The sequence below is a fragment of the Vipera ursinii genome (assembly GCF_947247035.1).
Source record: "Vipera ursinii genome assembly, chromosome: 2".
In the NCBI taxonomy this organism is placed as follows: Eukaryota; Metazoa; Chordata; class Lepidosauria; order Squamata; family Viperidae; genus Vipera; species Vipera ursinii.
Genome location: NC_139513.1, coordinates 191,189,965 through 191,260,922, shown reverse-complemented (window position 1 = coordinate 191,260,922; position 70,958 = coordinate 191,189,965). Strand labels below are relative to the sequence as shown.

Below are 70,958 nucleotides of genomic sequence, written 5' to 3'. Positions count from 1 at the left end.
CCATGTGGTGTATCACAAGAGCCCAGTACATAACAATTGCTATTCCACTTTGTTTTGTTTTAAGCTCCATGGTTGCACGTACATTTGAGCAGCTGAGTTGAAGTTTGGTTTCTAATCTTAAAACATAGAGTGTCTGCTGAATAAATGTTGGCTATAATTTAAATATCACAGCTTAGCTTCTTTCCCATTCCTATGATTAGAAGGAACAGATGTTATATTGAGCTCTTAACATTCTTCATGAAATTCACCTGGATATGCTAAAACTATACAGAGAAGCCGATGGATACAGATTTTCTTAAGGAACTCATTTCCCAATTCAACTTTCCATGATGTAGATTTGAGGAGGAGAGAGAATGTCTCCTCTGCAGAGGCATGGGTAGCATTATTAGATGCATTTTCCATTCAAATCTGTGCTTGAAGTTATGTTTACATGCCCTCCTCTTTTTTCTTCTTGCACAGGCTCTTTCAGGAAGCCATTGGTTCTATACCAGGTGCAAAACACTTTCTAGAAAGGTTGGGGCTTCCCATTTGTTGTGTCCTGGTGCCGCGACAGATGACTCGGAGACAGGGTTAGGGTTACTCTACTTTATTTCGCTCCACGTGGCCGAACTGGCCTTGCTTGCCCAGGTTACCCTTATATCCCCCAGTCTCTACCTGGTGCTAGCCAACCCGCTGGCTCCATTCTCCCGCCGTGCAGGTGTCACCCAATCCGGTGTCCAAGAATTCCTGCCGGCCAGGTGGACCAATCAGGCGGCTGGACAGGTGCCTACACTACACCATTATTCTAAACCAGTATTTCCCAAATTTGGCAATTTTAAGATGTACGGACACTCACTCTTTCTCAACCAGCAATTCTGGGAGTGCAAGTCCAGATAGCTTAAATTTGTCAAGTTTGAAAAACACTGTTCTGCATCATAGCAGGACAAACTCATGGTGACCTGGAATGTCAGTTTGTGGCAAAGGCATATAGAGAGTGAAATTGAAGCACTGGCACCTTACATTTGGAGCTCTCTGGGATGAGCAAAGATTGAGGTGGAGAGGAAGTGGCTGATGTTACAACCGGAAGTCTTGAAGAAAGGAGAAACATTAAAAAACTGAATTTCCAAGGGCGAACTGGGACCTCTTTTTTCTTCATTTGCAATGTTTTATCATAAGTTTGCAGGTGGAAGTTGCATTGGGTTAAGACAGGGGCCTTCAAACGTGGCCCTTTTATGACTTGTGGACTTCAACTCCCAGAATTCCTCAGCCAGGCATGCTGGCTGAGGAATTCTGGGAGCTGAAGTCCACAAGTCATAAAAGGGCCAAGTTTGAAGACCCCTGGGTTAAGATGCATATAGCAGCAAAAACAAGGGAAAATCTTATCATAGTTTGTTAAGCAGTATTTTAAGCTGCCTTGAGAAGGGAAACTCCCCCTCCCTCAAAACACAGAAAGAATAAATGATAATTACATTCAAGCATGGAAAGCTTTTCTTTTTGATTCCAAGTTAATAACTTTCATCTACAGTAGACCCAACATCTTGCAAGTTTGAGCTAATACTGAGCTACACCTATATAAATAGTTGACTCTTGCATAACTTTGCTAGCAAGGCTAGCTAGAAAAGCTTAGATGAGGAACTATACTGATGTTGAAGTTTTCAATAGCTATCCATGGCCCACAGTCTGATAAATGATGAGTTAATAGTCAACAGGGACCTACAGCCCATCAAAACTTTCCTCACAGGCTTTCCTCACAGGCATCTAGAAACAACTGAATATAACCTGATGGGATTGAGATTCATTTATATTCACACTCTAAATTCCCCTCTCACCTCTGAGATTTTTTTTTGATTCTTCAAGTTTTGTTCCTAAATATTTTCCTTACCTTTCACAAATCTACCTTTCTTATATTTAAAAATGTAAAAAAACATGCTGAGCCAGCAAAAAAATCCATAATATTTCTCCCCTGGAATCACAGAGTGCTTCTTTGTCCAATTATGAATACCGTAAGAGATGGATGCAGATTCTGAAAGTAGAACATAGAAGACAAACAGGATTAAATCCAACCTTATAATTGGTTTTATTTGATTTATATCCCGCCTTTGTATTTTATATCATATTTATGACTGTAAGCTGCCCAGAGTTACCCTAAGATAAGATGGGCAGCCAATAAATTTTATAAATAAATAAAATATTGTACAGCTCAAAGAAACCTACTTAATGCTTGTTCATCCTCTTGTTTCCTCCACAAACACAACTGTATAAATTGGGTTGGGCTGAGAGAGAGTAATTGTCTCAAAGTCACCCAGCTGTGTTTCATGCCTAAGGCAGGACTAGAAGTCAAGTCACAGTATCCTGGTTTCTAACGTGGCATTCTAACCACTGTACCACACTAGCATTTTAGACTGGATTGTGGGGTTCACTTCTGTTGGCATTCAAAATCATGGTGCTATCTTCTTCTGGAAATTCTAGCAGTTTCAATCCTTCCAAAAACTGTTTTGATACGTTCCCTTCTGGCAGCTTGAAATCTTCCAAGAAATGTCTCAGTGTGTTCTCTGAAATGTCTGAATTCCTAGCTCATTCCTCCATGGATAGCTTCCAATTTTCCATAGAAGTTTTGTTTTAGTCATGGAGGATCTAAGGCTCAAATAATCCAAAACTAATTTCTCCACCAAATCTTTCCTCAGGCAAGAGATGTTCACAGAGGAAGGGCATACTTGGGGCATAAACAAACGACATGTCACTCCTGATGGCATTATGAATACAGCAGAAATCCCACTGCATTCCTTAACATCTGCTTGCACGGCAATTCTCAGAATGTCAGATTTCTTGAAATATTGTCATTCATTCCTAGCCATTTTTAAAAATCTTCTTTTTGTAAGTCATTGGCAAACAGTTGCCCATCTTTACATTTTAACCTGTTGCATCTGATCAACATAAATATATTTGTAGACATGTTTTAATCTTTCTGTTTCTTCCCTGGTCTTTGAACTTTGGAGATATAACCAGATATCAATAAAATCTGGACATTGTTTGCTGGCTTTAGTGAGGGAGAGCTGCTGGGCATGAATTTCTTGTGGTCTGCTGCCCTCTGCTGTTTCTATATATAAAGTGGGAAGGATATTTTAAAATTTGATTGAAGACCAGCTGGGTTGGATGAGTCTTCATTTTGGAGGGGTTCCAGATAGAAGATTCCCAATGTTAGCAACAAGAGACATTGTGCAGCTTGTTCTTTCTTAACTGATTTTATCCAGGAAACAAATAGGAAAAAACCCCCCACAGTATTGGGAAGTACTGAATAGTGGAATTTAACAGAGATAAATAAGATAAAACAGTGATAATATATAGTAGATAGTAGATAAATTGTAAGTGTGTGGGGCTACCCATCTCACCCTTGTGACTCTGAGCAGCAAACAGCAGTTAAAAACATAAATACAGATCAGCAGCTAAAGTAAAAATCATCACAACCATCAACACAGACATGTCAAACACAAGGCCCGGGGGCCGGATCCGGCCCGCAAAGTGGTTTCATGCGGCCCGCGAAGCCATCCTGGAAACAGTGAGGGAACGGCCCCCACTGCCTTGGCCCTGGCCCAGAGACCCTCCTCCTGCCAGAGACCCTCAGATCTGTCCCACTCCTGCCCAGGCCCCCATAGGCACCCTTGATGCGAACGATGTAGAGCTGGCCACGCCCACCCAGTAGGCCATACGCACTCTAGCCACACCCACCCAGTAGGCCACGCCCACCCAGGCCACGCCCACCCGGCCCCCTGAGGGCAACTGCAATGCTGATGCAGCCCTCAATGAAATTGAGTTTGACGCCCCTGCATCAACATAACCATCCCTTAGGCGCCCCCCCTCCTTCCCTTCTTCCTCCTCTTTCTCTCCACATACACACATACACAGTCCTTCTTTAGTGATTATCCTGCTTGTCTGTATGATGAAAATGTAATTTTATGACCCAGTTCTCACATTTATGACCTCTGCAGGCCTGTAAAGCAAAGGAAAGCAGAAATAAGACCATAAGTCACCGTTTCACTTAGCAGCTGATCCCCTTAGTGATTGAGTTGTCGATCCCAACTAAACTAGGTAACTAAATGAGGACTATCTCTGTGTATGTGTATATGTGTATGCATACATGCATATGTACACATACATGTTATATAGAGAAAGATACTCTTCCAACTCATTTCAAAATATAAAGACATTTTAAAAATCCACAAAGATCACATCCTTTGATACCACTTTTTGAACAGAGGATTCTTAAAGATTGGAGGATGATGTCTGAGGCCCCTCTTAAAAGTTTACAAATGAAGGCCAAGTGATGATGCAATTAATGTCTCCCTTGGACACAGCTTTGGGGCACCCCATGGAATTGCTACTCTTATTTACTCATGTTTTGCTGAGCGGTTGTATGCTTCCCATTACATTTCTGCTTTTTTTTCCAGGCTACAGAAAGAGAGACTGGAATAGGAATGCAAATTCTGCAAAGCATGTAGATGTATGCAAAACGTGAATGTTAAAGGAAGCTTCATGGAAAAAATAAATGCAGATTTTTCTGTGTCCTGTATGGGGTTTCGTTGCAGAATAATGCAGAATGTAAGCTGAGCTTGGGTGGATGGATGAGTCTTTGATGCTAATAACAGTGAGAAAGAATGATAACTCTAATTAGGCAAGAATTTTAAAGTTTCTAGAATTTCCAGAATTTCTTTTAGAGTTCTTTGAATGATCCTTTGCTGCATCTTGATCTAAGAACCTTTCCCAACATGTGCCTAACTGTGGCTCAAAGAACCCAACAATATCTTTCTTCTGTTGTGTTCTCACATTGTTGCTGCTGTCTCAAGTCCATGGTTGAGGACACAACCAAACAGCAGTATTAAAGTGCTATGCTCCAGAACACGAGCTATCAGAAAGTAATGCTGCATAAATGGCACTGCACTCATTACAATCCCTCTTCTGTCTCAATAATCAGGCTGGTAAGTCTTACTGTTGTAATGCAGGACAAGTTAAAGTAACTAACTTTAGAATAGAATAGAGCTGGAAGGGACCTTGGAGGTCTTCTAGTCAAGCCCCCTGCTCAAGCAGGAGAACCTATACCATCACAAGTGACTGTCCAGTCTCTTCTTAAAAACCTCCAGTGATGGAGCACCCATGACTTCTGAAGGCAAGCTGTTCTACCGGTCAATTGTCCTCACCATTAGGAAGTTTCTCCTTAATTCCAGGTTGCTTCTCTTTGGTCAGTTTTCAACCATTGATTCTTGTCTTGCCCTCTGGTGCTTTGGAGAATAATTTGACCACCTCTTCTTTGTGGCAGCCTCTCAAATACTGGAATACTGTTATCATGTCACCCCTATTTCTTCTTTTCTTTAGACTAGCCAAACCCAAGTCCTGCAGCCATTCTTCATATGTTTTAGTCTCCAGGCCTTGGATCATCTTACTGTAGTTGCTCTTCTCTGAACTTTTCCCATAGTCACAATATCTTTTTTGTAGTATGGTGACCAAAACTGGTTGCAGTATTCCAGGTTTCACTAGGGTTTTATAAAGCAGTACTAATACTTCATGTGATCTTGATTCTATGCCTCTGTTTATACAACCCAGGATTGTATTAGCTTTTTCGGTTGCTGCTGCACACTGCTGGCTCATATAGTCAAGTGATCGTCCACTAGGACTCCAAGGTCCCTCTCACAGTTACTGTTTTTGAGCCAGGTCTCACCTAATCTGTACTTATATCTTTGATTTTTTCCTGCTTAAATATAAAACTTTGGTTTTCTCCACATTAAAACTTATTTTGTTGATAGGACCCATTGTTCCAGTTTGTCAAGATCTTTTTGACTCTTAACTAGTGAATTCCTCTATCGTTGCTTCCCTCCCAGCCAGTTAGAACAACCAACTCTCCTTAATGCAGTGGGGTAGATATGAATGAGCTTAGGTGACTGCTTAGAATGGCTGATTTAGCCCTCTGCTTGTCTGGGTAAAAGCCTCCAGGCGCAGAGATGGTCTACATTTGTTATCTCTCAGTTGAGCTACTTCTGAACACAGACCCAGCACCCTTCTGAAAGAGTGCTGAACCCATGTCCCAAAGCAATAGCCCATCTGCTACTAGATCACAAGTGAACAGAGGAGAGTAGGAAGGAGTGACTGATAATAATGAATAAACTGCATAAGCACTGAAGAAAATGACAATAGTGGCCGAGAGTAGCGGTGACCAGCTTTTCAAACAGTAAAAATAATAATAATATAGTTACATGAAGGCTGAAACAGCAGAAACTCTGCAATGCATTCATTGTTGACAGACCCACCAGCACAGAGCTGGCAAACCTCACCTGTTTTTCCCAGTTTTTAAATAAAGAACTAACAGTATGCCAGTCTCTGATCATAATAAAGATTGATTTGATAACATGTTTAGCATTCTTTCTAAAGATGCCTAGGAAGGGCTTTGGCTGAAGAATGTTCAACTCAAAAGGATAAATTCCATAATCGCAGTCCCCAGTCCAGAGTCAATTGGTTGATTGGCAAGTGGGCAGGTCATTGACCAATGCTTTCCTCAATACAGTAGCACCCTCTCAGAACAGCCAGCCACACAACTGAACAGCAGGTACCTTGGAAGCATGGTCTCTTTAGGGACAGCATGCTATTCTCCAGCACTCCATCATTGCTTGACTGTCTGTTAGCAATCTCACATAGACTCTAGGGCACAGATCTGCAACCCACGGCTCCGGAGCCGCATGCGGCTCTTTCAGCCATCTCCTGCGGCTCCCGGTCCTCTGCCATGTGCAGTCCAAAAAAAAAAGTGGGACTAAAAAAGTTCAACCAATCAATTCAAATATGCAGGGCAGGTGCATATCTCGCCTTGGCTCCACTCTTCAGTCAAACCCTGTTCTGCACATGCACGCATATACGCACATGCGCACATATTTTTTGCGACTCCCAGTTTTTCCTTTTGTGAGGGAACCGGTTCCGAGTGGCTCTTTCACTGTTTGAGGTTGCTGACTGTTATGTATTTACTAGTTATTATTGTTAAACATAAACACAGGGCTGAGGTAAAAGCCGCGGCAGCTTTTGACAACTGTCAAAAGCTGCCGGACAGATCTACGCAGGCGCCGCCGTCTGACAGCTCTCGGCTGTCAGAATCACCTGGCTACCGCACGTGCTACCGATGACAGCTCCGAGCTGTCAAAACCCAGCCGGCTCGGATTGGCAAAGCAGACGGCGCGGGAAACCGGCTCAGCCCTGATTGGTTAAGATGTGACAGCTGCGAGTATAAATAAGAGCGCTGTTCTCCTGTTCCTTGCCTGGTTCTTAATAAAGTTAAGTTTACTTAACTTGCTGTCTCGCCTGCTCTCTCTAAAGCACTGGCGACGAGGATGGGATCCCTGCTTGCATAGCTGAAGTCACCGCCTAAGGGGAGAAGAGATTTTTCCCCTTAGCCTGAGCTAGTCACTTGCTGAAGTCACTAAGGAAGCCTAGCTTCCACACAACGCAAGCAGCAGCACCCACGACCAGACAGCATGACGAACCACGGCCATATTCGCGAGTTCAACACTCGCCACCCAGAATGCTGGGAATCTCACCTAGGCCAGGTTGAAGGGTACCTGGTGGTGAAGAAGATTACGGATGACCGGGCAAAGGCAGCCACCCTCCTCTGGCTCAGCGGGCCCGCCGTCTACGATGCCGCTGTGGGACTCTTCAGTCCAGAACCAATCGCAACAATCTCCTACGCTGAACTAACTGAGGGGCTGAGCAAACACTTTATGCCCACGAAATCAGAGCTCTTCTGGAGGGTAAATTTTGCCCGACAAGTACAGCTTCCCGACGAGCCCGCCAATGACTTTATAACCAGGGTCAGACACGCCGCACGGCGATGTCGGTTCCCTGATTTAAAGGACCCCTTACCATACTAGTGACCCAAGAAAACAGGACCAGCCTGTTAGGGCTGGACTGGTTTGAGGCGCTAGGGATAGCGTTGACAGGCGTCAACGCCACTCAGCTGTCAAACTTAGAAACCGTCTGCCTTCAATTCGCGGACGTTTTTGACAGCTCACTAGGGAAATACACAGGACCGCCAGTATCCTTAAAACTAAACCCGAATGTAATGCCTGTCAGAATCAAGGCGCGAAGAGTTCCCTTCGCCTTGAGAGAAAAAATAGAAAAAGAACTAGATCGGTTAATTAACTTAGGGGTCCTGGAACCAGTAGAAGGGGCCGAGTGGGAGACACCCATAGTCACCCCAATTAAGCCCAATGGCCAAATCAGATTATGTGCTGACTATAAGGCAACCCTAAACCGCGCATTGAACGCCCATGCCTACCCGGTCCCAGCTGTCAAAGACATCCTGGCGGCCATTAAGTCAGGCGCCATTTTTGCTAAGTTAGACTTGGCGCAGGCGTATTTACAGCTGCCTGTCACCCCTGACACTGCCTTAGCACAGACAATTGTCACGCACAAGGGAGCGTTTAAAATTAACCGCCTTCAGTTCGGCATCTCGGCAGCCCCAGGGATCTTCCAAGAAATCATGGAAAAAACACTCAAAGGGATCCCTGGGGTCTGCCCATATTTCGATGACATCCTAATTGCCGGGGAATCAAAAAACGATTTAGCAGACAAATTAACAAGGGTGCTCCTTAGATTCAGGGAGGCTGGCCTTAAATTAAGACGAGACAAATGCTCCATAGGGGTGCCCTCAACGGAGTTTTTAGGGTTTAAAATTGACGCAAAAGGGATTCACCCCACTGAATCAAAAATAAAAGCCATCAAAACAGCACCAACCCCCAAAAATAAGCAGGAACTGCAAGCCTTCCTAGGGTTAGTTAATTTTTACCATACCTTCCTGCCTCACAAAGCTTCCATCGCTGAACCCCTCCACAGGCTATTAGATAAGGGCAAACCCTGGGATTGGTCTCCTCAGCACGACAAAAGTTTTAAACTTCTAAAAAACTTACTGACTAGCAACGCTACGGTGGCACTGTTCAACGAACAGCTACCTTTATGTCTAGCTTGCGATGCCTCTCCCTACGGCATTGGAGCAGTCCTAAGCCACTTAACTAAGCAGGGAACGCAAACCCCTATAGCGTTCTATTCCGGAACGCTGTCAAAACCTGAGCGCAATTACGCTCAAATTGATAAGGAGGCTTTAGCTATAGTTGCGAGCGTAAAAAAGTTTCATGACTACCTATATGGTCGTCAATTTACCATCTTTACGGACCATAAGCCCCTATTAGGAATCTTCACAGTAAACAAACTGACACCCCAAATATTATCTCCCCGCATCCTGAGATGGTCTACCTTTCTGTCAGCCTATTCATTCACCTTAGAATACAGACCAGGGAAAAGCATGGGCCATGCTGACGGGCTTAGCAGACTACCCCAACCAGTAACCGACCCAGACCCTGCTCCAGCTGGAAAGATACTGGCTATCTCTGAACTACCTGAATGCCCATTATCCGTCAAGGACATTTCTGCAGCCACAGCTGCAGACAAAACACTGGGCAGAGTTTTAGGATATGTCACGTCAGGCTGGCAATCCACACCCCCAGACCCAGAATTCCAACCGTATATCTTGAAACAAAAAGAATTATCCACACATCAAGGATGTTTACTATGGGGCAGCAGGGTAGTCATACCCGAAAAACACAGATTAAAGGTATTAGAAAGCCTCCACGAAGGTCACCCAGGCACCGTAAAAATGAAGGCTCTGGCCAGAAGCTACGTCTGGTGGCCAGGGTTAGATAAGCAAATTGAAGCGCATGTAGCTGGCTGTTATCCCTGCCAACTTGTCAGAGCAGCCCAGCCCCAAGCTCCCATACACAGATGGGAAACAACCAAGACACCCTGGTCACGCATCCACATAGACTTGGCAGGTCCATTCCAGGGACAAACATTCCTAATAGTCGTGGATAGCTATTCTAGGTGGCTAGAGGTGGCCCCAGTCGCAAGCACAACTACAGCAGCCACAGTACAAGTTTTAAGGGGGTTGTTTGCCACACATGGGCTTCCGGATGTAATAGTCTCCGATAACGGCCCCCAATTTACTTCCTACGAATTCCAGAGTTTCACAACGGCGAACTCTATTAGGCACACCACCACGGCTCCGTTTCACCCATCCAGTAACGGCTTGGCTGAGGTGATGGTGAAGTCGACCAAAGAGGCACTGCGGAAAATCATCACCGGCAACTGGCACCGCAGACTGGCTCAATTCCTTTTATCGCAACACACCACCCCCTGCACAACTACAGGGAAGTCTCCAGCAGAGCTTCGCTGGGGCAAGAGACTAACTACCAGACTGGACCGTCTACATCCTGATAGGTCCCCACCAGACCCAGAGCTTCCCCTCCAGTACAGAACTCTCAGCACAGGGCAAGCTGTCTGGGCCAGAGACTACAGAGGGGGCAATAAATGGACACAGGGGATCGTCTTAGAACGAACAGGTCCCCTATCATACGTCATTGACACGGGAAATAATTCCCACATCCGCAGACACATAGACCAACTTCGGCGTCGCAGCCCACAAAATATGGGGGAAAGGGGGAACCGGGAAATGCAATCTGAACCACCGCTGCAGGCAACTGCACATCCAGACAACCCGGAACAATCAACTCCACTACATAACCCAGCACAACGGGACTTCCTCCACCAAGGAAACCCCGAAGCCAGAGAGACAAGCCCCCCACCCCCCGAGCCAGATGCCAACACATACCAAGAAAAAGAACATACGGAAGAACCCATTCCCCGACGGTCCGAGAGAATAAAAAGACCCCCCGCTTATTTAGAAGACTTCGAATGGGGCAAACCCAAAAAGAAACAATCGGGGAAACAACAACTCAATCAGAGGAAGGGGTAAGGGGTGTTATGTATTTACTAGTTATTATTGTTAAACATAAACACAGGGCTGAGGTAAAAGCCGCGGCAGCTTTTGACAGCTGTCAAAAGCTGCCGGACAGATCTACGCAGGCGCCGCCGTCTGACAGCTCTCGGCTGTCAGAATCACCTGGCTACCGCACGTGCTACCGATGACAGCTCCGAGCTGTCAAAACCCAGCCGGCTCGGATTGGCGAAGCAGATGGCGCGGGAAACCGGCTCAGCCCTGATTGGTTAAGATGTGACAGCTGCGAGTATAAATAAGAGCGCTGTTCTCCTGTTCCTTGCCTGGTTCTTAATAAAGTTAAGTTTACTTAACTTGCTGTCTCGCCTGCTCTCTCTAAAGCACTGACCCCTGATCTAGGGGAAGCACTGTTCCCAGTGTGGAATCTGGAGGAGGGGAGGATCTGGGAAACTCCCAGCCCTAGATTTACTACTGCTTGTGGACCTCAGACTCTAAACCAGGGGTGTCAAACTCAATTTCATTGAGGGCCACATCAGCATTGCGGTTGCCCTCAGGGGGCCAGGTGGGTATGGCCTGGGTGGGTGTGGCCTACTGGGTGGGCGTGTCTAGAGTGCGTATGGCCTACTGGGTGGGCATGGCCAACTCTACATCGTTGGCATCAAGGGTGCCTACGGGGGCCTGGGCAGGAGTGGGACAGATCTGAGGGTCTCTGGCAGAAGGAGGGTCTCTGGGTCAGGGCCAAGGCAGTGGGGGCCATTCCCTCACTGTTTCCAGGATGGCTTCGCGGGCCACATGAAACCACTTCACGGGCCGGATCCGGCCCCCGGGCCTTGTGTTTGACATGTCTGCTCTAAAAGGTTGCCAAGATCTGATTTACACTGCTAATCTTGCAGTCTCCCCTGCAGACTGAATTATCCCCAAGCAAATAAAATTAATTCATTGTATTGCATTTGGTATGCATTCTCCATAAAACTTGAATAAATCTGTTGCAAATATTTGTATTAACTGACCTTTCTGTGGCATTCTTTCTTTGTGGATTTTTTTATCTTGGATGCTTGCTGTTTTATTCACTTGTTTTGAAGCTGATATACAATAACAAGTATGTGTGTGTGTTAAATCAGCTTAAGCTAAAGGTCAACAAATGACAAAGTCAGTGATTTAAGCTTGTAAAAGCAATCAGGCACTGTAATTGCACAATATTGTAACTTTGTTTTCAAAGTGGAATTTGGAATTTCCCTCAACCATTTGCTTCGCAGAAGTCACCTGACTTCTTTCGGGGGGGGGGGGAAATCAGCCTTCCCTCTTTGGTTGATTCTAGAGCTAGCAAAAATAAGACTTGTGCAACTGAGTTATTTGAACATGGGTTTTTTCTTTGGGCTGAAATATTTAGGGCTATGAGAAATGAAAGATAAAATGTTTGAACAGCAGAGGGAGACAGAGTCCCTTAACGAAATTCCATTGTTTCTGATTAGAAATGTTGCTCAGAGCTGGTAGGGGAGAGAGGCAGAAGAGGCAAACAGAAAGAGAGAGCCAGCCGCGGAGACCAGGAGTTAAAGGTAAATCACTCTCAATTTCCTTTTCAGAAATAGGTATCCCGAGTACTTGTTTTGGGATTAAGTTTTCTGGCAAAAATCTGCTCTAGCTTTCCTAATGTAAAAGAGGTGATGCTTCTTCCAAGAGTTTTGATGCTGTTTGATACTTTTTTTAGAAAGTCAGAAGTAACTTTACGGCAAGTTAAGCTCCACGCCTTATGGCTCTGAGGAGTCTCCGGTCACACTGTGCACCTTATAAAATCCAACATACCTTTAGGACATGGTTTTACTTGCTAGATGACAGTGAGAAATAATAGATAGGCGATGAATTCATGCTAGTTCCGTTCTTTGGGAGCGGGACTTTCACTTGATTATTCTGTCCATCCAGCAGGCACACTTCAGGGGAGGAAACACCCCACTGAGCAGGGTGCCTGTGTTCTCCTAAATCTCAGGATCCCGCGGCTTTGTGGAAGGAATAAGAATGGTGCTCTTACATATATGGTAAGTTACTCAATGAACGGAGGATTGTTGAACAAATAACTTGGGACTCTGGTTAGCTACTTTCTTTGCTGGAAGACCACTTCCAGATGAAAGTGGGGGTGGCAGAAAATGACGCACAGCCCACTTGAGTAACTGCCTCTTGCCAGGGCTCCCAGCTGCTCCCATCTCATGCGTAGGACCTCTGCTGCACACCCTCACTTAGCAGAGTGACTTTCCTTGCAGCTCTAGCTCATCTGGGTCAATAGCCAGGGCCACTGTCCTTTGGAGGCTCTGAATCAAGTTGCTATGACTATCCCAGCATGTGGTGTATGGGATGGAAAGCTAAAGTCTTCCTACCGTGTGCATTCTCCTGTGGTTTTCTGTGTGTGAGCCACTTGTGGAGTCATTTCTGTTCAAGACAAGCAGCAGATTCCTCCTCATGTCCCGTTCTTTGGCTTTTGCACTGAAAAGGAGTGTGCAAGGACATTTATCTCTTTCCTTTTCCATCAAGACTGAGGAGGTTGCAAGGGCGTTCAGATTGCACATGTTTGTGTCCCACCACCCATACGTTAGAGCTGAACCATCTATGGCTTAAGCAATGGGATATTATTAGCCCTGGACCTCTGAGCAAAACCTAGGATGTCCAGGGGCTGAATGTGAGTTTGGCAGCCCTGCCCAATATTGATCTTTCCTCTTTTAGGAGCTTCATTGCCTTCCTCCTCCTGTCCTGTACTGAGGCAGCATCCATGCATGGAGAAATTCTGTCTCCAAATTATCCTCAAGCATATCCCAATGATGCTCTGGAATCCTGGAAAATAGAAGTTCCTCCTGGTTATGGCATTCATCTCTACTTCACCCACCTGGATATAGAGCCATCTCAAAACTGTGAATATGATTTTGTGAAGGTACAGGGACGTATTTCTCTGTTGGGAACTTGAGAGTGAAGATGTGTGTAGGCTGAGCTTTTCCAGGCTGAAACACCCAGCTAGGAAACTATTTCATACAAGATACAGAACCTTTCTGGTAATGTGTAAAAGTTAAGAATATGGATTGTTTGAAGAGAGTTGAATATTGTTTCCATGCTAGGTCATACCTGTGCTACAACTAATTAATTAACTACTAGTTTTTTAAAAATTAGCTTTGAATTTTTATTTGGATTGCTTCTGTATAGTAGATTACAGTTAAGTCCATTACCCTAACCTCAAATAGAAAGTTTATAGGACATGAATCCCTGTGCTAGCTGGTTCTCTGGCTGTGTTCATAACTGGCACACAACCCAAATTGGGCAGAACGTTTCCAAGCTAGTGAGCTTATCTAATTCACAATATTCCAAGGACAGGACATTCACCCCAAGCTCCAGACATGGCAGCCTTCAGGCCTTTCATCTTGTCATGGTCTACTGTTGACTTCTTGTTCTTCATCCCAGCACAATGGCATCTGGACACAGATCCAGCCTTTTCACAGCTCCTCCTGACTTAAAAGCCTTCTGCATTCCCTCCTAGCAGGGATAGCTACACTGAAGGAATCGTGGCAGAGTGCCTGCTTGTGATCCTCTCGTTCATACTCCTGGTCGTTTTTTCTTTTTTTAAGGGCTATAGTGGTTTTTTTCCCTGTGGCCCAGCCAACTTCTCACTCATTTTTTTAATTATTGTACTTAGTGGCGGCAGCAGGAGACATGAATTCTTAGGAGAGGAGTCTCTGACTGCCATCTTAATTTCCCTATAATGCATGAAGATGGAGAAGGTGGGTAGTAACTTAAGATCTTAGTGTCTGCTGCTATCCTTAAATAGCAAGAAGGTTTAAAATAAACATCAGAGAAATGTTGAGAAGTCATCCACTTACAGCTATTATCACTATGCTGGCCTAGTACAGCACACATCTGAGTTCTGAAGGAATAGAAGGAAAGGATGATTGAATGATAAACTGAAGGCATGAACAAAGTCTTGTCCCAGCTTACGGGAAGGGAGTAGCTTCTAAAAGTCTGGACCTTTGGATGTTTATCTGGAGGCATGGGGAAGTGGAAGAAAGTGATGAATCGTGTGATGTAATGTCGCAACCCAAACTCTGCCTCTTACATGCAATGTCTTGATGCAAGTAAAAATGGATGGAACGTGTGTCATGATGTCACCATGCCCACTTCATCATTTGGATAACCTTGTGTGTTAGGAGCAGAGGTCTGTGCTTCAATGATTCTAGAAAAAGCAGCCATTTTCTAGAAAAAAATAAACTTTGGGTGACATGAACAAAAAAGGAAAGAAGGGCAAATATTGCTGGATGATATTCACGTCACTCAGACGACAAAATGTGTTTGGCGTAAAGGGGCCATTTTGAAATCTTGGTAAATGAGGTGCAAAAAAGGCAGTTTTGACCTTAAACCTCCTCAGAACATCCCAGCATATAAAAAGGAGGCAACCTTGTAGACTCTACTGCTCTGCAAGCCACAAAAGGGGAGTTGATGGGCTACATTTTTTTGCATTTTGGCAATAGAGCAATGAGGAATTGCTGGAAAGGGCTGCTGCAATGAAACGCAAAGATGATCTTGAATAATGTGTGCCACAGCATTATTGTAGAAAAATATGTTTCAAGACCAGAAGGGGGAGGGGAATCCTAAAATGACTCCCCCCTTGACTCTGTTGGGTATAAGACAGAGGGAAAAGAAAACACCAAGAAGCTTTCAAGGTTCTGTTAGTCAATACATTTCCAGTCATGGAGTCTATTTCCTGACTTGGCCTCCCTTGAAGGGCTGGCACAGATGCATGAAGGAAGGATGTTCTACGGGCAAAGTTTTGGGTAGAAATATAGTTGAACAGAAGCCCTTATATTTGTGCATCTGATCCTTCTAGGTCCTCTCTGGTGAACAGGTGGAGGGTCAGTTCTGTGGGAGAAAAACAAGGCACACGCCGGGCTCTCCTATCCTGGAAGAACTCCACGTGCCCTACCATAGTTTGACTGTCCTCTTTCAGTCTGACTTTTCCAATGAAGAGAGATACACTGGATTTGCTGCCTATTACACTGCAATCGGTAAGCCCTTAGCTGTCAGGGGCAAAAGATCAGGACCACACTGGATGTTCTGATTGAATTGATTTATTACCAATCATGCCTTTGGCAGAAGAATCTATTCAACTAAGGTTAGCACTGTCTTGTTATTAGATAAGAGTCAACAGAATTCAAGAAGGGTTGGACTTAATTTATTTGTGGCTATGTGGAAACTCTAGGTTGATTCCTCTTTTGACTCCATCCTCAAGCTCTGTCACTCCTTTTTCTACATTAGCTGCCTTTTCTGAGCAGATAAAGGCGTGTGCCTTAAGGAAAGTTACCAAAACCAATATTTATTTATTTTTATTTTATTTTTTTAAAAAATGGAACCATTTCTGTTCCTCCGAAAGAAGAAATAAAAACTCCCTGCACTATTTGAAAGCCCAGTCTTAAATCTGGTCGTGATTATGTTGCAAAAGAATAACTTTATAATTTCCCCAATTTCTGAAGATTTCTAGAGAAAAGCATCCTCCGTTTGCAGTGCGTTGCAGACTCATGGGTTCATAAACCAAGAGGTTTCTTGGTACTGCTTTCCTATTATTATAGATAAATGAGCAGCTGCTTCTTTTATACTTTTCTAGTCCTCCTTCCTCTCCTATTCAACTGCTCGTGTAAAACTACAAATATTTGATTTGGTATAATTGAGTCTGAAATGCTAATTACTAGAAAAACCAAGAAGATAAATGGTGTGTGTGTGTGTGTGTGTGTGTGTGTGTGTGAGAGAGAGAGAGAGAGAGAGAGAGAGAGAGGGAGGGAGGGAGGGAGAGAGAGAGAGGGAGAGGGAGAGGGAGAGGGAGAGGGAGAGAGAGAGAGGGAGAGGGAGGGAGGGAGGGAGAGAGAGAGAGAGAGGGAGAGGGAGAGGGAGAGGGAGAGAGAGAGGGAGGGAGGGAGGGAGGGAGAGAGAGAGAGAGGGAGAGGGAGAGGGAGAGGGAGAGGGAGAGGGAGAGAGAGAGAGAGAGAGAGAGAGAGAGAGAGAGAGAGAGAGAGAGAGAGGGGGGAGTACCATCTGTAATTGTGCCACCTTTTTCCTGTAAACTTTTTCCTGTAAATGAGGGCTCGGGATTTGGGAAAGACACTACTGGGATTCCCTAGGAGACCAAGCCATGTTGCTGAAGTCTTGGGGTGGTAAATTATGTCATTGTTTCTGTCACCTTTGCTCCTATTCCACTGAGGATTTTGTTTTACATCTCTTTTCCTTTCTTACAGATGTGAATGAGTGCACAGAATTTGTGGAAGAGGCCTGTAGCCATTACTGCAATAACTATATTGGTGGCTACTATTGCTCTTGTCCTCCTGAATATTTCTTGCATGAAGATAAAAAGACATGTGGAGGTACCATTGACTGACTGATAGATTTTCATTGGTGCGGAGTCAATGACAAAACGTACATTGTGAGGTTAATAGTAATAATACTTTATTGAACTTGTAGGCTGCTCAACTCCCAACGATTACGGCAGTTCACAACAATCAAACAAAGAAATTACAATAAAAGTCAATAAAAGATAAAAAGGTGGCAAGCGTGAAATACTAGACTAGAGGGAATGAAGTGAGGGAAGCCTCTCAAGGGCCAGGGCTTCACAGCTCTTCTAAACAACAGCTAAGTGGGAGCCATCTGGCTCTCTGTGGGGCCCTCCTCTCAGATGGCATGTGCTGCGGCGGAGAAGGGATGCTCCTGAGGCCCCAACAGCTGACATTGTTTAATCAAAGGTACCCAGAGTGCACCAACCCTGCATGATCAAATTGGGCAGGCAGGTGGTCCCTCAAATAACCATTCCCTCTCTGTAACCAGAACCACTCAGTGAGCGCAGAGGGATAACATTGACATCACAATGCACATTTGTCTTGATCATGATTAGAAATAGATTTGATTTGTATCTGCCTTTCTGTCCGGAGAGCATTCAAGGGGAAAGCTAACAGTAAAAAAAAACCCACAAAGAATTAAAATCTGAACACTTCATTAAAATTACTGTTAATTTAAAATGAAAACAGCTGACTACATAGAAGAATTTCCTAAAAAATAGAAAGTAACCTCAACTCCCAAATGGATGGTTTTACTATGAAACCAAAATCAGAGGTTTTCTCCTATGAACGTGATAAATAGACTATAGAAAATGGAAGAGAGCATCTTTTACTGACCCTCGTTTCCCAACACTTTCATATAGAAATAAGTGGGCAATCTAATTTTATAGATTAGATAGATGATAGATAGATAGATAGATAGATAGATAGATAGATAGATAGATAGATAGATAGATAGATAGATAGATAGATAATAGATAGATAGATAGATAGATAATAGATAGATAGATAGATAGATAGATAGATAGATAGATAGATATGGATGGATAAATAATACATAGACAGACAGACAGATCTATATTTTATTTTTTATTTTTATTTTAATTCCATTTATATCCCGCCCTTCTCCGAAGACTCAGGGCGGCTTACAAGCTTAGCAGTAGCCTTCATTCTATGTATATGCCTGCTTATTAGGGCTTTCACACACACACACACACACACACACCAAGCGGCATTATTACAAAGTCAGCTTAATTGCCCCCAACAATCTGGGTCCTCATTTTACCTACCTTGGAAGGATGGAAGGCTGAGTCAACCTTGAGCCTGGTGGGATGCGAACCTGCACTAATTGCAGGCAGCTGGTGTTACTTAAGGAGGCATTAGCCCACTGCTCCACCAAGGCTACCCATCTCACAACAGTGACTCTGTAAGGACCCCAGCTGTTTTGGTTTTAAAAATCGAGAATATGCAAGTTTACATCCTTACACTGAAGTCCAAACTGAGGTAGAACCAGGTAACTTTATCTACAGAATATGCTGCAATGATCTCAGCTTCCTGAGTTTTTATTCATTTGTACTAAATTTATTTATTTATGTAAAACATTTATTCAGCTGCCCATCTTATATTGAATTCTGGGCTAACTTTCCTTCTGCTTCATCAGCTTTGTTCTCATTAAAGAAGAGAACTGAGCAACCAGTGGGACCAAGAGTGTCCACAGTCCATTGTTTCCCTGTTCAATTGTCATTGATAGAAGGAGCAGGAAAATTCCCATGTGCATTCAAGAAACAGTCCACTAAATGTCTAAGACAGACCTTTTAATTGGTCCTCTGACTCTGCAAACCTTTCTACCAATATTCAGCTTAAAGCTCATAAGATTGCCTTCATTCTCAGGTCACAATGTTATCTTAAACAGAATTCCAAATCTAGAGTATGTCCTGATGGGTTGTGTGGGTCCACATGTGAATTAGAGTAAGTGCCTGGTTCCCATGGTTGATCTGAACTTCTCAGAGATTTCCCATTTAGAAATATTGCATGGATATCTATTCTTATATTAAGGTTTTAAGTATTTCTTAAAACTTAGAGAAGAGTTAATTTTTAAGGGAAAAAAAAATCTGAATTAATATGGGTCATTCTCTTATGAATCGCTTTCAGAAATAATTGAGATGGGAACTTGCAGGCAATACAGAGTTAACCAAGGAAGTTAATATACCAAAATGTGCTCTTCTGATAAATTATCTCCTGTTCTCCTGGGACAATGCCTTGACTAGAAGTGTTGTGATTCAGGGTCAGCCTGTGGGTTCGGCAGTTGGGTCGGACGACTCAGAGGAGGGGGGTGTTGAAGAGCTTGCTGAGGGGATTGGACAGCTTGATGAGAGCCCCCAGCCAGGCCCCTCTCATCTGGTCACGACGCAGACCTAGCTGTGTGAGCCTGACAGCATGGATGAAGATGGCCCTGTTCAAGGACGCCCGACGCAGGAGGCAGTCAATCAGGAGTAAACAGAGGAAGGCAATGGGGCACCTCGGAAGGAGGCAGAGAGAGGCCACGCCCTGAACTGTATTTAAGGGGAATGTGTGGGAGGGCTGGTTTGCTGAAGGCAACCGCTTGGATAGTTCCTGTTTCTTAGCTCCTGTTTCATGGTTGGTGTCTTGTCTTGCTCTGTTTTATGTGAATAAATTTGGCGGGCTTTATTCCAGCCTCTTGCCGTTTGTAAAGAGGTTGTCCCTGCTTTTGCTACAGGGCCGGTAGCAGGCTGGTACAGAACAAGGAGAAGCCCAAGAGATTTAAATACAGAAACTTCAAATGGCATGGGCAAAATATGTGGTCAGGTGATAAAAAATATAACTATACCCCTTTCATATCACCCAAAACACTGCTGTTGCATACTTCAGCTTGCCTACTAATAGGCCTTTAAACCATAAGGAGAGCCAAACAGTAATCACAAACTACTGTCAACATTATTTCTATTCTCTTTGCCATTGCTTTCCTTCTAAACTCTAGTGAACTGCAGTGGGAATGTATTTACTGAGCTGTCTGGGGAGATTACCAGCCCCAACTATCCCAGGCCGTATCCTGAGAACTCGCACTGTGATTACCGTGTCATCCTGGAACCAGGATACCAGGTGATCCTGAACATTGGGAACAACGACTTTGATGTTGAGCCAAGTGACTCAGAAGGAACTTGCCAAGATGCTTTGAGAGTAAGTGGTTGTGATGGCTCTTGATTATGAGCGTTTCCTGTTTAGACTGTATCCTAACATTGTTCCTTATGAAAATGAGGGGCTGACTTGCCTTTCACAATCCATTGAAGTCCTGGAATGTCTGAATTGTAGCAATGTAGAATGTCTGAGCAGGAACATAGTGAATTTGCCTGACCAGCATTGAGTTCAACTTTGCTCTCCTGCTACATAAAATTAGAAGGAGGAAAGGAGGTCTATATAAATGGACTGAACTTCAGGCTATGCAACAGAAGGATGCTTGTATACTCTTGACCTTGTTGGGAAGATTTGCTTCTGTTCCCTTCTTCCTCCTGTTCATTCTTCTTTTTCCATTTGTTATAGTGCTCTTCTATAAATATAGATAATTTTCATTTATGATGCTAAAAGATCATCTCTGGGCCTATGTTCAAGAGCAGATAGATTACAGTGAAATCAAATAACAACTCTAAGAACTAATAGCAAAATTGTCTCCAAAGCATCACACTTTGAACCACAGCTGAAGCTCTCCTCCTACATGTTTAGTTACATAATTCCAGCAAAATTTCTCAGATTTCTCTTTTCCACATTCAGTGAATAATGTTTTTTTTTTGCAGAAATTGTTAAGTCGCAGAGCAATGAGACGCGTAGGCGATGGCTGCAACTGAATTTTTATTGGATGGCAGGCTGGAACAATAACAACTGGGGAAAATGGGGTTACCTGGGTCCTCTTATACCTGTCCAGGTGGGCGCTAACCAATAGATTCAAACCTTGGTTTCCTGCCAGGCTGGCAGCCAATAGGTTCACTTGGTTTTCCCGCCAATGCTGCTCCTTACCGGAGCTGTCCAGCAGCAGCGCCTCCTGGAGTTCTTGTAACTGTAGTCAGCCCCATACATTACAGAAATCAAATAAGGTGTCAAGATATTTCCATGCTCAAACAAGCAATGGTTATTTATTGTTAAAACCTGATTCCTTCAAATGAGGACAGACTTAAATATTGTACTGTAGTGCTACAGGTATCCCCAAATATGTAATCTTTCTATCACATCTTAGTTTCCCCGCAAAAGATTACTAGCTAACTGTCATACCCAGTAAACACAGTGGATATTGTGGTTTTTACTGTTTTTTTCATGTGCCTAACTTAGTGGTAACTGTGTTTTGTCACAATATCACCAGCTTGATAGCTCATATATAAAATACATAGTAAAGATTGTCTCTGGGACTCTGAACACACAAATCTAACTCTCTTATAAATATTTCAGACCATTTTAAGCAGTGGTGGGATTCAAATATGTGAACAACTGGTTGTCTGTGTGGATGCCATTTCCAGAAGTCCATTCTGGGCCTGGGCAACAAAAAATTAGCTACCAGTTTGCTGAAATGGTGCAAACTGGCTGAATCCCACCACTGATTTTAAGTAAAGCTCAGCTTAAAAACTCCAGGGGAAAAAAAAGAGGTTTTCAAGGCTTTTAGAAAAAAAGAAAACAAAGATCTAAGCATCAGTTCATATCTAGTTGTTCAGTAAGAAGTGATAAAATGGTATTCTGTTTTTATATCAAGGTCTATGTTTCTTGCATTCTGTGCTAATACTTAAATAATCAGGGAAAAGAGACCAGGAAAGAGAATTGTTCTTTGTTCGCCCTTCTTTATTTGAATAAAAAAAATCAATCAAAGTTTAGGGATAGTAATTATAGGCTGGGCCAGGAAAAGCAGTTGATTTGTTAAGGGAATGAAATGAACCCATCGACATTCTTCTCTACCAAATATTTAAAGACATCTTAGGATAGCAAGTTGAGTGGAATATTGATGTCTCATACTGAATACTTTTCCATGGCATTTCTAATTGAAATAGCAATCTTCTTTTTAGGACCAAATCCAGGCCAGTCAATATTTCATATCCAGTTATTGAGTAGGAAGATGATTGTTCTGAGTATTCTGTCTTCTTTCAGTCTCTGGGAGGACTGACAAATGCTTAGCACATTCTTACATTATATGTCATTAAACATATTTAATAACATCAATAACCTCCTTCTATTTGGGTTTTGCTGCTCTCTACATTAATATTGAATGCGTCTGTAGTTGTATCTTTGATTCTTCAGCCAACAGCCCTTATGCTTATATATGTCATTTTACATCTTGAATGCCTGCCTCACCCTTTGGACTACAGGTAGTCTCAATGCATAACCATAATTTAGCCCCAATTTTCTGTTGTTAGGCAGGACAGTTCTTAAGTAAATTTTGCCCCATTTTGTCACAGTTGTTAAGTGAATCACTGCAGTTTTAAAATTAGTAACACTAATGGTTACTAATGGTTATTAAGTGAATCTGGCTTTCCCATTTACTTTTTTTAAAAATCCCATTTATATCCCGCCCTTCTCCGAAGACTCAGGGCGGCTTACAATCTAAAGCACAACGTGCTTAGCAATAGCCTTCATTCTATGTATATGCCTGCTTATTAGGGCTTTCGCCCCCCCCCAAGCGGCATTATTACAAAGTCAGCTTAATTGCCCCCAACAATCTGGGTCCTCATTTTACCTACCTCGGAAGGATGGAAGGCTGAGTCGACCTTGAGCCTGGTGGGACTCGAACCTGCACTAATTGCAGGCAGCTGGGGTTACTTAAGGAGGCATTAGCCCACTGCTCCACCAAAGCTCTTTGCATGTTAGAAGGTTGCAAAGGTGATCACATGACCCTGGGACAATGCAACCGTCATAAATATGAGTCAGTTTCCAAGTGTCTGAATTTTGATGACATGACCATGGGGATGCTGCAATGGTCGTGTGAAAAACGATTACAAGTCACTTTTTTCGATGCCATTATAACTTTGAACGGTCACTAAACGAACTGTTGTAAATTAAGGACTACCTAATGCTTCTTTTTCTTTCTTTTTTTGAAACTTTCCCCAATATTCCTACTGGCTGTTCTGTAGTTTTCGGCAGGGGATCAGAATTTTGGTCCTTACTGTGGCAGCACATTTTCTGGGCCTCCTCAAATCAACACTAAAAGCAACATTGTGGACATTTCCTTCCAAACGGACCAAGTTGTACAAATGAAAGGCTGGAAAATCCGCTACTTTGGGGACCGTGAGTAAATCTCTTTTGAGGAAACAATGGGATGTACTCAAGTGCTGAATTATGGAACTGGGTTGTTATAACAGGACAAGTGTTTGTTTCCAAGGAGCAAACAGAAAAGATGATATTTGCAGAGTGGTGAGTGAGTTGCTATCAGCAACAGGATAGAATTCTACTTGGGGAGTTACTTACATATTGTCCTGGGCAAATTGGGAATGGATAGATCATGGGGGCTAGGAACCTGCTTTGAATTGTAGATGAAAAAAACGGTTGAGTTGCTGTCTGGTTTGGAGTAGTTAATCCCCAACTCACCCCCAATTAAACCAGGAGCAGAGGCAAAATGCAGTATTGTATCTAGGATGTTTATTATGCAATGTTTAGGAATGGAATTTCCATCCAAACTGGACTATGGGGAGCAGAGGGTTTTACCTCCTATGGCATTGCTACTTCATTTTCAGTTTCTTCCCCATTTTGCATAAAGTTAGGAAAAATTGTCAGGACCCACTTCAATCCCACATCTTAAGAAAACAGAACTCTTGGAAATGATTTCTTCCAACAGGAACTTTTATTAAGAGTAGTTGATAGCAGGCATAATAGACAGGATCTGAGATTTCCCATGCAGAACAATAGATTAAGTTATCCCCAAGCAAGACTCCACCCCATAGTCCGCCCGTCCGGTATGGGACAGCAAATCCCCTGGCGTTAGGTCCATCGTGGGAAAAGGGGAGATAACATCGGCCCATCTTCAGTTCATGCAGCGATGGTCGGTGGCTCTTCACACCTTCCTCTGAGCGCGTAGAAATAACTCAGGCACTGAGGATACATTCCTTATTCCCTCCCTTGTTCTAGCTGACAGTTTAGGGAGATAAAGTTCAGAGAAAGAGATAACTCGGGAAGCAAATTGTTACATTGTAGTGAATAGAGGACACAGAAGCAATAAACGAAAGCAAGAGGTTACACTGTAGCAGAAAGAGGAAGCAAAGGCAATAACCCCACAGGCACATCCCCCCTCCCCTTTGGGAGTATGGCAGAACCCAGGGAGAGGTGAGATTTGACTTTGGGTCAGAGAGGATAGATAGAAATGAAATAGGAATGGGTTCTGACAAATAAAACAAAATCATCTCAATAAAAAAGAAATAGGCAATCATTTTTATATAAAGAGAGGGCATCTTCAAGGTCATTCTGGAAGGCAAGAAGGTTTTTAGCAGAAAGCTTTGTAATCCTGGTGGAGTGAAATAATCCTTTCTTCCTTCTCCTTATTCAAAAATGCTAGGACAAAAAAAAGCACAGTTGGTCTCAGTGAAGAAAGGATGAAGTATTGGCTATTTTACTGGTCTTGCTTCTGACCATTAGTGATAGAAAAGAGGATTTGTGCTTGTATATATTTGTATAGGATAAGGTGGTTGATTTCTGATTCCTTTTCCCTTTCTAAAGCAATGCCCTGCCCACAGACTGTTATTTCAAGATCTGTTCAGCATCCCCTAAGAGAACATTATGTCTTTAAGGATTCTGTGATGGTAACTTGCGTAGAAGGCCATGAGATTGTAACAGTAAGTAATATGCGTTTTCAACTGAAGGCTCTTCATGAAGTTCCTGAGGATCCTGTTGGTACTACAGTGTGTCACTTGATTTAATCAAGTAAGAAACAGCAAACCATGCATAAGCATGTTATGCGACACAACCAGAGTCTCTGAGAAGTCATGTAAATAACATCATGCTATTTCCTTGAATGACAGTAACAGATATTCTACAGTTCTACAGAAGGGTTGGTTCTTCATTCTGATCATTAGTTAAGACCAGAAAACAAGTAGGTGTCCTCATGATGCATAGGCAAAAGATCGTGTGGCTCAGCCACATGACCATCAAAGTCTTATCTGCCATTTCAAGACAGGAGGATCAGGAGTGCCGCCAGCAATCTCCCAGCTTAACTTGACAACACTACACCTTTCTAGCCAAAAGTTGGGAAATAGAAGGAGTCCAGCACCTGCTAGGATGCTCATGTTGGTGAAGATCAGGGCAAGTTCAGGTGACAGATAAAAGAGAGAAAGAAAGAGTCCATTACAAATTGTGATGATACCAAAGTGATGCTGTGAGTTCAATGAAATCATCCCAGAAATGCCAGAGTTGCCACAACTGCACATTTGCATTAGAATCTCTGCATTAGAAACATAAATGCAACCATTTGTGTGGTTCATAACTTGCCCTCCCTCTGTTTTCTACAGAATCAAAAATAGATAAAGCATATGAATAAGTTTCAAAGAAATGAAGATTCCTAGCATCACCAGTTAAAAGACACATTTCAGTTATTCAGTCTTTCATCCCCTTAATGGATTCCCCCCCATGTTAAGAATAGACATGAAAGGAAACTTGGACAAGGAGGAATCCTAACTCTAACCTTAATCATGATATTTTGTGAATGAGAAACAAGTTCATACAAAACTTTATTCATTTTTGTCTTAGGACAGAACATAAAAACCAACAGCGTTATGTAATACTCTTATTATTAACATGGTTTCTCCTTGTTCCACTCACTGTCTTCAAGAATGGAGGTCATGCCTAAGGGGTTTTCTCACAACTATTATGCATCTCTTTTGCTGACAAAAACTTCACCAGGATAAAGTCTGCAGTTTCCACTATGGATCCTTAAACTGCCTCAATACCATCTATTCTGGTGTGTGTGTGTGTGTGTGTGTGTGTGTGTGTGTGTGTGTGTGTGTGGTGCTTTTGGATGTGCCGGGCATGTTCAATAAAAACATTAGTTAAACCCTCTACTTTTACTTCCCTTCCCCCTTTTTCAATATTTCCACATAGCAAGAAAACATCTGCCAGTTACGGTAAGGCTGTGATTGGGGGATGGTTTAGAGAAATGCCTTGATTTGTGAACTTTGCCATCTTTCAACAAAGGTTTGTGCCCAGCCTGTTAGATTGCTGATCTTCAGGCTGGGTTATCGCTCAGTAAAGTGGTGGAGCCTCTTCGGTAGAGCTCTCTACAGAGGATTAAATGCATTGAGAATTGCTGCGGTGGGGCAGTAGTTGAGGGATCTGTTCCTTGAGGTAGATGGTTGGTCTAGAAACATGAAATATAAAAATTAAAAGTGGAAGAAGAAAGGTGGGCGATCTTGTTTTGAAAGTAAGTTTGTTGCTGTGTGTGTGTGTGTGTGTGTGTGTGTGTGTGTGTGTGCGGAGGATGCCTCTCCCTCTCCCCCACTTGACAAGGCAGTCCTAACTCTCCTGGGGCCCACCAGATATCCACCTGGGAAATGGTGGGTAGTGGGAGAGTCCATTTTGAAAGAGCCAGGTTCTCCAATTCCCTAAAAGAGAATGGCCCCATGGAAGAGTCCCCAGGTTCCAGAGGAGGCGGTTTGCTTGCTTGTCTTAGCCTGAAATGGCTAGTAGGGGTGGACCCAATTCCTATGGCCTTCTGACAGCACTGCTGATAGCAAAATTAACTAAACTTTGAAAGTGCTGTGAAGTGCTGTAGGCTTAATGAGAAAAAGCATTTCACCTCCACAATAGGACAGGATGATTTTTATATATATCAGAGCTTAATTCCGTGTTCAGCAACTAAGAAATGCATCTCTTTCTTCCTCATTCCTTTGGAAGTATCCCAGGGCCTTTCCCTACTTCCACCTAGCTACAAGATAAACAAGCCATGGCAACCTCAGGTTTTTTTTCCTGCCATGACTCCATGACAGGAGTTCATCTCATCCCCACCCCATACCACGGGCATTTTTAAACACACACATGTGCACACATAGAGATATACATGTATGAAAATTTTGAAAGAGAAAAGTAAAGAAAGTAAACTAAGTGCAGTGTAAGTGGAGGAAAACATGGAAATAGAAAAAGGGAAAGGAAAAAGGAAAAGGGAGAAAGGAAAGGAAAGGAAAGGAAAGGAAAGGAAAGGAAAGGAAAGGAAAGGAAAGGAAAGGAAAGGAAAGGAAAGGAAAGGAAAGGATATAGAATAAGCAATTCCGATCTTCTTAAGAAACTTCAAATACATTTATGCTTTACCTTCTTTTTTTAAGGTTACAACATAGTTTCCTTTTTTCTATAATCTATCCTTTCTAATCACCATACCCATAAATCATGTTCATTTTTTTAGCATAAAGTCCATAATGGGTTTCCAGTCACTAATAGATGTGGTGATTGCCCTTTCTATAATCAAACAAGTCAGTTTTGTCATCTCTGCTAATTCTGTCATTTTCACAAGCTCTGCTATTTCTGAATCCTCCTTTCAGCCACGAGGCAGTACAACTTCCTTCTACTCTAGCTGTCAAAGCAATGGAAATTGGAGCAACTCAGATTACAGTTGTGTTCGTAAGTGATTTACAGTGGTCTCTGGTGTATTTTCTTATGGTCTCAAGATGATAACGATATGATATATGATATGATGTGATGTGATATGATATGATATATGTTGAATAAAAATGTGAGAAGCAGACACAGATGTCTTGCCAAAGCAGTGAAAGTAAATGAATTGCAGGCCTGAGAGAAACTTTAAAGAAACATCCTGCTATATATAATTTTCCTCACATCTGTCAGCGGGTCTATGACAATTCGCCACAGCCAACTCACCAGGGCCAACTTGCCATGAGACAACTCGGTGCAGGACAGGAGTTACACTGATATCAAAGAAATGGTGGAATAGAATCATTAAAGAAAGGATGCAAAAGGAGGGATAGACTGAAATGTGAACACAAAAATTAAACTAATGTTTATTTATTTTAAATAATTAAATTGATTTGCTAAATTGTCCTGCGGTGAGTTGTCCTGTGGTGAGCTGGCGATGATGAATTGTCCCACAGCAAGTGGGCTGTGGAGAGTTGGCCATGGTGAGGTGGCCACTGCGAGTTGGCTGTGGTGAGTTGTCCCATTCTACCTGTCAGCCTTCCATTACATATCCATGTTGGATCAACTGCAGAATATGAGTGTTATCTTTGATAGCTGCTGTATAGTCAAAAGCTGTGGAGGTTGACAAGGATTCAATCATTTAATGCAGTATAGTTTGAAAATCTTCATAAGACATGAAATACTGACATATGGAAGTTTTCCCTGAGGAGGGCTATTCTAAACAAATAATGCAACATAGGATGGATGGATGTGTGCAACATAAAGCAAATTGGAAATGGAAAGGTGAACTACTCTAATCCTGCCTCACCTTGTTTTATTTTTTGCTTGCAGCTGTAGATTGTGGTTTGCCTGATCCCATTAAACATGGAGATATCGTTTACCCATCAGGATCGGAGGAGACACAGTATCAAACCATTATCCATTACGAGTGCCACAAACCTTATTATACCCTGAAGGGCAAAGGTATCTCCCATCCTTTCTTTCCCCTGATGAAACCTTCCAGTTCAGAAATTAAGAACATCATTTTGCTCATTTCACAGTTGCCGGCCTCAGGAAGACAAGATTGGGGTGGGAAGGTTAAGTAGGCTGGGAACCACCAAAAGTACCCTGTCAAGAACTGAAGTACCAGTTGTTTCTATTATATCCTTATATTACCTCAGCATTTCATATACCACATTCTACTTTTAATATAAGGGATGCGGTGGCTCAGTGGGTTAGGATGCTGAGCTTGTCGATCAGAAGGTCGGCAGTTTGGCGGGTTGAATCCTGAGTGCCGTGTAGCAGAGTGAGCGCCTGTAACTCGTCCCAGCTTCTGCCAACCTAGCAGTTCGAAAGCACATAAAAATGCAAGTAGAAAAATAGGGACCACTACGGTGGGAAGGTAACAGCGTTCCGTGCGCCTTTGGCGTCTAGTCATGCCGGCCACATGACCACGGAGACGTCCTCGGACAAGCGCTGGCTCTTCGGCTTTGAAACGGAGATGAGCACCGGCCCCTAGATTCGGAAATGACTAGCACACATGTGCGGGGGAACCTTTACCTTTACCTTTACTTTTAATATATTTTAACATAGTTAGAATGCCATGCTCATTAATAATTTGTTTTGTCTTTAATACTTCCAAAGCAAAATGGGAGGCTTTTGGTGAAATTATTGGTTAGAATATTTGGTAAATCAGTTGATAAATTCCTTTTAAAATTGTTATTTTTCTTTTTAACACATCTTTGTTGGGTTGATAGTAAGTCATAGCTGAATGCTTTTTGGAGTTTATGATACATACTATACTCTTTTAATCAGAATTAATGATAGTATTGAATTTATAAATAATTGCTCTATTTCCAAAGAAACGTATCAGTGTTCAGCCAGTGGAAAATGGGTGGATGAAGAAGGGGAAACAGAGCTTCCCGTTTGTGACCCAGGTACAGTCTACCTCATGTATAATGCTCTGTGTTTTTCTCTGAAAATAGAGATCATATCAAATTGCAATTATAAAATAATAATGTTGCTTCTCTTTTAATTCTAAAATAACAGTATTTTTCCTAGTAACTCTTTTGCCAGACAAAATTCGTAAATTGCTTCTCCATTTCAAAGTTTTGTAAAATTATAATGATCTGCCAATCTCTGAATTTTATTGGTTTAATTTGTTTTGGAAGATTTACACCTTCCTATAATACCAACCCTACCAGAAGTTCTAAAATAGGAATCATTCTGGGAATTCTTGTTAGGACATTGGAAAAAACAATTGTATAAGGAACGATCCAAAGAGGAACCAAAGAAGAATCTGAAGCTTGCTTGGATATCCCTTGACTTAATATTTTCCAAATGGGTCAAGGAATCTTGCTCTGGATTGTAGGTTTAGAGGGCTGTGCCTATAGAGTTGCAGAGCCTATACTATTTTTTTTTCCTTTTTCTCTCATATTAATCAAATATACCTCCCTCTTATATTTATTCTGCTATCTCTCTGACTAAAACTGGTTCCTTCTGTTCTCACTTTAGTGTGTGGAATTCCTAGCAGAAGTATTGAAGGAATAGGGAGAATTTACGGAGGCACAGTTGCTAAAGAAGGAAATTTCCCTTGGCAAATCTACTTTGATGAACCACGAGGTGGTGGAGCCCTCATTTCAGAACAATGGATACTTACTGCTGCTCATGTGCTGGATGATTCTCCACACCCAATTCTCTATGCTGGGTTGTTCAGTGTGAGTTCAAACACCAAGAGAAATGCTCAGCCACTGAAGATAAAGACTATATTCGTTCACCCTCAATGGTCCCAAAGTGAATCACAGACCAGGACAAACTTTAATCACGACATTGCTCTGTTAAGATTGGAAGAACCTTTGACAATGGGCCCCACTATTTCACCAATTTGCCTACCTGGTGCTTCTTCAGAATATGATCCACAGATAGGGACCTTGGGCTACATAGCTGGCTGGGGCAAGACTGACGCTATTGGAACAAGTCCTAAACTATCGATGAGGCTCAGGGCAGCTTGGATCCCTGTGGTGAAGATGGATACATGCCAAAATGTGACAAGCGAGACTTCAACTTATGTCTTCACAGAAAATATGATTTGTGCTGGGGATGGCCGGCAGGACAGCTGTCAGGGAGACAGTGGTGGGGCATACGTTATCAAAGATCCCCAAAATGAGACACGCTATTATGTTGCTGGACTGGTTTCGTGGGGCCCAAAATGTGGCACTTATGGTCTCTACACTAAGGTGGCAAATTATGTGGATTGGATCAGAAAAGTCATGAGGGAGTATAAAGAACCTGAAGAATAGATGCTTCCTCTCTTCATGCCTTGTCTGTCTACCAGGCACCCACTGACTCTCAAGAGGTTTTGTCCCATCCATAAATCTAACATACAAAAAACCGACGTTCGCAGCTAAGATCCATATTATTGCAAGCCACTTTACGTTGCCTGTCTCCTCTTTCTTCACTTTTTCTAGTTTTTAATTGCTTTGTCTTCTCTTTCTTTAATTAGGTTTCGTTTATTTTCTTCTTTGTGAAGCTGCTATAGGCCAAATGACTTTTAATTCATGCAAGAGTATTGCATTTTTAGTCTCCCACAGTTTTGACCATTGGAAAAGGAATAACCAACTACATCATAGATCTGGAGCACACAACCACTGTGGGCCACAGAAAATTCTAGAACATAATGTAGCGAAAGGTTCTTTCTTTTTCATTGAAATGAGTGGTAGCCAGCCTTGTGCAAGGGAACAGTCTCATGGATTGTGCCCAGAGGAGCTCTTTGTGTCCTTATTGCATAAAAGCTAATATACATTCATGAATATTTTGTTTCTAGTTTTTCATTTCACAAGCCTTTGTATGAGATAGCTTCACCAGATAATATCAGTGTCAAACAGTGTACATGGAAAGTAAAAGTAAAGGAATCCCTGTGGATTTTATTCTGCTAGTCATTAACCGACTTTACGGCCCATCTCCGTTTCTAGGCCATTGAGCCAACATTGTCCAAAGACTTTTCTGCAGTCATGTGGCCAACATGACATCATGTCAGAGCTTAGCACATACAACAAAACAAGGAACACTTAGCTTCCCACCAAAAATGGTACCTATTTATCTACTTGCATTTACATGCTTTCAAACTGCTAGGTGGGCAGGAACTGAGGCAAGTGACAGGCGTCTGTCACATGGAGGTACGGCTCAAACTGGCAGAGTATAGACCTTCTTTGGCACCTATTAAGCCACTGAGCCACCCCACCTCCTTTCCTACAGATCACAAATATAATTTCAGTCCAGCACCAATAATGTAATATATACAGAACAGAAGCAAAAAGAGGCACTAGACTAGGAAGAAGGTCATTTAAATGAAATTTAGTCAAGGATCTAAGTGTCAGAAAATGGTTTCATCTGAGATAGCAATGGGAAGGCGTTCTGATAATTAGCCCAGAATATTTAATTGTGCTTGCTCTTCTAATGCTTTTCACAATCATGTTTCCCTTTTTGAATAACTTTGAAATGTACTAAGCCAAGTCACATCAGCACACTGCTAGAGAGGCAGTCTTGTCTTTGTTCTCTCATGCTACAACTTCAAGCACCTGCGTCTTCTGAAATAAAGTTGTTGCCGATTTTTAATGGAGAGTCATTTCTACCTGAGAGGGAAGAAAAACAGGCATGCAGTTAATTAAAAGTCTCCATGAAATAAAAGCAGGTCATTGTCTAATGCTCAGTTTATATTTATTTATGTATTTATTAAATTTATCTGCTGCCCATCTCACTATCAAGCCACTCTGGGTGATTTACAATGTGCCCCCTGAAATACAAAACAATTAGAACTTTAAAAACATTAAAAACATTGAGCATTAAAAATTGAAGCATTAATATTAAGAACAAATTGGATAAAAAAGACCAATACATAAACAGAATGGAGGTGGGGGATTCTCCTAATCCACTAGCCACCTCCAGAATGGACATCCCCATCAAACCCCCTAAAGAGTTGGCAGAGCCAGATTTTCAGGCCCTGTTCAGGCCAACAGGGTAGGGGTGACTTCATCTCAAGGAGGAGGATGTTCCAGAGGATGGGAGGCATTGCAGAAAAGGCTCTTCTCCTGGACCCCACCACCCGAACATCCTTGGCCAATGGGGTTCATAGCATCCCCTGCCAGAGTGAGTAGCAGCCATAACTGTGTCACCTGGAATGGAGATATAAAGCTAGTGTCATCAGCTTACTATTTTTTTTTTAAATTCCATTTATATCCCACCCTTTTCCGAAGACTCAGGGCGGCTTACAAGCTTAGCAGTAGCTAATGATGCCATATCCCATGGTATCAGATAATTTCACCCAGTGACTTCAAGTAGATGTTGAAAAGGAACAAGGAGAGTACTGAACTATTCAGCATGTCACAAAAGAGCAGCCATGGACTGGATCACTTCCTCCCTATCAACACTGATTGGAACCAGTCTTAGAGAAGAGCCAAACCAAGACCATACTGGTCCAGTTTGATCTAGTGGTTATGTATGGCACCAGGCTAGAAACTGGGACAGTGTCAATTCTAGACTCACCATAGCCTTTAAAACCATCTGGGTGATGTTGCAGGGTTGTTGTTGCAGGAGAAAATAGGAAAAAAGAGTATTAGATATGCTTGCTATTTTGAGTTGTTTATAAAAAAAATAACAAAGGTGGGCTAAAACAAACAAACAGCCAGCCAGCTAGCCAGGATAGGTCCTTGTAGCCTACTAGAGAAGCTTCACAGTATTGTGAGAAGTCAGCATCCCCCCCCCCCCACTGAGAAAGAAATATTTGGGGGGATATTAAAAAAGCAGATATTTCCCCAAAGGAATAATACAAAATCTTAGGCAGAACCCCACAAGTTCTCCCTGCCCCAAGCAGAGACCAGCTCTGTAGGAATGGAGATTTGATAATCCTTTCAGAAAGATTGGAGCCAGGAATCTTAGAGCTGATGGGATTAGAAAGACAAAGAGCCCTACAACCAACAACTCCTTACCCCAAAAAATCCAAAACAGGACATAGCCATTAACCACTGCCCCAGGGAAGCAGGACATGACCTTTAGGAAATAATAGGATTAACCCACCACCATCAGAATACTAAAAGGGCACACTGAACCTCAGGTCAAAGTTCATGCCACAGGAATAACTCCAAACACAAAAGCCAAGAAGGTATAAAAACCCATCACTCCCAGCAACGTGGTCAGCCACATGTCTTGTGGTTCTGCTCTTCAATAAACTACAACCTTCTTTCTAAAGCAGTCTCCATTTTGTTTATTACTGGTTTGGACTGGACCCTGATGAAGATTTTTCTTTCAACAGTATCTTCTTTTGTAGGTTGAATTTTTTTAAAAAAAGAACAGAAAGGAATTGTTTTAAATATGAAAGTAATGATTCCCATAAGATAAACTCTTTTATTAAAAATAAAACCATATGCTGAATGATGAGCCCAGCCTTATTCTTCACTCAACAGTCTGAGAATTAGGCAGAATATTGCCAATTGCCAAATATTTTTGAGCAACTTCCATTCGGAATTTAGAAATTCAATTGTGTTATGTTAGTTGCATAAACCAATGAATTATTTACTCCTTTGTGGATCATCATCACTTTCCAGAACAGAACTTTGTGTACTCTGGCCCACAGTTCTTTTATGCTGGAAATATATATCAAAATACTTTGTTTTAGATTGAACTCTTGTCCTCCTCAGGGACTGCAATATTCACTGACAAGGTTTTCAAAGTCCCACAGTCCCAATTTAATATGTTCCTGCTGTTCCGGTTCTTCTGTGAGAAATATGTTTCTCCTTTTTCTAAAAATGTTAAAGTCACGAGTAGCTTTACACAGGATTAAGCATATTTAGATAATAAATTTCCCCACAGATACAGAAACAATACTAACTCCTCCAAAACTTCTTAAATAAACCAAAAACCCAGCAGCTGTGGGGGGAAAAAGAAGGACTGTCTACAACATACAGTGTAACGACTGTAACAGGCACTGTGCAGGACCAACAGGCAAAAAATGACAACCAAGTAGCAGTCAGAGAAGACATGATGAAATCTTCTTAATTTTGCAAAACATGGATAGACTCAACCACAGTTTTAACTGGGAAACTGTGAGCATCGTAGACCAAGCCAAGTCCAAAAAGGACAGAGAATTCCTGGAAGCCTAGAACTCAAGACAAATCAACCATTAACAGGCATATAGACATAAACAACATCTACATACCATTCAAAAAGCCAAAAAGGAAACAAAAAGACCTATACACCTCACCATAAATCAGCATCCAGATGAGGAGAGGTTAACACTAGTCCAGGCATCTCAAACTCACGACGTCATGTGATGTTGCGCAACTTATTGGAACTTTTCCCCCATTGCCAGCAATGGGTAGGGTGTGGTTTCGGCGTGATGCATCTGGCCCGTGGGCCGGCAGTTTGACATGCCTGCACTAGACCAACAATCAAGAAGTAAACAATACCCCAATTAAGGAACTACCAACTTAGACAAATAAGCTGAAGGTAAACAATAGCCTAATCAAGGAACTAGACCACTCCCACCAGCATTGTCAGGGTAAGCAACTACTATATAAAATGAAAGGAAACCCCACTCCCTTCTAGCACTGATAATGTTATCTAGTTGGGGTAATGAAAAAAAACAACCAAACTCAAAGAGCACCAAGGACTCCAGAATATTACAGGCAACAGGGAGAAAGCAGAGCTGCTTAACTCATTCTTTGTGTCAATCTTCACACAAACAGAAACTATAGCCCAACATACCAAAAACAACAACAACCCCACTTCAAAAGGCATATGAGGAAAAAAATTAAAATAAGCAAGAAAATGGTAAGAGAACTCCTATCCGACATTGATGAGTATAAATCATTGTGACCTGATAGATTACATCCCAGAGTTCTGAAAGAGCTGGCAGATGTTATCTCAGAACCGTTGCACCACATTTTTCATAAATCATGGAGCACCGCTTAAGTACCTAAGGATTGGAAAAGAGCTGATGTGGTCCCCTTCAAGAAAGGGGAAAAAACAGACCCAGGAAACTACAAACCAGTTTACCATTAATACCTGGAAGATCCTAGAAAAAATAATCAAAAAACAGGTCTGTGAACAACTAGAAGCAAACAAATCATAACCAGTAGCCAGCTCAGGTTTGTTAAAAACAGATCATGCCAAAGCAATCTCATCTCATTCTTCGATAAAGTGAGTAAACTAGTAGACCAGCGGAATGCAGTAACATAGTAATACTTAGATTTCAGTAAGACATTTAACAAAGTAGACCACAACCTACTCCTTGGTAAGCTAGAAAAAGGTGTAATAAACAACATCACACCAGATGGATCTGTACCTGGCTGACAAACCGTACTCAACGAGTAGTCTTCGATGTGTCCACATGGAGAGAAGTTAGCAATCGGGTACCACAATTGTTGTGTCGGGTTCGAAGATCAGAGAGCCTCAGACTTCAGGCGTGCAATGACTTTATTAGGAGGAAGCGTGGTCCAGAACTGAGGAATAAAGGTTACCTGCCTTACTTTATACCTGACCAGGTGAATGCCTGGCCAATAGGTTTAAACTCAGGTTTCCCACCGGCAGGGCAGCCAATCCCTTTAAATCTGGCTTTCCCACCAAACGCTGTTCCTGCACGGAGCTGTCCAGCTCCGCGCCTCCTTATTCAGCTGTCACACATGTATGCTATGCCAGCGTACACTACACCAATACTCTTCAATATCTTTAAAAATGACTTAGATGAGAGAATAGAAGGGGAACTTATCAAATTTGCAGACGACACCAAACTGTCAGGAGTAGCCAACACTTCGAAACACAAACTCAGGATCCAAAAAGATTTTGGCAAACTTGAACAATGGGCCCTATCCAACAAAATGAGTTTCAATGTGGAGAAAAGCAAAGTCTTACACTTAGGCAGGAAAAACCAAAGGCACAAATTCAGATTGGGCGAGACCTGGCTTAAAACAGTAACTGTGAGAGGGACCTTGGAGTCCTAGTGGATGATCGCTTAACTATGAGCCAGCAGTGTGCAGCAGCAACCAAAAAAGCTAATACAATCCTGGGTTTTATAAACAGAGGCATAGAATTAAGATCATGCAAAGTACTAGTACCGCTTTACAAGGCCCTAGTAAGACCACATCTGGAATACTGCAGCCAATTTTGGTCACCATATCACATAAAAGATGAGAGTTTGGGGACTTCCGGATGGCAAGGCATCGCCGGAGGCAGCCATTCTTAGGCTGTCAGCCCCGCGGCTCCATAGAGCCGCCGAAAACAGTGCCAATCAGCTGTTTTGGCGGCTCGGAAGCCCCCTCCTCGGGAGAAGAGGAGGGGGTGAGCGCCCAGGTAGGGGTAGAGCTCTCCGGGGCCGCCAGAACTTAAAGTTTTGGTGGCTGAAGGATTGAGCCCCCCCGAAGCCTGGGCATGCTCCGGACTGCGAGGCGCTTCTGCTCCGGGCTTTTTGGAGCAGAACAGGGCATCTGCAACCATCCCTGCTAGCAAGAAAGAACTTTGGAGAACAAAGATGCAGGCAGAGCGATACAGGAGATTCAGGTGAAAGTGGTCTTTTGATCTTTAACTCAATGGACTTTGCTGAGCTTGAAAGTGGAAGTGCTAAGCAGACAATAGTGGGTGAAAATGGCGGCTACATCTCTTAAAGTTCCTGTTCTGGTGCAGCAGTCTTCGTTGCAAGCCTTATTGCCCCCTGCACCCGTATTTGCACCAGCCCTTACAGTTAAAGATTTGCAGAATGTGATGCAAGAGATTATGGAAAAGCAATTGCAACAATTTGCTGAGATAATGGATAAAAAGCTGGAGGAGAAGTTAACAGAAAAACTAGCTGAGGTTATGGATGAAAAGATTACAGAGAAACTAACAGAAATAAGAGCAGACATCTTATCTGCATTTCAAGGCATGGCTATATGTATTGAGAATTTGGATGAAAGAGTGGAAGATCTCAGTCAAAATAATACTAGATTAGAAGTAAAAATGACAGAAACCGAAAATGTGGTGGAGAAAATTGATTGTGATTTGACCTTGGTACAGTATCATCAGAGGCTTAAAAGAAGATTCTAAAGAAAATTTGAAGAAAATAGTTTCTGAGGCTCTGGAAGGGGTGCTGGGGTGACCAGCAGATGAAATAATGGAAGATATAGATAAAATTTTCTGTGTTAATTCGTGGATTGCAAGACAAAGGAAATTACCCAGAGATGTGGTGGTTTATTTTACAAAGAGAGCGATTAGAAATGAGGTTATTCAAGCCTCCTACAATACTGAATTTGTAATTGCTGAGCAAGAAGTCTTGATTTTAAAAGAGATCCCTCCAAGAATTTTAAGTAGAAGGAAGGAATTTGCTTTTTTGACACAAGAATTAAGACGACGTGATATTAAGTTCAGATGGGAGATACCGGTGGGTATGGTGGTGACCTATGAAGGTATGAGGCATCGTCTTACTATGGTGATACAGGCACGTGATTTTTATAGTAATGTTTTAAAAGCAGCCCCCATACCACTTTTGGAATCTACAAAGAAGAAAGGTGAGGGAGAGTCTCAACGACACAGAGAGAATCTACAAGGTGCTGAAGGAACAATGCAGACAGATGAGAAAGTTACAGGAGTGGATCAAATTTCAGTGTCACTGGAGGAGGCCAGAAATTGGAGGAGGCGTGCTGCTTCTAGACGAATGAGATGAGCCTGAAGATCTAGTTGTAGAACTGAAGGAGATAATAATGTAATAAGGATCATAAAAGGTGGTTTTAGAAGAGTAAACGGGAATTGAAATTGTTAAAAGGGTTAAATATTTGGGGATATATTTTTCACCCTCAAATGTAGAGTTACATAAAATAATTATGTTTTGTAATATTTTATGTTGTTTTAATTTTAAGATAATTATGAAAACTTAATTGGGAAGAATTGTAGTAGTGCTTACTGAAATTTTGAAGGTGTTGGTATGTATATCTATTGTGTGATAAGAAGGTGGATAATGTGTTTAAGGTATCTATTTTATGACATGCTCTGTTGCGAGTTTGGGAAAAAGTATAGATGAAAGTTAACTTGTAAGCTACTTTTATGGGCAATAATGATACACGTAATAGAAAATATAAAAATGATGTGATTACATATAAAGAAATTTTAAGTTTGGAAAGTAATGTATGGTACTTGAAGCTGTATAATATATTAAGAGAAGGAAAGAGCCTTGGTGGAGCAGTGGGCTAATGCCTCCTTAAGTAACACCAGCTGCCTGCAATTAGTGCAGGTTCGCATCCCACCAGGCTCAAGGTTGACTCAGCCTTCCGTCCTTCCAAGGTAGGTAAAATGAGGACCCAGATTGTTGGGGGCAATAAGCTGACTTTGTAATAATGCTGCTTGGAGGGTGTGTGAAAGCCCTAACAAGCAGGCATATACATAGAATGAAGGCTATTGCTAAGCACATTGATTTGTGCTTTAGATTGTAAGCCGCCCTGAGTCTTCGGAGAAGGGCGGGATATAAATGGGATTAAAATAAAATAAAAAAAATAAAATAAACTTGGTTTTAGTATGGAAAATTAAAGACCAGGTGGAAAGAAGAATAGAAAATTGGTTTTTTAATGATTGATGTAAATTTGTTTGTCTGTAATTGTTTTTATTGGGTATTTTTATTGACACTACTGTTGTGGATATCAAGCGGATGTTGAATTTAACTACAGCAGTAAGACTTTTAGAAGGGCAATATTGGAAGAAGGAAGAACTGCCGATTATAGAAGAATGGACTGTAAAAGTTCCCAACTTGGAGGATATGGCAAAGATTTTAGTGTACTTGCAAGACTATTTGCAACAGAGAGATACTGTGGAGTAAATATGGGACTAAAAAGTATTATCCAGCATTTGAATAATTATTGATGTGATATTTATACTGCTTGGAGTTAATTTATGAGTTAAAGTGCGATAGTTTTAATAGTTTATGATTGTTTGCATAAGGTAGATTATGATTGTTTGTATTTTTATACCCTGTACTTAGCTCTGGGAAGTCGGGGAGGGGGGAGGGGGAAGGGAAGGAGGGGCTGGGGAGGGTTGGGGAGTGGGAAGGGGGTGGAGTGGGGTTGTGTTTTGTTAAAATGTATTGTAAAACTTTTTAAATAAAAAAAAGATGAGAGTTTGGAAAAAAATCAGAGAAGAGCAAATAAGATGATCAAAGGCCTGGAGGCTAAAACATATGAAGAATGGCTGCGGGACTTGGGTTTGGCTAGTCTAAAGAAAAGAAGTGATAGGAGAGACATAATAGCAGTATTCCAGTATCTGAAGGCAGAAGGGGTCAGCTTGTTCACCAGAAAACCAGAGGGCAGGACAAGAAACAATGCTTGGAAACTGATCAAAGAGAAAAGCAACCTGGAATTAAGGAGAAACTTCCTGACAGTGAGGACAATCAACCAGTGGAATAGTTTACTCCCAGAAATCATGGGCGCTCTATCACTGGAGATTTTTAAGAAGAGACTAGACATTCACCTGTCTGAGACAGTATAGGTTCTCCTGCTTAAACAGGGGCTGGACTAGAAGATCTCCAAGGTCCATTCCAACTCTATTCTATTCTATTCTATTCTGTTCTGTTCTATTCTGTTCTGTTCTGTTCTGTTCTGTTCTGTTCTGTTCTGTTCTATTCTAATATACATAATCCTGGGAGGTGCATCCAAAGGAAGTTTTCTTGTCCTCATTATAAGCTTCCTAAAATCTTCCTTCCAGATTCTGACCTTCAATCGGGTGCTATAATAACAACTGCTATGGACTCCTATAACTTAAACATCTCTACATATTCTTCTGTCCTCTTCTCTTTCTATATATTGTAAAGCATTAATAGATTTAATGGACAATTTGCTTTTACTTGGTCCTCCTAAATTGGATTATAAACATCTATGAAACTGTAAAGACCCATCAGACTATGACTAAGTCAGCATCTGGAGTTTTTAGTGTCAAAATTTGCTTGCTTTCTTTTTTTTTTTAAAGTACGTTTCCACCCTTATGATATCAAATGCAAGTCATGGAGGAATAATTCTCTGATGGAATGAAAGTCGGCATAGTTGGCCCTATTCAGATTTCCTTTCTAGGCCACCAGTTCTCAAAATCAACAATTTGAATGAGAAGACTAAAAAAAACTCGGGAAAAGCCAAAGGTAAAATTTTCATATTTATACAATGGAGTCTTGCATAATCAGACCCCAGCTTAAGCAACTTTAATTTGCAGTTCAAATAACAGCAGCAGCATTTTGAAAAATGTGCTAGGCTGACTGGGTTTTCCCCATCTGGGTTAAATAAAAACTTAAAGGGTGAAAAAAGAGATACACAGCATTTTTGTCCATGCTCTTTATGGTCAGTGAGTAATATCACTTAATTATGCAAAAGACCACACTTCTGCCTTTTGGAGATTTTTTTTATAGATATTGAGGAGCCCAAAATCAAGAACCTTGAGAATCTTGGAGTGCCTGGCAGCTCTGTTCTAGCAGCTGTTTTATAGTAATGCTTTGTATATTGTGAATCTGCCTTTCTCATTTTACATGATTTAGCTTAGGCATGTAAGGGAGAGAATCTTGCTCAAGATCAGCATGTATGCAGAGGAAATGGAAGCTTTCTTCTCTAGTCCCCTCCATGGCAAAATTATCCCTTTAAAACCTGTAGAAAACAGATATACCTATAAAAAGAAGCTGGGAAGAGGGTGTGAGGATGATCTGGCTGCAACACCTGTCACCCCACTGATTGCCAGGTTTGCTTTGGCTGATCTGGCTGGCTAAGGAGGTGTCCCCTTCCTCCCTCACTGCTCCATGTACATCCCTCTTGAAGCTGAACACTTGGTGGAAGAGGATGACCATCTCAAATAGAAGATTTCCTTCAGTCAAAAGTATACGATAGCTGTGCTCCCCTGCAGGACTCTCCAAATAAGTTCAAACTAGGAAGAGAAAATTGAGATCTTCTCCATTAGTGGAATGGTGGTCTCTGTCAAGATCTAGTCCTTTCACATCTATGCTACTTTTTTTTTTAAAAAAAAGTTAAGTCAGCCACATGCTGTTATTTAATTACAGGGCAGATTATCCCCCTAAAACTATGTGCTTTTCCCTCAGGCGTGTGAATGTCTAGATTTTAAAAAAATCTGCTAATTTTGTATTCTATTTTATTGTGTACCAAGCATTTATCCATGCTGTTATGTACTGGGCTTTTTGAGGGAATACCACGTGGGTTGCTGGAGCAGCTAACGGCTCTCCACCAACCCAGACTACAAGTCTCCTGTGCTGCAATTGGCTATCTCCCAGCAGCAATGGTTAATTTAAACCTATTGGCTGCTGCCTAGGGGCTAGACTATATATTGCGGCTGGTTGCAACCATTTCCCTCAGTACAGTCACAGCACAAAATAAAGTATGAGTTACTTGTACTCTGTTCAAATCTTCATTCCTGCGTCAAAGAACCCGCTATTTAACACATGCAACTGCTAGGAGCCAAGCCCAATTCTGTGGCATCTAGTTTTATAACTAATTGTAATGTACTTTTCAGGCTGCTGTTCTAGCTGCATTTTCTAAGGATTTCAGTTGTATGTTACCTCAATGGGTTGAAAAACAGGGCATGAAATTAGGCCAATGAAATATTCCCATCCATTCTTCCAATAGGCTTCAAACCTACCTATCAAGTAGGCTAATTTTAGGAGAGAGGAGGGATAAAACTTCCTGAGAAGCATTATCTAGAGGCAGCAGCTATATATCTTCCAGCATATCAGTCTCAGTATTGTCTTTTGCAAGGGCTGAACATGTTGGGACGGGCAATCTGAATAAGGCATTGTTGCTAGTGGTGGTTCATCTGTCTTTTAAAGAAAAAAAGAGTTAGATGGCTTTCATTGCTTTTTTCTGCCTTGAAAATATTGAAAACATTCACTACCACTCAAATGAAGCAGTACATAGGCAAGATTTCAGTGAATGTGAAATGATTCAGGATTATGCAGGGACCAACAGAATTCCCCCCCCCGTGTGTGTGTGTGTGTTTGTGTGTGTGTGTGTGTGTGTGTGTGTGAGAGAGAGAGAGAGAGAGAGAGAGAGAGAGATGGCCATGAAGCTGTTCTCTTTTGGTTGGGAGGAACAGTTTGCATCCAGTCCTTGTTGTGGTAACAGGTTGATCAGGCCCCTGGTTGTTTGCTTATGACCACGTGAGGCCTTGCTCTCCCTGTTGCATTATGGGAGGCTGTTAAACCTCCCCAGGTCATTGTAGTCCACCAACTGATAATCATAGACCAAATCAATGTGTATACACAGTTTGAATGCTTCCTTCATTCAAAAGCTGCTTTCACACAACATTCTAGGCCAGGTTTATTTAACATAACTAACCAAACAAAACACATTTTATGTGGGAAAGTATTTTTTTTAAATCTGTTAAAAGGGAATATTAAAAATTACAGTGAAACAATGTTACCTTAAGCTTAACCAAAAAGTGGAGGGGGGAGCATTAAAATTACTAAAATTGGGAGTGGCTAAACCATAATTAACAAACCAGAGTGGCTGAGTTGACACACTATGCTAAGCCATCAAAGTACAATTTGCCTTAATATGCAGCTTTAAACTAGCTTTGATTTTTGGGCAAAGATTTGCCAAGTTTAAATTCTAGTCTCTGGCAGATGTTCCTTTGGAAGTCTGAATATAATTCCACCCTGATTGATAATATGCTCCATAAACCAGGCAATGGGGAAAAAGCTCCAATACGTCGCATGACATCACGTGACGTCGCGAGTTTGACATCCCTGCCATAAACCATTTGTACTCCAAAGAGTTTGTTATTGAGATATTATGTACCAGGCAAATATCTCTGTATGTCTGTGAGGAACAATGGTCTTGGAGCAGTGGTGAGATTCAGCCAGTTCGCACCACTTTGGCAGAACTGATAGCTAATTTTTTGTTGCCCAGGCCCAGAATGGACTTCCGGAAGCAGCATCCACACAGAGAACCGATTGTTCATATATTTCAATCCCACCACTGTCTTGGAGGCCAGGTTGAATTGCAACAGGGCGTCATCACTGCAACATTTTGGTTTTGTTCAGTCAAGTGAATGGTGGCATCTTTACTTCTCCCTTGACCATGGTGACCAGAGAAAGTGTCTAAACATCTGTAAGTGACAATGTCCCATTTCTTTATTTGCATAGCTTGTAGCGTTTCAAAAGGCCTTTCTCCACTGTTATTTGGAAATTTATTCACCAAAACTTGAGTCAGCAGAAAACAATACCAGCTTGAAATTAAGTTGCCACCATTGTTGTACCCTATTCTGCCTCTATGGCTCATCCCTACTCATTGGTAGCAATCTCACCTTCCTCCAAATTAAGAAGTATCAAAGCCAAGGAGATTTCCCACATTTTGAGAATGATTTCAATGCCAGGAGAGTTAAGGGAAACCTCTTATTTTGCTCATGAGCTGGGAACCAAATGGAGACAGCTTCATGGACAGGAGGTGGAAAAACTATGTTGCTAAGAAATGAAATATATTTTAGGCCAGGGCCATCTATAAATTTACCCATACAGGAAATACATAACAGCAGGAGATTCTTGGACTGAATAGTGTTAGATAAGTTGTTTTATGACAAGAAATGAGTCATATAGACACAGAAGATCTTCTTGTTACAGAACACAGACACCAAGAGGCACAAAATTATCAGCTCTGGGTTTATGTCTCCTGCTTAAATAGACTTGGATCAACAGATTTAGAGCAGTTCATTCCCCAGCCTTGCAATTAATATACCCCTGCTCTAGATAGTTTGCATGGTCTTGGCAACAAAATTTATGACACGTGACATTCTCTGCCATAAACAAATGTTCTTGATATGTTTTGATTTATTTTGATTTAACTTTAATGTTCATTAATCACAAAAAAATACATTATATCTGAGAATGTGTTATGGTGTTATCGTAAGTTTGTATCAGAAGTCCTCTCTGCTGTTAATGAAAATAATACACAAATCTTTTTGAGATGATCTTCTTTGATTTAGCTATCTTTAGTTTATTTTGGTAAGCAACTAAAGATTTGAAGAGGAAATATCAGTAGAAGCTGTTAGTTAAACCAGTAATTGTCTAGTTTGGGAGGGGATGAAGGGGTCTCTCTCTCTCTCTAATTGCAACAATAAATGAAAAAAATGTGCCATCTTTACAAAAAAATTGGTAGCTATCTTTTGGTTCAGAGGGCTGCATCCAATGGCAGATTCTGGAGCCAGATGCTAAAAATATATTTACATTCACAAAATTATATAGTGTGCAATCATTTCCCATCTCAGAGTCCCCACTGATACTAGAAAGAACCCCAAAGAAACTTTTGAGCCAAGAGGATGAAATGGGAATGGGAAGAAATAACACTTCCTTTTCCTATTCAGAAATCTTTCGCTTTTTCCCGAAATCTTTCTCTTTGCTGGTGGCATTGAAGAATGAGTAGAGAAATGACGGGCAAGAGGAATTGTTCCCCCCTCTCCCAGCCAATAAAAGAAGCAACTATACATTTGTTTGGTATCAAAGAAAAGAGGACAGGGCAGCAAGAACAGCAGAAAGCTAATAAGTATGTATTTTTCCATTCATGCATGGAATCATAATTTAGTTTACACTTCTTCAGTAGGCTAATGAGAAACCTGCATGGACACCCAATCCTTTCCAACAATGCCCTTTATCCAATCCAAGTAATTGATGATTTTGGTATAAAAACCATATCCTTTGCCACAATCAAGGCCCCAAGAAACAATGCCTGTGGCCACCCAACGCTGAGTCTCTGGGTCACGCACAGCTAAGGCCCCTCCACTGTCACCCTGACAGGTGTCTTTTCCTCCATAGGGGCTACCAGCACAAAACATGTTGTCTGAGAAGACTGGATCCTTCCCAGAGATCTTCCTTCCTCGCAACCACTCCCGACACGTATCCTGGTTGGCCACTGGGATGGGGGCATATTTCAGCCTGCTAGCAAGGATGTTTTTTTCTACTCCAAAGCCACTGGCATACCCCATCCAACCTTGATGATAATAGGTGGTGTTTCCTGACTCAGGGAGACAGACAGGCAGCATGTCGCGGCCAAGGGTCACTGGATCCCTCAACTCAATGAGTGCGATGTCTCCATCAAAGTTATGCTCATCCTTTGGATTGTAGTCTGGATGCACAAAGAGTCTGAGAATTGGTTTATTTCCTACTTTGTACAGTTCAGTCACATCTGTGTGACCCAGGAAAATTTCAGCCTTCTCTGCTACCTGTTCAGGGGTCAGTATCTCTGTGTCATTCTCTTTATCTTTTGGGTACACAACGTGGGCAGCTGTCAGAATCCAGCGATCACCCAGCAGTGCCCCTCCTGCTCGTCCACCGATGACCGTCATAGCTTGCCATGGGAAACTGCCTCGTGGGGCATTCTTCCCACCAATAATGCGCTGGACTTCGACGATAGGGTGGTCTGGCTTTCCACACACTGTGAAAAGAGAGAGAATGTTCAGAAAGGCTGCAGCCCTCTTGACCTCCCCTTAAGCAAACTTTCCTTATTTGTCCACCTTATCTTTCCTTAAACCACATCAGAGCCAGCCTCTTAATCAACTTCTTCTTTAGTTCTTGTTAATCCATTAACTTGCTGCTGTCCCCTTTTTGAGCTAAAAATGTCAGGTATCAATACCTCTCTCATTACACTATCAGAAAAGGAAACAGACAGGATCCTGCTACATTTGGCAAAGATAGCCACCAGAACTGGGCACCTAAAGCCTGCCAATAATTGGTTGTGTGGCTTATTCTTCTTTCTCCATGCTTTCCTGGCACCTGTGACTTAATCTTCCTATTAGGACTATCTTGGGTGCTATTCTTGTTCGTCTTTCTGGACCCACAAAAGAAGTGAGAACTGACAAAAAAAACAGACCTCAAATGTCTCAGACTGATTTTTTTTAAAAAATTCAGCAAAGATTTTTAAACAGAAATACTGCTTGTGGTTATTTAAAAAAGCATCTGAGAATTGCGATAGGCTTTATCAATATGCTTCTTTTCTATGTTTTGATGTCTGCTTTTTTGTTTTTGCTATCCTCCTTTTATTTACAGAAGTTGAATCCCATCTCATTCTTGTAGGTCAAATAACAATGGAGGTGGACATGATGCCTGCTTCCTCTCTGCCTCTTCTGGTTCTATGACCTGCTAGTCTTCTGGCACCAACATCAGCTCTGACTGCTGGGAAGAGGTGAAATCATGTGCTCTAACAATATGAAACAAGAAAAATCTTTGGGCATGATTTACCTGGCAGACACATTGGAATGTCATTTTGATCAATTTGATCCTTCCAGGAACCCTCAGCTGAGCAGGTGTAGATACCTAAAGGAGAAACAAAAACAAGAATAGTGGGACCAAATATTGAATGCTCAATGGTTTTTGTTTATTTTTGAACATTTTATTGTTTTTTTAACTATAGATGTTTTATGTTCTTTTTTTTGCGTATCTGAACATCTTACAAGTGCAATGAGATTGAAATCACTCACTCACTCAAACAAACAAACAAATCAAAAAATACATTTATTGTTGTCCAATGTGTTTTAACTCTAGCCCACAATGAGTCCATCAAGGTTGGGCAGCTAAAACCAATTTAAATAAATAAAATAAGTATTTTTTTCTGGCTATAATAAATTTATTTAAAGAATTAACAGCGTCAAATCAGAGCCATTTAAAAAGAGCCATCGGTTATTGCTTCATTACCATCTTTTATGTTATTTTTAAAAGAAAATAATATTTATTTATTAAATTGATATGCCCACCCATCTACCAAAAGAAACTCTGGATGCCAGATAAAAATAACATAATACAATTATTTTTTAAAAAAGCATTAAAACAATAAAGGCACTATTGAGGTCCTGCCAGAACTTCATCCATAAATCGGGCATCAACATCCTGGCCCCAGTTCTGAGGGGGAAATCCAGGTTTTTGCTGTTTTCCAAAAGGCCAACAAGGGTCAAGTCCATCCATATCTCTAGGGAAGGCTGTTTCGTAAGGCAGCCTCAATGAGTTTCACCAAGGCAACCTGGAGCAGGCCCAGCCTTCCTCCCCCGCCCCCCACCTCTGCTCTTCCCCCCCCATCCAAACATTTGGTAAAGAAGATACACATACAAAAGCAAGGTAATTTCTCGGCTGCTGGTTTGCCAAGTTTCCCATGCACTGCTGCAGCTTGAACTGCTTGCGCTGGGCTTGCATGGATCTGGCTATGCAGGGCCTCACCTTTTCCTGGGGTGTTGAGCAGGCGATAATAGGGTTCATTACAGCGGTACTTGATAACTGACGCATAGTTGTTATTTTTTGTTGCTGATACAAAATTAAACGCCCCGTTTTTCAGAAGTTTAGGTTCACCGCAATTCACGACTGCAAGACAAAACACATGAGATGAAAAGAAGTCATTCCCTCCGGGATTTCCCAGGGATCAGAAATGATCACAACCCAAGACCAGCAGTCTCAGCTGGAATTTTTCATTTCTTTCTCAGGCTATGATTAATGGTATGTCATAGCTCAAATCCTGCCCTAACAGAACAAAGTTTCTGTTTTAGGTCTTATTTAGTGAAGAAGATCAAAACTTTGTGTGAGATGCGGCAGTATCAATCACTAGCTTGCTTTGTTTTTAAATGAGAAGCGAAGGAGAGGATTAGCTTATTTCCCTGCTGTTAGTTATCCAAATTACTTCTCCATATGAAGAAATTCTTTTTCATGCACAGGCAAAAAGATACCAAATCCTTAAGACAATTCAGAGCGTGGTTTAGCAGGCAGGCATAAAGAAATAAAAGAAATTCTTCTCAGGATTGTCAGATCAGGTATTGGCAGCATGTAGAAAATAAAGAGCATAAATCTAAGAGCCGATTTCCACAATATAGGAGAGTTTCCTTGTTTGCACAATTGCAGCAAAAACATCCCAGCAACCTTTCCCCCCCCCCATACTTCCTCCTGGTGTTCCTTTCATCTCATTGCTATCTTAATGTCACCCTTAGCCACATCTGTGCTAAAGTAGCATTATTATTATTTTTTTGTCTTATCTCAGCACAGGTATTGCTATGGATAGAATCAGATGGGTTTCATTGACCATTCTGTTGGTAGCATAGCTAGGTGACGCCTGGGAAGAGATTAGCTATAGAGGCTTATTTATTTATTTATTTATTTATTTATTTATTTATTTATTTATTTATTTATTTATTTATTTATTTATTTGATTTGATTTGATTTGATTTGATTTGTATACCGCCCTTCTCCCTAAGGACTCAGGGCGGTGAACAGTGACATAAATAACAGAATGCACAAATACAGATATTGAAAACAAATTAAACCCTAATTTTGCCCAAATGCAGAAGATAGTTATCTTAAAACAATAATTAAAACAGAACCCGTTTGTGTTTTTTTTAATGAATCTGCCACCTCTCCAGTTTCTGGACATTATCTTCTAGGGCCCTTCTTTTATTTTATTTTATTTTTTTCATTTAAGAATTACAGAGGCTACTTCTTTTAAACTGGGATCTCCTCCCTACCCCCCACATACATTGGGGTTCTGAGCTGAACCCAGCTTGGAGACATGGATCAGCTGAACAAAAGTTGACAAATGAAGGTGTTCCTGTCAGTTATGATTTAGATTACTTTTAAATATCTTAGCATTATTATTAAATAGTTCTAAAAGTCCAAAAGGAGCTTGATTATCAGCTGATACCAGCTAATAATCAGGTTTCCTTCAACACACTTTTGTAAAATCAGAGTGAGTTTTGAAAGATGGCTAAACTTTCCTGTTTAACTATAGATAAAAATTTGCCTCCATCCCTGGTCTAGGCTCTGTCAAACATAAAGGAGAGTGATTGCCTCAATTTTTATATGCTGAGTAACATTTGATAGGAGCAGAAGGAAGCAAAGCCAGGAGAATCCGGCAATCACTCTCTGAGGCGTGCCTCATACACCATAAATAAGGGCTGCTCCAAGATAAGGACAGACAGTGAAGGCAAGGCAGCAAGCTCTATGCTGGTATATTCTTCTGGCTCAGAATTGGCACACCATGAAGAAGAGTCCTATTTATTGCCCAGTATAGATTGAATGAACACAGTGGACTATCTTGTGGGCAGAGGCAGCAAAAGGCTTCTCACTGCCATGGGCAATGAAGATTCCCAGCTCCAGCCCTTCGATGCCAGGAGTCATGAAAAAGGTCTCCAGTATTTGGGAAACTTGATCTGCTTAGGTAGTATTGCAGGCAACAAGTAGGCAAGACTAACTACTCACTTTCACATCGGGGCATAGAACGATGCCAGGTCCCATCATGTTGGCAGACAGAGGTAAAGGATGTCAGGTGTTCTTTACCCTACTCAAAAGAAAAACAACTAGCAATCAACTTAATACCTTTGTTGATGGTCCTGCCGACTGAGGTTCAAATCAGACTAGAGATGCAACCTTAGGAAAGTTTTGTTTGGCAGTGGCAGATGGGGTAGGCTGTGCATGGGGTTTTGCCTTAGGGTTAGGGTTAGGGTTAGCATTTCTCCTTATTGGAATCTGTGGTAAGGAAGAAGAAAATCTTTCTCTTTTCAAAAATGTAAAGAGGATCCCTCGCCCATGTTACTGACACCATTCTGGGACTGACAACATTGCCAAAGCCAAAAGCAATCCATCTTCATATCTCTGATCCCCATTTTGCCCCCCCCATAATTATTACTCAAAAAGGGGGGGGGTCTTCAGAAACCTTATGAAAACAAGTTTTCAGGTTTGGGTTTTTCTGCATGAAAAAAATATCTTAATTATAAAGAGGATCAATTGTTGTCATTAGTTTTAGACTGAACTTGCTATTGGACAAGCTGTAGTGATTGTACGTTTATACCAGTTGGAGAATTCTTTTTAATTAAAATCTGGGAGTCTGGGGTAACAAATGTAATCTTACAAGAAAATAGGCTGGGAGGAGGCTCACTAGTCTTCCCTAGTTAATATATGACTGGTTAGAGTTATTCAGTAGTGTGAAAACATGAGAACAGCTTGCGGTTTAGTTCTCTCTGTTACACTTTCGATTTCTCCAATTTCTTCTCTCTGCTTTATTAACTATTTAAAAATTGCGCAATTGGCAATTCTCTCAGAAATCCAAGTACAGTTTGACCTCTTTCTTTTGCATGGGGAAGGCATTATTTTGTTTTTTCATGCCTTGACACACATCTTAATTTGCTTCCATGAAAAAGAGTAGGAGATGTAGAAAGAAAGGAAAGCTTTTAGATGAAGCAACAAGGTCATTGCAAGAAAAAAGCTTATAAGAGATAAAAATAATAAAGCACTCAGATGAATAAGGCTCACCTCCATCAAGTTATATCCAGTTTTGCAGCTGACAATGAAGTAGTCTTGGTATTGATACAGAGGTTGTGGGTCCTTGATAATGGTGAAGGCATCCTTTGCCACAGGCTGTGGGCAGCGGATCCCTATTGGAGATGAGAAAGAAATGAAAGAAGCAGCAGCAGAAAAGTCATTCATTACCTTTTAAAGTATTGGATGGGAAATAATTACTTTCTATAGTGTACGAAATCTTCCACCCTTGGCTGTATCCTGATTCATCTGTGAGAAAAGTGACATCTACTGAAGAACTATTGGTTTCAATGGTTCTTGGAGGCACTTTGCCACAGAATTCACCAATCTGTTTCATGCCAGCATGGATCTAGTAAGAAATTGAAATTTCAGAAATGAATAGCCCATCGGTCAGAAGAAGATGTTACATGAAATGGGAAACAAACTTACTTGGGAGATTTGGCTATAAGCTTCCATCGTGTTATGAACAAAAGCTTATTAGAATGAAAAAGGCATCCCAAAATTTGACTTGTGCCAATTTCAGAATATAGTTTTTCTATATTGTTATTAGAATTGCATTTTAATACCTTTTGAATATTTCCATTAAAATCAACCAACTAACCGTCAATCAAAAGTTATCTACCCATAGGTCCAAATTTAATTTCTCTCTACTATAAATAAGGTAGAACTTATAGCAAAGACATTTAAATGTCGCTGAAATATTTCTCTTTTTGCTTGTTTTGATGGATTTCCCATAATAATTTCTTTATTATTTCTTTACTTAATTTCTATAGCCACCCATCTCAGCTCATTGTCTCTAGATTTTGGTTTTTCGTGTTAGCTCTTTTATATAATTATTTGGCTTTTTCTTGCAATTATCTTTTTATATTAACTTTTGATTTCATTGCTAGTTGTTGCATTTTAATGTTTCATTTAATTTTGAATTTACTTGTATATTTTTTATTTTGTGTATCCCTTAACATATTTTCTAAAAATTAAATGATTTAATAAATAATTCAGTAGTAAATATATATACATAATTATTAAGGCAAAATGATTGAATAAATGTTCATATTATGGGGTGCAGGGAAAGCCTTTCTATTTGTAGTAACAAAAGCTTTTTGACTGTGGGAAATCACACTCCCCCCAAGAAAGAAATATTTTGGGGAATATTAAAAAGACAGAATATTATATTTCCTCAAAGGAATAATGGAGAAGTTCTTAAATGGCAGAAACTCCCCCCCCCCAAATCTATCTGCCCCAAGCAAAGGCCAGGTCTGTAGAAATGCAGATTTGATAATCCTTTCAGAAAGATTGGAGCCAGGAATCTTAGAGCTGATGGGATTAGAAAGACAAAGATCCCTACAACCAACAACTCCTTACCCCAAAAAATCCAACACAGGACATAGCCATCAACCACAGCCCCAGGGATGTAGGACATGACCTTTAGGGCATAATAGGATTAACCCATCGCCATCAGAATACTAAAAGGGCACACTGATCCTCAGGTCAAAGTTCATGCCACAGGAATAACTCCAAATGCAAAAGCCCAATGAATTGTCTTTAGAAAGACAGACGCGAGACCGTAGGCAAGATTCGAAAGGTTTATTCGGTTCAGCTCCCGGCAGCTGACTGTCAAAACAATCCGGGCTTTTATAGGGAACTGTCAAAACAAACAACCAATCAGGTAGCAGTATTTTCCCCGCCGTTCGGAGGACGGCCAATCAACGAACAGTACTCTGACAGCTCGGCGGCTGTCAGGGAATTCCTCCCAGCTGAGCGCTTAGCTCAGTTCGGAGGACTAGGTTGAAGACTGCGGATTTGACAGTTCCGGGAACTGTCAAATCCGGCGCGTGCGCGTTGGCCTCCGGCAGCCCTTTTGACAGCTGTCAACGGGAATGGCGGCCGGCTGGTTGGTGCGCGTGCGCCGTTGCTTCGGGCGGCCATTTGACAGCTGTCAACTGTCAAATGTCGGCCGGGCCGGCTTTTTCTCTGCGGCTTGGAAACTCCTGGTTTCCCGATATGATTCACCCCCTTTCCCCCCCCCCTGAACAGGTACGTTATGCATAACAACATTTGAACATTTCAAAACAGTATGGTTAACAGGTTCTTTAACAGATGGCGGGTTTCCCTTCCATTCAAAGTCCGCGAGGTATGCGGGGGGCCTTCTGGTTCGGCTGGATCGTCGGGGACAGGGGTTGCTCCCTTCGGGTTGCGTGGCTGGAGGAATTGTTTCTTGGTGGGGCTCAGCAGGTGGTTGTGGGTCCTGGAGGAGGAATTCATCAGGTCCGGGGGTGACAGCTGGTGGAGACTCGCCCGGAGTCGGTTGCAGAGGGGGGTTGGGCAGTGACCTGGGTCGGAGCTGATCCGAGTGTCTGCGTTGTATAAGTCCAGTCCCAGTGTCCACTGTGTATGATAATGGTCCTGTTTATTCCAGGATAACCCCCTGAGCCCACTTATCCCTTCCCCCATAATCTCGGGACCAAACATTTTGTCCTTTGGAGAAAGTTTTTGGATGGGTGTTTGGTGTTATTTCGGCTGCCAGTCTGTCGGGGTGGAGTCTGTCGAGTCGTGTCACCAGGCGGCGGCCCCATCGTAGTTCGGCTGGGCTTTTGCCGGTGGATGTGCAGGGCGTGGAATGGTGGGCTAAGAGAAATTGAGACAAACGACGGTGCCAGTTCCCTGTGATGATTCTTTTAAGGGCGTCTTTGGTGGTCCTCACCATAACCTCCGCAAGGCCGTTGGACGATGGGTGGAAGGGAGCCGATGTTGAATGCCTAATACAATTTCTCCTCGTGAAGATCTGAAAGTCATGAGAAGTAAATTGAGGGCCATTGTCTGAGATAATAACGTCGGGGAGACCGTGTGTTGCGAAGATTCCCCTGAGGGCTTGAATGGTTGCGGCAGATGTTGTGCTGTGAACCGGGAGAACCTCCAGCCACTTGGAATAACTATCCACAACTATGAGGAAGACCTGTCCCTGGAATGGCCCGGCATAATCAATGTGGATTCGGGACCAGGGGTTTTTTGTGAGTTCCCACTTATGAATTGGAGCTCTGGGCTGGAGTGGGCGGGATTCTTGGCATAGGTAGCAGCCAGCGATGTACTTTTCTATGTCTTGGTCTATCCCTGGCCACCAGACGTAGCTGCGGGCCAGTGCTTTTGTTTTTACGATGCCAGGGTGGCCTTCATGTAATGTGTCAAGTACTTTTTGTCTGTTTTTGGAAGGCACGATTACCCTGCATCCCCAGAGTAAACATCCTAAGTGTGACGTTAGTTCACTTTGCCTGGAGAAATATGGCTGAAACTCTGTGCCCGGGCAAGAGGTTTGCCAGCCTGTGTGCACCCATGCTAACACTCTGCTGAGTGTTTTGTCAGATGATGTTGCGGCAGCAATGTCTTTTGCTGTCAGTGGGCATTCTGGTAGCTCTTGAATAGCTAAGATGTTGCTTGCTGGGGCTGGGTCTGGTTCGGTGTGGGGTAGGGGCAATCTGCTGAGGCCGTCAGCGTGACACATTTGGTGTCCAGGCTTGTATATTAATTGGTAGGAATATGCTGTGAGGAACGTTGTCCAGCGCAACATCCTGGGAGATAAGATTTGGGGGGTCTGACGGTCCCATGTGAATAGTCCTAGCAGTGGTTTGTGATCTGTGTAAATCACAAAGGGGCGGCCGTAAAGGTAATCGTGAAATTTTTTTATTCCCGCAACAATTGCCAGGGCTTCTTTATCAATCTGGGCATAATTTCTTTCGGTTTTTGAAAGTGTTCTTGAATAATATGCCACCGGGGCTTGGGTGCCGTTGCTGTCTAAATGGCTCAAAACTGCTCCGATCCCGTATGGGGATGCGTCGCAGGCTAGGCAGAGGGGTTTGTCTTCTTTGTAGTGGGAGATGGTGGCGTTGCTGGAAAGCATTTTTTTGAGTGTTCTAAAGCTGTTTTCGTGGGCTGTTGTCCACTGCCAGGCTGCCCCTTTGTCAAGCAGCCTGTGTAGGGGTTCTGCGACTGTTGCTTTCCCTGGCAGGAAAGCATGGTAAAAATTTAAAAGTCCAAGAAAAGCTTGGAGCTCGGTTTTATTCTTTGGGGTAGGGGCACCTTTGATAGCAAGGACTTTTGAGTTCGTGGGGTGAATTCCCTGCGAGTCAATTTTGTAGCCTAAGAAATCTGCAGATGGGACGCCTATAGAACATTTTTCCCATTTAAGTTTCAGCCCCGCTTTCCTAAATCTTAATAATACTTCTTGTAGCCTGTCTGCTAAATTGTTTTCTGATTCCCCTGCGATGAGTATGTCATCGAAATAGGGGCATACACCTGGGATTCCTTTTAATGTTTTCTCCATGACTTCCTGGAAGATGCCAGGAGCCACTGAGATGCTGAATTGGAGGCGGTTCACCCTGAAAGCGCCTCGGTGTGTGACAATGGTTTGTGCTTCGGCTGTTTCTCGGGTGACAGGTAGTTGTAGGAAGGCATGCGCTAGATCGAGTTTGGCGAATATTGAACCGGACCCAATTTCTGACAGCACGTCCCTGACAGCTGGCACGGGGTATGCATGGGGATTTAAAGCGCGGTTTAATGTCGCCTTATAGTCCGCGCATAGTCTTACGTCACCATTTGGTTTGACTGGTGTGACTATGGGAGTTTCCCAGGTTCCCCCGTCTGTTGGTTCCAGGACCCCAAGGTTGATTAAACGGTCTAATTCTGCCTCGATTTTTTGTTTCAACGCAAAGGGGACCCTTCTTGCCTTGATGCGGATGGGGGCTACCTCAGGTTTTAATTTGAGGTCTATAGGGGTTCCTGTGTATTTGCCAAGTGTTCCGTCGAAAACGTCTGCGAATGCCTGGCAAACCTGTTCTAATGTTTGGGATTGTATACGGTTGGTGCCTTCTAGGTGGATGCCCAGGGCCTCAAACCAGTCTAACCCAAGGAGGGTGGACCTGGGTGCCTCAGTGATCTGAATCGTTAAATGTCCCAGGAACTTTTTATATTCTACTTTTATTTGTGCCTGTCCCTTTAATTCGATGGCAGCTCCCTGAAAATCTGCGAGGAGTATTTTGGAGGGCTGCAGGGGAATACGGCGTCTATTTTTTAACCCAATTTTTCTGAGGGTGTCCCAAGACATTATTGAAACTGAGGAGCCGGAGTCGACCTCCATTTCGCAGGGCACCCCTTGGATTTTAACCCAAATTTTAATTTTGGGTTGTAACTGGTGGATGGGCGACCTTTTTGTTTCGGCTTGTATGGACAAGACTGAGGGCCGGGGAATTCCCTTGGCTGGGGAAGGGACCTGGGTCCTACCTGCCGGAATTTCTTCAAGCTCGTGGAGGGTTTCCCGGTTCGAACTGCGGCATGCTGAGCGAATGTGCCCGGTCTTCCCGCATCCGTGACATTTGGCGTTTCTGAAACGGCATGTGGCTCTGGCGTGAGCCCCGCCGCAGCTGGCACACTTAGGTTTCAGCCCTGTGGCGGTGGGCCTTGAGCCCGGACCGGCTGGTCTGGATGGCCTGCGGTTCTTCCCGTGGTCGGTGCTCATCTTGCTGAAACGAGACATGATGTCGTCGACGCCGGCGTAGGGTTCTGGTTGCTCGTCGTCCGGCTCCCTGGCGTGGTGGACTGAACCGGCTGGGCTGCCTCTGTACACCGGAGAGACCTCACGGTGGCTATCTTCGTAGGCCATGATCTCTAACGTGAGTTGAGCGAGGTCCATCGTGGGCCTGGCTACCAGCTTCCGCTGGAGCCGCTCGTTAGAGAGGCCGGCGATAACCTGGTCTCTGATACGGTCTTCCAGGTCGGGGAATTGGCACCGGCGGGCGGCGTGACGTACCGCCGCGATGAAGGCTGTGGTGGTTTCGCCCGGTTGCTGATGGCGGCGGGCGAAATGGAGGCACCAGAATAGCTCGGACCGACGGGGCATGAAGTGTTTGCTGAGGCGGTCGGTCAGCACGGCGTACGGGATGGTCGCGATGGGGTCAGGGCTACAAAGCCCTACGGCGATGTCGTAGACAGCGGGCCCGCTGAGACAGAGGAGGGCGGCAGCTTTGTGGCGGTCCTCTGTTATCTTATTGACAACGAGGTAGCCTTCAATTTGTCCCCAGTGCGACTCCCATCCTTCAGGATGGCGGACGTCAAATTCTCTGACGTGACCTAGATTTGCCATGGTCTGGGTCCACAGTACTGTTCAAGCTGCTAAAAAGGGTTCCTTTGCCCTCCGAGTGGCTTCAGCAGTGACTCGTCAGCGGGAGGGATCGGAACTCCTTTGCGGGGTGACTCGGCTCAGTAAACAGCTCTATAGTACCGGGATCCCACCTTCGTCGCCAGGTGAATTGTCTTTAGAAAGACAGACGCGAGACCGTAGGCAAGATTCGAAAGGTTTATTCGGTTCAGCTCCCGGCAGCTGACTGTCAAAACAATCCGGGCTTTTATAGGGAACTGTCAAAACAAACAACCAATCAGGTAGCAGTATTTTCCCCGCCGTTCGGAGGACGGCCAATCAACGAACAGTACTCTGACAGCTCGGCGGCTGTCAGGGAATTCCTCCCAGCTGAGCGCTTAGCTCAGTTCGGAGGACTAGGTTGAAGACTGCGGATTTGACAGTTCCGGGAACTGTCAAATCCGGCGCGTGCGCGTTGGCCTCCGGCAGCCCTTTTGACAGCTGTCAACGGGAATGGCGGCCGGCTGGTTGGTGCGCGTGCGCCGTTGCTTCGGGCGGCCATTTGACAGCTGTCAACTGTCAAATGTCGGCCGGGCCGGCTTTTTCTCTGCGGCTTGGAAACTCCTGGTTTCCCGATATGATTCACCCAAGAAGGCATAAACACCCACCACTCCCAGAAACATGTGGTCAGCTGCTCCAGAGCCACATGTCTTGTGGTTCTGTTCTTCAATAAACTACAACCTTCTTTCTAAAGCTGTCTCCATTTTGTTTATTCCCGGCTTGGATTGGACCCTGATGAATATTTTTCTTTCAACATGACAATAGTGTGAAGTGAACAGCAATATGAAACTCAGAGAAACAAACAGAAGGTGCCCAATCTGATAGTCTTTTGAGATTTCCCCTTTGGATCAACTATGGGGCAGTGTGTTGCCTGCTTTGTAACAGTGAAAGCACTTGGTGTGTACTTGTGTTCTACTTGTACACTTGTAATACACAAAATATTACCTGAGTCATTTGTTCTGTAATAGGCATTTTAGAAGAAGCCAAGCTCCCTGGAACAACTCACCCTATCTGCAATAGAGTTTACTTTAAAATGTAAATGGAATATGGACAATATTGGACAATATTCTAGCTATTTCCATAGAACCCAAAAAGTTTAATTCCACAATGAGAACCTGGAACAGGCTGAAGCAATCCTTGAAGCTTCTCTATTCCTCATCTATCATTCATTATAAGATTGACCCAAGTACTGAATGGCAATACTAGTTAGGAATTTATCAATCTGCAGTACCTTAAGCTGGTCATAAGGGCAACGGACTTGCTGATGGTCATCAATTTCAAATGGCTGCAAGAACTTGAGAATAATGGTCATCCCTTTCTCTACCCGTATGCTGTAATTACACTGCAAGTTAGGTGGATAAGGCTCAGGATATCCAGGGCTTGACAAATACCCAAAGGTTTCTGTGAACAGTTCATTGCTGCAATCCACTGCAGAGGAAGAAACAAAAGAAGATTCACTGGAAGGAAAACTCATATCAGCTCATCGGCAAAGCAGCAGGTGGTATATTTCTGGGACCTATTTCTTTTCCTATGGCATTGCAAACCTGGAATAGCACCTTGATGGCATTACAGACAAGGGTTATCGGCCCTTTGAGATAGACTAGATGAGAAATCAGAAACCCCAGGATTTATAGGATTGCTAGTCACAATTGAAAGGTGTAATAGCAGAATTTTAAAGCCATTCCAAGATTTCCTCTGCTGCTTCTCATACCAAAGGGAATCAAGGCAGGGGTTGTTCTGAATTTCATTTTCATATTTTCTCCTCTCCTTTCCCAGAACTAAATTGTCACTTCTCCATTAATGACTCCTGCAAACTTGCTGAATGTTATCTTGCATTCTTCCATATTGGTATTCTTCTGGCCATTGCTCTACATGAGCTCCCTGTTCTCTCCAGTATTCCGCTTTCTTGGGTGATCATGTGGACTCACCTTTGCAAGAGTGCCCATCACTCTGGAGTTGGTAGCCAGACTGGCAAGAGCAGAAGTAGCCCCCTATATAGTTGTGACAGAAATGCTGGCATTGAGGACCATCTTCAATGTCATTTCTGGGGGCACACTCATCTAGATCTAGAGGATGAGATGAAAGCAGGAAACATAATAGTTTATAGGATTTTATTAATTTTGCATTTAAGGTCAGTTCATTCTTTTGCTCTTGAGCAGAAAAACATTCACAAGGCAGCTGTTTCCAGGGCAGCTTCCCCAGTAAAAGAAGAAACCCTGCTTATGATCTATTATAATACATCTGCTTGCTCATATGTGCTGCACCTCAGCTGGAGATTAATGGTTACTAAAAATCTTACTCCTTCACCGGCAAATATTTATAGATAGCTGCAATGTTGAGAGGGTCTGCTGTTCTTCACTTAACATGTCCAAATTGCAAATCTTTACTGGCTATGACAGAACTGCAGGTATGAAATAACAATTTAAGCAATACAGTTAAAGTCTCCTGTGACCCAAAGCCCCCAGTTCCTGAAGACATGAGAAAATCCACACGGCACTTGGCAGGTGGTTTTCATTTACAATAGTTGCAGCTTCCTGCAGTCATGTGATCAGGATTTGCAACCTTCCCAGCCAGCTTCTAACAAGCTAAATTAATGGGAGGAAGCAGAGAAAATTGCAAACCATGATCATGTGATGTCTTGCTTAATGACAATGCTGTTTCACTTAATGACTGTGGCTAAAGGTCATAAAATCGAATCTGGTTGCATGATGCCTCTATTAACGATGGTGTCACTTAACAATGAATTTTCCAGCTCCACTCTGTAGAATTAGGATTTTCCGCTTGATCTTGCAACACTTCTTGCAGTATTGGATTCTCTCATCTTTCCATCTGAATGAAGCCACTCAACAGGCAAGTCATCTAAGGATTTCAAATGAGATGCCTTGTCTCACCAGGTAAAGGCATGAAGGTGCTGAACTGGTGCCTGTAGTGTTAGAGCTAATAATAAGTTGAATCATGATAAAGAGGTGCTGTTTGGAATATGTGGTCTTCAGGAAATGTAATGTTTTTGATATGGGTATATTGCCCTAAAAAGAAAATGTATAGTACTCATTTGTCACTGGAGCCTCAGGCACTCTTGGTGTCTTGGCATATTCTTCATCCATTCAAGTTCACCAATTTCTACTATTTCTGGACAGGGACAGCCTAAGTGCTAGTAAGCTTCTCACTGGGTATTTACACAAGGTTATCTGTTGAGCTACCTTTGAAGACAATTTAGCAATTTCAATTGCTGCAAACTAGAGATGCCAGAATTTTCACCTGTATGTTCACATGCCAGGTCATCCAGTATATAAAGGCAGTATTTGCATGGTAGCATCACTATGTATGTGTCATCAGCTCATGTCATCACTTTTGCTGCAGATGCCTCTGGCTATATCTACATATACCACTACCCAGAGATAGACACGAACCTTGGAAACTGTATTTCCCAACCTCATTTATACTGGAGCTAATTAAAACAGAGTATTTTTAAATAGTGTGAGATGCTTCTTCTTCCCAGATTTCTTCCCATCTGGGCTGAATTGCTATTTATGAGCTAAGCTCTCCACTGAGTTACCTACTCTTTCTTGACTGTTTATGTTTATGTCCTCTTCTGTTCCTTTCCTCCCACCCTAAATATTTCTCATTAACAAGCCTTGACTGATCTTGCAAAGTGAGGCTGGGTCAGTTTCTATACTCACCCACGGCTTGATAATAAGCTAAGAATCCCTTATAGGAAACTACAATGCCGTTCTCCTCATTAGAGAAGTCAGACTGGAACAGGAGCCGCATTCGATTGTTGGTAGAGAAAAACTCCGTGTCTCGTGGGTGGTTGCCTGTGGCAGAGTCTACCTGGCCACAGAACCGGCCTAAGTCCTTCTTGTTTGCTGTGATCTGCCAGAGTCCAAGGAGAGAAGGAAAGAAACATTACAAACTAGAGAGCTTCTTGGCCAGGATCCAAAATATCTTCAATTAATCTGACACATACTGTACATGGGGTATTGAACTATAATCCTTTAAAAACAGTCCGTGCAGAAAGCATCTTGCCGATTTGGATTGAAACAAGGGGAATTTGGAAAACAAATTGAGTTGCAGAAAGTTGGTGTGTTATAGAAGAAGAAGGAAGGAAATCAAAATTCCCTCTAGTAAGCATTTTCTTGCAACTAAATGTTAAATTTAAGTTTACTGACAAAGAATTAAAGGGAGACTCTTTAATCGAAGGCTCCTAGATTGGGGCTGAAAGGCAAAAGCGGAAGCAGTATGCTCTGTCCCATATTTGGATAGACCAGGTGGCTCTGATAGACCAGTTTCACTGGAAAACACTTGCAACTAAATCTGAGCTCAAATACAAAAAAGTGTGAGGAGAATAATAAAGAAGACAAGAAGGACCTCGTGATGCAAAGTCCAGTGAATACAGTAACATTTGACCCTTTAGAGGCAGCAGAGATCCTTAGTGCTTTTTTTCTATAAAAAAAAAAAAGTGCCGGAACTCTCATCTTGGCGGGCGCAGGAGGTGGGGGGGCGGGGGGCGGCGCTGCTGTGGTCACAGGTGTGAGGGGTGTTGGCGGCGGGCTGCCCCCCGGGGCCAGAGCCAGTGCAGCTGGTGCTGTGGGAGCAGCAAGGCCCGCTCTATATGGCAGTGCTGCACGGGCCGGGTGGCGGAGGCGGTGTGGGCCAGGCAATGCAGGGCGGCCACTTAGGCGCGCAGGGCAAAGTGACGGTGGCGCAGGTCCAGCACCAGGTAGGCCAGCAGCCTGGCTGACATGGGTAAGCACAAGGAAGGAGTGCACATGGACTCCGCAGAACCCACCTCCCACTCCTTGTCCTCTCTTACTTACCTAGTTGAGATGGTGTAGTTGGGCAGCAGGGAGGGATACAAAGTTCCTGCCTACTCACCTTTGCTGCAGACAACTTGCCGGTGCAACGTTTGCCAGCCAGGTCTTTTGGTGCGCTCAGCAGCAATTCCTATTGGCTTTCAAAAGCCAATAGGCTTTTGAAAGCCAATAGAGGGAGTAGCATAGCTTGTGCAAAAGCTTTTTTGTGTTTGTGTGTGCAAAAAAAGGTGCCGGAATGCCATTCTGAGCGTTCTATGAGAAAAAAGCCCTGCTTTTATGTTTTAATCTTATGATTTTAAATATATATATTTTTCTATTGTAAGTTGCCCCATACCTCGCCATGTGGATTGCATACAAATATTATATAATCAGTAAATAAAGGTAGAACATATGTTAAATATACATCAAATGATAATATGCTTCCCTACAAAGTCAATTCTTGCTCAATGACAGACCAAGGAGTTAACTCGGAAAGGCAAGAGAAGAGATCTGTGCAACTTGTAGAAGGGAAAGGCCCACACTGATAAATTAAAAATCTTTGTGGTCTGCAAAGGAATGCTGGTGGGCTAATCAATGATTTGGTAACTAGAGGAGCACCTACAGTGTTGGAGCTTGTGGTCATGGTAAGCCATGGAGGCACTAGGCAACATGACTTTCAGGGTAGTGTTGGTGATTTTATTACTTTTTTTTTTTAAAAAAAAGTCTGTGCTCTGTCCAAGGGTGCTTTGTAGGCTGCATGTGCAGGCCTGGTCTAGAATTTATTTTGGAGCATTCAACTATCTAGAGCAGGCATGTCAAACTCATTTTGTTTGAGGCAACTTCTTATAAAAGAATTGCCATTAATTTGTTTTAATAAAATAATATAAATCAATTTTTCACTTGATTTCAAATTAAATGAATTATATTGGTTGACAATGAGAATTTTTTTTAGTACAATTGCCAAATGCAATAAACTGGTTTTAGGTATATGTTACTGGAAGGAAAAAGCAATTCCTGCTGCGTTACTGATCCCAGAGAAGCATTTGCATGTATGCAGGTATCCTTAGGGTGCCATAGTTATGGATGAGAAATATTGGTTGCAAAGTTGGCATTTCTGGATGTAATACAGATATTTTGGACTTATTCTTGTTTCTTTGCATGTTTGATATTTTTAAAAAGGCATATGCTACTGACTACGCTTATGCACATATATAACATCTTTTGCTAGAATACATGACCACTGCTTGTCCAGAATGTGAAGTGAAAGATTGTGACTAAACAAAATTTTAATGTACAGATAATACCACCAGAAATTATTTGAGCCTTTTTAATAAATGTTATTGATGTTAAGCTCACCATGGAAAACATATATTGTTATGTATATACTAGGTTAATTATTTAAAGACTGAAGTGCAACATAACTAGATTCTAAATAATCTATTTTTCAAAACACACAACAGTCCAAACAGTAAAAGTAAAGTCCAAATTAAGAATAGTTCATTCTTAAGAATTGTTTAATTTAAAGTGGTTTAGTTGTAATAGATGGTTAGATTCAAAATAGTTTTCAAGAGTATGTACAAAAGATACTATTTTTTTCCTAGCATCAGCTAAATTAGACATATTACATTGAGAAAAATGTTTCTCATTTCTTTCCTGTTACCTTTATTGATTTCATTGCAGAGATGTTAACATAGAAAATAGATTATTTTGTTATCTAATTTTACCTTCCAAAAGACAGAAGCAGATGAAAAATGTGAGGTTCTTTCCTGTTGGCTTTTTTGAATTAGCTGTTTTAGATTCTAAAAGTTTAGTTCCTAAAGAAGTAACCCTGTAAATAATTTTAATGTCCTCCTCTAGTGCAGGGTAGGCAACCTTGGCTCTTTTATAACTCAAGGACTTCAACTCCCAGAATTCCTGAGCCAGCATGGCTCAGCTTGGAAACCTCTCCCTTTCTCCTCAGCATGGCTCGCTCAGAATTTCTGGGAGTTGAAGTCCACGAGTCATAAAAAAGAGCCAAGTTTGCCTAGCCCTGCAATAGGCTTAGGAAAGCCAATAGAGGGACCCTTTTTTTGCAAAAAAAAGGTGCCGGAACGCTGTTCTGAGCGTTCTATGAGAAAAAAAGCCCTGGAGATCCTGATTCCCATCACCATAACCCAGCCTTTCTTCACATACCTTGACAAAGTCATACCGGCAGGCCTCAGATGGCTCCAGATCAAATAGCCAAAAACTTAGCTTCACTCTGTAGCCCTTTGGTACTGAAATGTCCCAGGTACTGATGTTGTTGTTAGGGTATGTTTTTGGATAATTTGGGGAAGTGATCTCCCCATAAAGCTTCTTTGTGGTTGGCCTGGAACTGACTGCAGCAAATAAGAAAGCTCCCTGAAGCAGGAAGACAACGGGAGACCTGGCAACACAACACAACATAGGCATGTATGAGAAGACAGAGCCAAAAACCAGAGCAAACAAGACCTCTGAAGTGGACACCCTCCCTCTAAACCCAGACACATAAAGTGAAGATTGAATTGGGCAATTGGCACCTTTAAAGAAAATGCATCTATTTCTTTTGAAATATCTTCTCAGTATTGCATAAGTAGGACTTACGCATTACAAACCTTGTAACGACTAGCACGCATGTGCGGGGGAACCTTTACCTTTACCTTTAATAAATAGAGAAGCTTAGATTTCTAGAATGGTACATGCTCTACGCCCAGCCTATCCAGTCTATAACGGTACAATGATGCTAACATAATCACAGTGTATACTGTATACATATGTAGTCCTGGATTAGGGCTATCAGATCTGGTTGTAAATATCCAAATGACCAGTACAAAGCAGTAAATAAGTTCAGAAAATTATCTCATTGCTGTAGTGATAATTGAACTTTTGTAATCAGATCCTATCCTTGTGCCTATGGACTTTCTTGTGAACTGAATCTTGTAATTCCTGCTGGAAACATGGTGTTCTATCCTCCTGCATTAGAATAGTTCCCTTGTTAATCCAGAAGGTGAAAAATCCTTTAGCACGTAGCAGGACAGTATATGGTAGCCTTGAAAACTAGGATCCTTCAGAAGTGCCAGAAATTACAAGAGTGTCAGGACCATTATGGTCTCTGTTGGCAATGCTATGTAGACTAAGCTCTCTGCAAGGATCCTAGAGATAACAAGGAAAAGAGAAAGGCAGCAATAGTCCTTGAGTGGCTTTCAGTTTTGATTGCATCCCCTGTGAAGTAGTTGCTACTCTGATTTGTTTGCTGTTGCTCTACAAAGCTCCTTGGACCCAAAGATCACCAAGTGCTGCGAAGGAACCTGGAGAGGAATTGCTAATTCTAATCCAAAATCCCTGTCTCTGGCCTACATTGGCAATCCCTGGCTTTTCGGTTGAAGATGAGCTAAGGGTCTTGAAGCAAGCCCATTACTTGAATGAAGAAAAGCACTATGTTTTACTTGCTAACCCCGTCTTCACAAGGGGCTCCAGGACTAAACCAGGAACAAGGCACTTTAGCAACACCTTGAGGCTGTATTATATTTATCTAAGGTTAAACCCAGCCCTGCAGTTCCTTCTCAAGCACACCATAGATATTCTGCGTCCCTGGAGACGTTCTAATATAGATATAGTAAAAAAAGAAATCTCTGCATTTGGTTTTACAAGTAGGCACCAATGCCACCTCCCTTTCCCACAGAAACAACACTCACATGTTCGAAGCTGGACTTAAGCTCTCTTTTCACCCTCCAGTTCTTGAGGTCTGTTCTTGGGAGTTTCAAATAGATTTCAATAAATTCTTAACCCTGTTAGCTATGATTCACAGAGATTGGGGTAGAACACACAGAGTGGGAGGGAAGAGAGATAGCTGGTAGTTTCCAGCCATTAGGTAATAGTTATGGCTTTCCTAAGTTGTGTTCTGCTGCCCTCTGCTGTCTACACACACACACACACACACACACACACACACACACACCAAAAGAGACATTTTTAATATAAATATGTCCACTTAGAGACAGCTGAGTAGTTAGCATAGGTGAGTAGTTAGACGGATAGAATGTTGGAGACACTATTATTATGTAGAAAGGTCCTCCTCAATGTGATGATAAATAGAAAAATATTGTTATTAGTTGTCTGATTTGTATTATAATTTTCATTTTATTGTTTTTATTGTATTTTTGTACTATTTCTAAGCTATATGGAGCTTTTGAGGGGGATTGAACAGGCTGGTTCCAGGCAGTAATAACTGCTTCTTTGAAGGAGGGTGTCTTCCCTGCCGCCTTGAAGGAGGCGGTGGTGAGACCCCTCCTCAAAAAGCCTGCCCTGGACCTGGCTGTTTTAAATAATTATCGTCCAGTCTCCAACCTTTGCTTTTTGGCGAAGGTTGTTGAGAGTGTGGTGGCGCATCAGCTTCCTCTCTTCCTGGAGGAAACTGATTATCTGGACCTGTACCAATCGGGTTTCAGGCCTGGACACAGCACGGAGACGCACTGGTGAATGATCTCTGGCGGGCTCGGGACAGGTGTTGCTCCTCTGTCCTAGTCCTATTAGATCTCTCAGTGGCTTTTGATACTATCGACCATGGTATCCTACTGCGGCATCTCAGGGGGTTGGGAGGGAGAGGCACCGTTTTATGGTGGTTCTCCTCCTATCTCCTGGGCTGCTCACAGTCGGTGTTGACGGGAGGGCAGAGATCCACCCCGAGGCCACTCGTTTGTGGAGTTCCTCAGGAGTTGGTTCTCTCGCCCCTCCTGTTCAACATCTACATGAAGCCACTGGGTGAGATCATTCGTGGTTTCGGGGTGAGGTATCATCAGTACGCTGATGATACCCAACTTTTTCTTTCCACCCCGAACCAACCCAGCGATGCCCTCGCCGTGATGTCCCGTTGCCTGGAGGCTGTCCAGGTCTGGATGGGGAGAAACAGGCTTCGTCTTAACCCTGCCAAGACTGAGTGGCTGTGCATATCGGCATCTCGGGTTAACCAGACCATTCCATCTTTAACGATGGGGTGTGAGGTGTTACCCCCCATTGATAGGGCTTGCAACTTGGGCATCCTCCTTGACTCCCGGCTCAATTTTGAACACCATATAGGAGCCGTGACCAGGGGGGCTTTTGCCCAGGTTCGCCTGGTGCGCCAGTTGCGACCCTACCTGGACCGAGATGCCCTACGCACAGTCACTCATGTGCTCGTGACCTCCCGTTTAGACTACTGCAACGCTCTCTACATGGGGCTGCCCTTGAGGACCACTCGGAGGCTTCAGCTGGTGCAGAATGCAGCCGCACGAGTTGTGATGGGGGTTTCCCAATACTCCCATGTAACACCTCTACTCCGCGAGCTGCATTGGCTTCCGGTTGCCCTCCGGGTGAGATTCAAGGTGCTGGTAATGACCTATAAAGCCCTAAATGGCTTGGGTCCAGGATATCTGAGGGAACACCTGCATCAAGTTCCCTTTGTCCAGTGCGCTCCCACAGGGAGGGTCTTCTCAGGGTGCCGCCGGTAAAAGATTGCCGGCGGGTAACACCCAGGGGGAGGGCCTTCTCAGTGGGTGCGCCTGCCCTCTGGAACCAGCTGCCCGTGGAACTGAGGACTTCCCCCAACCTCCGTTCATTCCGCTGGGACCTGAAGACCTGGCTCTTCGAGCTCTCTGGCCCAGGCTGAGAATTTTAATTTTAATTTTAATTGGGGGCTTTAACTTTTTCAGGGACTGTTGTAATTTTTTAAATCGTTTTTAACTTTTGTATTTCTTGTTTTAATTACCCTGTAAACTGCCCTGAGTCCTTCGGGAAAGGGCGGTATACAAATCTAAATAAATAAATAAATAAATAAATAAATAAATAAATAAATAAATAAATAAATAAATATACATTGCAGCAAATAAATGTGTGCATATACACGTAAAATTATACTCTCTGGAATTAAGCTTGGCTCTTGGGGACCACATAGACCTCTCTATGTAGTAGTTTATCTTATCCAAGCATTAACTAGGTTCAAACTTTTTTTATCATTTCTGGAGATCAACCAAGGTCAGCATATACAGAGACATTCCAGAGCAGCGTTTCTTAACCTTGGCACCCTGAAGAGGTATGGACTTAAATTCCCAAAATTCTCCAGCTGTAGCTGAAGTCCACTCCATTGTTGGGGTGCCATTCTCCATTCTTCTTCAATTTTGTGGAGTTGAAGTCCACATATGTTCAAGTTGCCAAAGTTGAGAAACACTGCTCCAAACAGAAGAGAGGGAGAGAGGGAAAATTTGATCAAAGAGCAATTAATCGCAATGGCTTTTCTAAAACAAGAAAATAAACCAAGACTTCTGATGTGTCATTAAGCCTAATTCAACATGTGCATTATCAATAGATAGAAAAAAGACAACTTGCTGTATTTATGGATAGTGGAAACATATAGCAATACCTTGTCACAGGTATATACTGTATGTATTATCGAGTCACCTTTAGCAAGATGGGTGGCATATAGGAGAAAGAAAGAAAGAAAGAAAGAAAGAAAGAAAGAAAGAAAGAAAGAGAGAGAGAGAGAGAGAGAGAGAGAGAGAGAGAGAGAGAAAGAAAGAAAGAAAGAAAGAAAGAAAGAAAGAAAGAAAGAAAGAAAGAAAGAAAGAAAGAAAGAAAGAATTACCCAATCTATATAGTGCCCAACTCACCATGACAACCTTACCATTCAACTAGTAATCTACTAAAACAGAAATTAACAAAATACCTTCTAGTTGTTAAAGACATCTGTTAAAGACACCTACCATTTATTCATACACACACACCACACACACACACACACCATAGAAAAGGCACATTTCTTTGATATTGATGTTATTGAGGCAAAGAAGAAACATGGAATATGTCCAGCCTGGAAAAGCATAAACCAGAGACAAGAGACCTTGCAATTAACATGAACCTGTGGCATGAGGGCTTTATACAGATGATAACCAGTACTTTGAATAATACACAGAACCCCACTGGAAGCACATCTTGCAAAGTTGTGGTGTTACATAGGTTAACAAGCTACTATCCACAAATGGTAAATACTAATCAGTCAATTAAATGTGAGCATACAAAATATGCATTCATTCTACCAGGCCTCCATATTACCAGCTAATTAGGGATGTAATTTTTATTTTTGCTACTTTTTGCAGATTGTCAAATTGAAAGTTGTATCCATAGGTAACATATGTTGTTGTTGCAGATATGGTTTACAATAATAATGTCATATATTGCTCCTGGCTAAGCAAAGACTTGCATAATATGTACACCTGGATTGTGTTACATGCAAGAATTGTCAATTTAAAATGACTGAGTTTATTATTCATATGTCCGCAGTTAGAATGGAAGTGAATGTTGCTGGTGCTTTGGAAAGGATGTTAAGAGTGTGATTCAACTAAAACAGAAAAGAACCAGCACATACAACTTCTAGGCTTGGGATTCCCCCTACATTTCCCCATATAATCTAAGGACTCTTTTCTGGTATCTCTGCTGAATGCATTCCTTATTTAACACAACACAACAGAAGGACCAGGGGAGACAGGATATCAATGTTCTAATATTTGAAGAGATCTCAGAGAGAGGAGGGGGTCAACCTGTTTTCCAAAGCATCTGAAGGCCAGACAAGGAATAACGGATGGAAACTGATTCACCCTGGAAATAAGGATAAATTTTCTGACAGTGAGAACAGTCAACCAATGGAACAGACTGCCTTGAGATGTTGTTGGTGCTTCATCACTGGAAGCGTTTGTTATGTATGCAGGCACCTGCATAGCAACAGCCACCAGGGGGCGTTGGCCTGAACGGTTTTGGCGGGAAACCCAGTTTTGGCGGGAAACCTAGGGCCAACCCCATTGGCTGTCCGCTTACCTGGCCAGGTATTTAAGGAGGCCAGGTAACCCTCATTCCCCAGTACGCTACCCCCTCCAATAAAGAGCTGAACACGTACTCCGGCTGGCGTCTCTTCCTTGTGTCGGACCCACTACACAATAGTGGCGACGAGGGTGGGATTGCTGCCGAAGTCACTGGGGGAATGCTCCATGAGCTGAAGGGAAAGGCATTTTCCTTCCTTCTTTCCCCCCACAACCACCAGCCGACCAGACCTCGCCGGTCTCCACATCCGTGACTCGAGACCCGAACCAACACCGCGATGGCAAGAGCCGGACAACCCCGCGAATTCGACACCCACCACCCCAAGACATGGGCCCAGTACCTGGCTCACGCCAAACTATACATGCGCTTCAATCAGATCTCGGAGGACGGCGTGAAGGCGGCAGCCCTGCTCTGCATCGGGGGACCAGCACTCCTGGAGATCGCTGCGAACCTGTTTGCCTTAGAGGCCATCAACACCATCGCGTACCAGGACCTCGTGGCCAAGCTCAACGCCCATTTCACGCCCCGGCATTCCAAAGTGGCCGCAAGGTCACAATTCGAAAAAAGGGACCAGCGCCCCGACGAGTCCGGCACCGAGTTCCTCGCCGCCCTACGAGAAGCCGCCGTCGCCTGCAAGTTTTCAAACTTGGAGGAGTGGCTACGGAACCGGTTGTTTTGCAGCCTACGAGACAGGCGGCTGCAAGAACGCCTGTTCGAGAGAGAGGAGGTTTCGCTCCAGGAAGCCGAAGACACCATTCTGGCCCACGAAGTGGCCTGCGGGGCCGTCCAAGCAGTCCAGGAGACCTGGACCGGCAGCCAGGCAGCCAGCATCCACCGACAGGTCGCCACAGCCAAGGACGAGCTGAACATCGACCTCCTCCAGCCGAAGTCGACCCCTGACCAGCGAGCCAGACACCCAGACAAGCCCAGGCCTCCCAGCAATGCCACCAACCCTCAGAAGTGCACAGGGTGTGGTGGGAACCACGTGCGCAGCCTCTGTAAGTTCCAGGCGGCCACGTGTTGGGCCTGCAAGAAAACAGGCCACATAGCCGCGGTCTGTCGTAGCTGCCGCCCCCAAGAGGAGATCCACGAGCTGCAACTGGAGGAATCACCGTTCAAATGTACTGGGGCT

At 42.7% G+C, this 70,958-nt stretch overlaps 2 protein-coding genes across 3 annotated transcripts; one reads left to right on the top strand and one right to left on the bottom strand.

The window, feature by feature from the left end:
* Positions 1 to 12,028: 12,028 nt before the first annotated feature.
* C1S (complement C1s) lies at positions 12,029 to 32,347 on the top strand. 2 transcript variants are annotated; one of them, XM_083355068.1, is made up of 12 exons: positions 12,029 to 12,351; positions 12,716 to 12,828; positions 13,508 to 13,712; positions 15,651 to 15,828; positions 17,050 to 17,175; positions 20,141 to 20,340; positions 23,265 to 23,418; positions 24,841 to 24,956; positions 27,648 to 27,726; positions 28,591 to 28,722; positions 29,601 to 29,675; positions 30,253 to 32,347. In XM_083355068.1, the coding sequence occupies exons 2-12, from the start codon at positions 12,809 to 12,811 to the stop codon at positions 31,035 to 31,037; spliced, it is 2,070 nt and encodes a 689-aa protein (XP_083211194.1). In that variant the 5' UTR covers positions 12,029 to 12,351; positions 12,716 to 12,808; the 3' UTR covers positions 31,038 to 32,347. The 2 variants fall into 2 exon arrangements, with proteins under 2 accessions (XP_083211194.1, XP_083211195.1); XM_083355069.1 differs by having other exon boundaries at positions 12,298 to 12,351; positions 12,719 to 12,828.
* Positions 32,348 to 44,525: 12,178 nt separating this feature from the next.
* C1R (complement C1r) lies at positions 44,526 to 65,777 on the bottom strand. Its single transcript, XM_083351438.1, has 11 exons — positions 65,677 to 65,777; positions 64,157 to 64,388; positions 60,872 to 61,064; positions 59,120 to 59,257; positions 58,423 to 58,619; positions 51,209 to 51,356; positions 51,002 to 51,123; positions 49,952 to 50,030; positions 47,930 to 48,070; positions 46,961 to 47,035; positions 44,526 to 46,157 (listed from the first exon to the last, which is right to left on the bottom strand). Coding segments are annotated over exons 1-11 (2,157 nt in total). The 5' UTR covers positions 65,679 to 65,777; the 3' UTR covers positions 44,526 to 45,327.
* Between the last annotated feature and the right edge of the window lie 5,181 nt (positions 65,778 to 70,958).

Excerpts from the sequence above, each read along its gene's own strand:
- C1R (XM_083351438.1), bottom strand. Across the intron at positions 59,258-60,871 it reads AGCTTATTATCAAGCCGTGG|ATCTAGATGAGTGTGCCCCC; the intron begins GTGAGTATAGAA and ends CTCATCCTCTAG. Across the intron at positions 46,158-46,960 it reads CATTCCAATGTGTCTGCCAG|TGTGTGGAAAGCCAGACCAC; the intron begins GTAAATCATGCC and ends CTCTTTTCACAG.
- C1S (XM_083355068.1), top strand. The coding sequence starts at position 12,809 with ATGGTGCTCTTACATATATG. Across the intron at positions 17,176-20,140 it reads AGATAAAAAGACATGTGGAG|TGAACTGCAGTGGGAATGTA; the intron begins GTACCATTGACT and ends TCTAAACTCTAG. Across the intron at positions 23,419-24,840 it reads AATCCGCTACTTTGGGGACC|CAATGCCCTGCCCACAGACT; the intron begins GTGAGTAAATCT and ends CCCTTTCTAAAG.